A 72,089-nucleotide genomic window follows, 5' to 3' on the forward strand; every position below is an offset into this window, starting at 1 on the left:
ATATATATATACATATATATATAAAATATGTTATACTGTTATATATAATTATTGATATGAAGGAATTTTAATGTTTAGGCAAAAAATGTATGAGGAATGAAATAGAGTCATGAGTCCAGGATAAGGGTGAAATGCCATATGTCTCCAGTTAGTAAAAAGGCCAAGTAAAGTCTCGGTATTCAGCGTATAGGACAGATGTCCTACATCAACCCACCAGAAACTGAAGAGGTGATATTTGAAACTTAGACAAAGGTTTTCACAGTGGCAGAATTACAGCAAATGTAAGTCAGAGAGGTTTGGACTGTGGGCGTTTTCATCCTTTTAACTAGTCCAAGAATTTCAAATGGGAAAGAGGACCAATGACAAGGAGGGTAAGAATCCAGAAATATTCATTTTGTAAAAAGTTACATGGTCTATCTCCAAGAGGAAAATGTGACAGCTACAAAATCAGGGTATGAAATGATCTTCTTAGTTTAAGTTTTTGAGATACTGCATTCCTCTTCCCTGGAGGTTTCTGCCACTAAAGTCAAAAGTCTTATGTTTTGTAGTAAAAGGAAATTTTAAGGCAGAATACATGAATAAATTTTGGAGAAGACAAATGCAGATAAGGAAGGAAAATATGTGGATATCTTAAAGTCTACAATTACTGCCTTAATTTCTTATGATTGGCTCCTTCAGACGACACAATTAATATGATAATTTTTCTTGATGGAACTATTGTAATTTTGAATAGTTAGACATGAGCTAAAGGTGAGTTTCTCAAATCATCTATTTTGTCAAGTATTCATAGACCTATAGCTTTGAATACACAGATAACTCAAAAGGTTTAAATTCTCACTATGGATGAATGGTTGAAATCTGTAATTCTCAATTTCCCTTTAAACACTCCAGTGTAGCTCTCTTTAAAGAAAAGATCCCTCAAAGAATGCAGCATTCCTTTATATTATCATGTGTAAATACGTCTATAGTTAAAATATAACTCATAGTTAAAATATGGGTAAAGAAGCACACATTTGTAGAGCTGAAAAAAGATCAGAGAGCATTTTCATCGACTCCTATGATTTGTAGATGAGAAAATTGAAGCCGTGGTCAGTACAAAACTACTTGGTGCCACATCTAGAATATTTGTTTAATTATCCAAGTGTAATACATTTAAATATGTTTTTACAATTATAGATAGAAGCATACTTACTTAAGAAAACAGTGTGGGGACGCCTGGGTGGCTCAGTCGGGTGAGAGTCCCACCCTTGGTTTCGGCTCAGGTCATGTTCTCACAGTTTCATGAATTTGAAATCTGTGTCGGACTCTTTTCTGGCTGCTTGAGATTCTCTCTCTTTCTGTCTCTGCCGCTCATCCGCTTGTGCTGTCTCCGCCTCTCTCAAAATAAATAAACTTTAAAAAACTGTAATTATAAGGCAATTTTGGAGACAATGTATTGACTAGGACTTAATGATTTTTTTTCGTTTTTTTTTTTTGTAATTGAAAAAATACAATAAAAGCTTTATATATAAAACAAAATCCTGGGCTCTGGGTTTATATCACAAAACTCTGATGGGAACATGATATTGCCAAATAGATATACTTTTTTGGCTCTTTTATTTGGGTTCTATGTAGAATCCAATTAAGTTTGTTTAAAATTTTTTTTTTCAACATTTTTTATTTATTTTTGGGACAGAGAGAGACACAGCATGAACGGGGGAGGGGCAGAGAGAGAGGGAGACACAGAATCGGAAACAGGCTCCAGGCTCTGAGCCATCAGCCCAGAGCCTGATGCGGGGCTCGAACTCCCGGACCGCGAGATCGTGACCTGGCTGAAGTCGGACGCTTAACCGACTGCGCCACCCAGGCGCCCCCAATTAAGTTTGTTTAAATATGTAATCTGTGTCCTCATCTCTATGTCAGCCTTTGTTAGCACAGAGATAAACCAGAGATAGTCCCTTTAAAGTCTATTGAGAAAGGCTGAAGTATCTTCTTTCTGGCATAAAACTTGCGTACTACTAAAAGAAGTTTTTCTCTTTTTCAAGCATTTCAAGATTCTTCTCACCTTCTTTTGACAATGATTACTCCCTGAATCTGGAGGAGTCTCTGTTCAGTCCTTGTGTTGGCTCTTTAAAATCATTCTGGTCTCAACTTCAAAGACATATCCTCAGAGAAGACTATCCTTTTTAATCAGACCACCTGATTGATTATCACTGTCTAAAATTATAATATTTATTTATTTGGTAACTTGATCTACTCAATAGAAACTTACTAGAATTCCAATCGGGGCCAAAAAAAAAAAAAAAAAAAAGTGTTTGTGCAGTTAGTTCTTAAGCTTCCTCTCTTGAACATAGTCCTGCAATGAGTACTCAATAAAGATTAGTGGGGGCGCCTGGGTGGCGCAGTCGGTTAAGCGTCCAACTTCAGCCAGGTCACGATCTCGCGGTCCGTGAGTTCGAGCCCCGCGTCGGGCTCTGGGCTGATGGCTCGGAGCCTGGAGCCTGTTTCCGATTCTGTGTCTCCCTCTCTCTCTGCCCCTCCCCCGTTCATGCTCTGTCTCTCTCTGTCCCAAAAATAAACGTTGAAAAAAAAATAAAAAAATAAATAAAAAAATAAAGATTAGTGAATGAAATAGAAGCAGACATCTAGAAAATATGAAAGAAAAGGAGGGATTGAATGGATAAATATAAGAACTCATTTCAATTCAACCCTTTATATACAGTAAAACCTTGGTTTGCAAGCATAATTCATTCTGGAAACATGCTTGTAATCCAAAGCCGCTTGTATATGAAAGCAAATTTCAAATGCCATTGGCTCACTTGTGATCATGTGATGTTCAGCATCATGTACTACTCGTATTGCAAGACAGTGCTCATTTATCAAGTTAAAATTTATTAGAAATGTTTGCTTATCTTGTGGAACACTCAAAGAATGAGTTATTCATAATCCAAGGTTTTACTATATATGCAAAGTCTATAATGTACCAGACATCATACTAGTTACCATAGGTGACAGATATACGAAATAAATGTGATACAGAACTATCTCTAATGTCAGAATTAAGTGAGAAATACAAGTATGAATATACTGGTTATGCAAATATACAGGACTGGTAGGTAATGTAGGAACAATAATTCATCAGAATGGAAAACATCAAACATATGACAGTTAAACTAGACCTTAAAAATGTATAGTATTTTGTTAGACACATTTAGTGCTAGAGAACAATGCAGGGAATGAGAGAACATGTTGTATTAGTTTTCTATTGCTGCTTGACCAGTTACCGCAAGTATTAAAAAAAGAGTTCAGACTAGATATTCCTTACAGCTTTAAAAGGGATATTAATGTAATAGTTAAGATGATGTAATTTTGCTAGATTTTAAATTAATTATAAGATCTCTAGTGGTAAACTATGAAAATCTTATTTTTATTTTTCCTTTATATCAATAGGATTATGACCCAACGGAGTTATTTGGATTCTAAAGATATTTACTGTAAAAAAAAGTGAACCAACTGGAAAAGAAATGTAAACTATACAGGTAAAACAAAACAAAACAGAAGATCCCTTCTGAGTATATGCTGAGTAGTTATAGTGGGTGTAATTGTTTAAATTTTGAGGAGAAAAGATAAGAATGTATTTTTTTGTCAGAGGAATAAAAATGGAAATTGCATTTGGGAGGAAGCCACAGGGAGAAATTGATTTCTCAAAGGATTTTATATTTTAAAAAATGGAATAGATTTCCCACCAGAAGTTGCCTTAATATTTAAAGCCAAATGGAAATTAGGATTACTTTTATTTTACTTCTAATTGCCCATCCAGGAGAGTGAAGTTAATTCAGGCCTGACTTTTAACAGCACAGTATTAAATTAAGGTCTCCAGAATTGAGAAAGAAAATGTGAGAAAAACCCACATTTGTTCATAATGGAAGAGGCAGCTTTAAAAAAGTGGTAGGTTGACAAATCATGAATCAATAGTAATTGAGCAAAATTTTAATTACAAAATATAGAGTCTACTTTGAGCAACATCACCATACTTTTTCCAAGGATTAATGAATGCTAACATGGGGTAGAGTCAATTGGTACATCTTTCAAAAGAGTGATCCATGAACCTTAAAATTTTTTTTTTCTTTTGAAATCTGCAGTAACTAAGTAAGCTATGTTTGCCTGAGGAAGTTAAGAGAATGTTACAGGAAAATTATAGGGGCAACTGTGATCCCTTCTATCCAACAATACTTCTCTTTAAAAAAATGCTCTCAGGGAATGTCAGGGTTATCATTTACCGTATTCAAAGACCAAGTCAGTAAATTATTAAATTACTTGAACAGAGTTTGGTTTCCAAGGCATTATTAGAACAAACTATCTAGTTTTCTAGATAGTCTAATAGTCATCATGATAAAAATATATTCCACTACTTGGCAGAATTTTACAGATAGTTGTTATTTACTGGTGCATTTTCACTTTTGGCAAGATGGGGAATGATTAATCACAAAAAATGAGAATAAATTTTCAGAGTGTTGAGTATATTATATCAAAACAATGTAGTCTCTATTTCGGTAATAATTATTAGTTTAATTTTGCATGTTAACTTCTGCTGTTTCATCCTGCCTGAAAGTGAAATCAAGTATCTTTCCATTATATAAGAATTGGGCCATGTGGCAAGCATATACCAAATTATTTTTAGACTTTTTTTGACAAAAAACCTAAGAGAAGCTGGATTGTTCTTTGGGCAGACCCAATTGATTTAAACATTTGAGACAGACTTTGGTATTGTTTAGGATCCATTACTCCAATTTTAGAAAATGTTCTGATATCAAACTATAGTAGAACCATATTGTTGATACATACAGGCAAATTCATTAGGTATATATCAGGTTTCCCTAGAAGGCATGGATGGATGATCACACTGTCAGCTGTGTGGAACATGGTCAGTCCTGGGGAACTTGGCAAACAAGGGTGACAGAAAATCTGTCTCTTTTTCTAAGACTGGCAGCATTTCAGTCCAGTGTCCATGGCACATATCTGTTCTCACCACAAAACAAAGGTGTGCTTATGTGCGGCGATGGATGTATTTACTAACCTTATTGTGGTAAGCACTTTGCAATATATACATGTATCAAATCAACAAATTGCATACTTTAAACTTACACAGTGTTATATATAAACAATATCTCAAAAAAACTGGGGTAAAATCACACGTTTACTCAGATTACTTCTAATTTTGATGTTGGGTCAGAAAAAACTCCCTTTTCCCCTTCTAGGTTCTTTGGCTGGGTTAATAATTAAAGCAACATAAGACAGATTGGTAGGGGGAAAGCACACTTAACTTTGCACATATGGGAGCTCAGAAAAATATGAAATACAAAGAAGTGACCAAAGCAGGAGGCTTTTTGTATCTTTTACACAAAGAAACAAATTTGTGAAAAGTTGACAGAACAAAGAATTTTGGGCTTGGGGTTGGAAATTAGTGAAGTAGAAAGGTTTGTTTATACAGCCTTCTTGGCCCTAAATACCTGATTTCTGGTGGTAAGGGTGGTTTTACCCTCCTGGTATAGGGAATGTATGTTTCACATAGGAGATTTATTTTCTGCTTTCAAGGGTACAAAGGAGGGTCAGAGTGTCCTTCCTGCACCATCTCCTGCTAAAGAACTTTTATTTCAAAATCATCAATATACCAAAATGGAATATTTTGGGGTGGCATATTCTGCGCCCCTTCACTGGTAACAGAGGTGGGTGCCAAGCTGCCTTTGTTCTTCTAAATGCAGTGTGAGATTTGCAAATGAGGTCTCTTAAAAGGGAAACTAGAATTTTGTAAGCTTTGTGGTAATTTAAAATTATTTTTTGTATTGTACTTCATTCTGCATTATAATTGAGTCTTTACTATAAGTCCAAGCATAGTATTTATTATGTTGTATAGGAAAGTCACATCTCACAACGTTTTGGTTCTGCACTCAATTCCATATGTGGGGGAAGGATGTTTCCTCCACACCACTAAGCAAGAAATGCTCCAGAATGACCTAGGTCCTACAGTTCAGCTCGATTGTGACACTGTCTACCAAGTGAAAGCATCACATTCCAGAGATTGAGAGCTCCGACTCATAACTCTGCTCCCAACCTCCTCAGATGCCAGTCATAAGCCCAGGTTGTTACCTGTACTTCTGACTGACCATCTGTAAATCAGAAGTTTGCATGACCCCCTCCTAGAGTTTGATTAATTTGCTAGAGTGGCTCACGGGATTCAGGCAGCCAATTTACTCATGAAATCACCTGTTAATTATAAATGGATATAACTCAGGACAAGATGAATGAGATGCATAGGGCAGTGTGTGGGGAAAGGGCATAGAGCTCCTAAGCTCTGTCCAGGCACCCCCCTCTCCCCAAGTCTCCATCCACATGTCCACCAACCTGGAAGTTCTCCAAACCCAGTGCTCTTGAGTTTTTATGAAGGCCTCATTACATAGGCCTGATCAAATCATTGGCCATTGGTGATCAATTCAGTTTCCATCCCCTCCCCCATCCCCAGAAATCGGGGAGATGGGACTGGAAGTTCCAACCCTCCCATCATGCGGTGGATTCTACAGATGGCAGCCTCCACCCTTGGGTGTGTTCCAAAGGTTACCTCACTAACATAACAAGAGACACTTTATAGCTCTCATCACAGGACATTCCAAGAGTTGTAGGAAATCTGTGCCAGTATAAACCACAATATCACAGCACATTTTGTAACACACTGGCGAGAAAGGTCAGTGTCTCCTTTCTCACAGCCAATTTCTGAGGCCCATAAATGTGTTATTTTAATGATGTAAGAGGCCGCAGGATGGTGGCATGAATAAAAGTCTCTGGTATACTGGAGTCAACATAGAATATATGTTCCCTTTCATATCAGAGAAACACATGATTATGTGTGGGTCTAAATTTGTAACAATGAAGCAATCAAGCTTCATTCTTTTAAAGCCTGTTAGGATGACACAGTGGTCTGTTTATATATTATTTATTATTATTATACAAAAATATTTGAATGATAATGAGTTTTACTCTGCTTTTTAGATCTGGGGCGCCTGGGTGGCTCAGTGGGTTAAACGTCCGACTTCGGCTCAGGTTATAATCTTGCGGTCTGTGAGTTCGAGCCCCGCGTCGGGCTGTGCTGACAGCTCAGAGCTTGGAGCTTGTTTCAGATTCTGTGTCTCCCTCTCTCTCTGACCCTCCCTGTTCATGCTCTGTCTCAAAAATAATACACATTAAACAAAAAAAATTTAGATTTAACATAATCTCTATTAGGAACACAATTGCAGGCTGACAGAGACATTGTAAATTATTTTTCTAGATTTTCACGGTTTTCATTAGCATTTTAATGAAATTATATAACTCGTGAGCTTCTTAAATGAATATTCTTTGTGTAAGTTTTTCTTCTATAATTTTTATCTACAAATTTACTAATTTTTAAAATGTTATTTACAAATTCATCCTTTCGATCATAAAGAGACGTGTTTACTTTCAACAAACGGAAAGTCATGTGTTGTAAACTTAAAATATTTAGATTCCATCTGCTGTCCCTTTTTTCGGGGGGTGGCAACTTGGCTAAATATTAAATGACACACATAGCTTATCTGAAGGGTCCCCTTCTTTTAAAACACAAGCTCCCTTTACAATGTGGAAATAAACCATATTAGTCATCAAGACAAATAGAAAGTTTGCTCAATTACCTGGTAAGTCAGAATGTTGACAGCTATAAGAAGGGGTACAAAATGGTTAAGGAACAATTTATTTCTGTTTGGGGAGGAGTCCTGGCTGTACCATAAGAGATCCATTTTCAGATCTAACCTCAATAAGGAAGTGAATCTCTCTGTCAGAGATAATGTGATTTAGTCCTTCTCTTGGCCACAATGTGACAGAGAAATATCACTGCATAACACATAGACACACAAAGAACACTCAAGTTGGAGAGATAAGGTTTTTAAGGTTAAATGGAAAAACATACAGTCAGCATTTCACAAAGCATACAGAAGAAAAGCCAGCTCACCATAAAAACGCATTTATACAGTGAGACCTAAAGCAAACATTGAACAATTTCATTATCAAAGGCAGAGTACAGGCTGGAGGTATGACTTTCACAAATTTCAAATTCAGATGGCAAATATGTAACATTGTTTTCATATAACTGGACTTAAATTTGTATCACAAGCCCTCATTTCTACATGATAATAGAAATTTTAATCAATTCCGTGTAGACTCTGTCAAATTCAATTATTTTAAAGTATTAAACACAGTGAATTTGAGGATTTTGTACTTTATCTCTTTTTCTCAAATTGATCCGTATTCTAAGACATTTAATTAACTTGGTTTGAACTCCTGTTGTGCCAATGAGAATGGGTGCTTGGTTGGGAGGCACATTTGGTCATATGTTCCTTTCTTTCTTTTTTTTTTAATTTTTTTTTCAATATATGAAATTTATTGTCAAATTGGTTTCCATACAACACCCAGTGCTCATCCCAAAAGGTGCCCTCTTCAATACCCATCACCCACCCTCCCCACCCTCTCACCCCCCATCAACCCTCAGTTTGTTCTCAGTTTTTAACAGTCTCCTATGCTTTGGCTCTCTCCCACTCTAACCTCTTTTTTTTGTTTGTTTTCCTTCCCCTCCCCCATGGGTTCCTGTTAAGTTTCTCAGGATCCACATAAGAGTGAACACATATGGTATCTGCCTTTCTTTGTATGGCTTATTTCACTTAGCATCACACTCTCCAGTTCCATCCACGTTGCTACAAAAGGCCATATTTCATTTTTTCTCATTGCCACGTAGTATTCCATTGTGTATATAAACCACAATTTCTTTATCCATTCATCCGTTGATGGACATTTAGGCTCTTTCCATAATTTGGCTATTGTTGAGAGTGCTGCTATAAACATTGGGGTACAGGTGCCCCTATGCATCAGTACTCCTGTATCCCTTGGGTAAATTCCTAGCAGTGCTATTGCTGGGTCATAGGGTAGGTCTATTTTTAATTTTCTGAGGAACCTCCACACTGCTTTCCAGAGCGGCTGCACCAATTTGCATTCCCACCAACAGTGCAAGAGGGTTCCTGTTTATCCACATCCTCTCCAGCATCTATGGTCTCCTGATTTGTTCATTTTGGCCACTCTGACTGGCGTGAGGTGATACCTGAGTGTGGTTTTGATTTGTATTTCCCTGATAAGGAGCGACGTTGAACACCTTTTCATGTACCTGTTGGCCATCCGGATGTCTTCTTTAGAGAAGTGTCTATTCATGTTTTCTGCCCATTTCTTCACTGGGTTATTTGTTTTTCGGGTGTGGAGTTTGGGGAGTTCTTTATAGATTTTGGATACTAGCCCTTTGTCCGATATGTCATTTGCAAATATCTTTTCCCATTCCATTGGTTGCCTTTTAGTTTTGTTGGTTGTTTCCTTTGCTGTGCAGAAGCTTTTGATCTTCATAAGGTCCCAGTAATTCACTTTTGCTTTTAATTCCCTTGCCTTTGGGGATGTGTCGGGTAAGAGATTGCTATGGCTGAGGTCAGAGAGGTCTTTTCCTGCTTTCTCCTCTAAGGTTTTGATGGTTTCCTGTCTCACATTCAGGTCCTTTATCCATTTTGAGTTTATTTTTGTGAATGGTGTGAGAAAGTGGTCTAGTTTCTGTCGTATGTTCCTTTCACTGAAGTATACAATTCTGTGTATTCTCACCCATGGGCTTGCCTCCATACTGCCATCCACTGAGTTTTTGTTGCTGTGGGTTCAGCCTTTTATGTCCTGCCCTTCTCGGTTATATATTCCACTCTGTGGTTTTGGCCACATTTATGTCTGGGCCTAGTAACCTGTGAAGTTACTATTGCACAAACCTGGTGAGTGAACTAATATATCTTAGATAGAACCACATCTTATTCCAACTCAGCCATTACTATTGTCCCCTGTTCTCTAGGGGCCAGAGATCTCTGTAGGGTTCACTGGTTCACAAGGTAATTGGACACAAAGCACTCTTGACTCCAGAATCCAGATTTTTTTTTTCTATTTCCTTGTCCTTCCCCTTTGAAGATGCTTTGTGGTACATATGGGATTCGGGGTACATGTTGGCATTTTCTGAAGGACACTCTCATCAAAAAATCATGCTTTCTCTTCACATTATCTCCTCTTTCATTATTGTGTTTGTTTTGTTTTGTTTTGTTTTGACAACCTGTAGGACTTTCTCTAACATGAAATGAGGTAGCACACCAAAACAAAACAATTTGACAAACAGTAAACTTTCACTAAATTATTCTCTATTCTTCTAAAATGAGTCTTTTGTTGGGGGGGCACCTGGGTGGCTCAGTCGGTTAAGCGTCTGACTCTCAATTTTGGCTCAGGTCATGTCATGATCACAGTTTGTGGGTTTGAGTCCCTACTGGGCTCTGAGCTGATAGTACAGAGCCTTCTTGGATTTCTCTCTATCCCTCTCCTCCAGCCCTCTCTCAAAATAAATGAATAAACATTTAAAAAATAGTAATAATAAAATGAGTCTTTTTTCTTGCCCAAAAGATCAGAATGTGATATCTTTTTCTTTTCCTTTTATGTCTGTCTCCTTCTTTTTCTGTAACAGTATTTTGTTCTGAAAGAATGAGGAAGGTGAGTCTAATGGTAATAAAGAAATTGTTGAGAATAATAACAGAAGGACCCAAATATTTACTGTGTGACTTTCATAACAATTAACAATACCACTAACTCAATAAACTGACAAACTGTTAGCATAGAAACTAGAAAAGTAGCATTACAACAAAAAAGACAGAGAGGGATAGAAGGAAAAAGGAAGAAAGGAAGGGAGAGAGAGAGAGAAAGAAAGAATGAAGGAGAGAAAGAGAAAGATATAGGAAGGCACTGTATGTGTGTTAAAATGAACAGAACCTTAAAGCACAAAGAGTGAACCTTCATATATACAAATTTTTAAAAGATCATTTAGGCAGCTGGGTAAACTATGAAATGGAGGATGTGATAAAACAATTGACCTGTACCACAATGTGTGAAACAACCACACAAAAGTGTATTTGGTGGGGGGAGAGAGGAGATACAGATTTAAATAACTTTAGGAAAGAATGGATTCTGGAAGACTAAAAATAAAACTGTGCCAAGCACTATATTCGTTAATAGTTCCCCTTGGGGTATAGGTGAACAATTCTAATAGTGCTCTACATGCAGAGTGGGACAGAACAACAGTGGGATCCCGCGTCCTCACCAGTGAGAGCAAACAAAGGGAGGAAGCTAGACTGATCCTGGTGATAACAGATCAGAGTTGGAGACATTGGTATGAAATCATATTGAATTTAATACAGATGCAGATAATTGCATATAGAAATATTTATGCATATGTGGATATACATGGCATAGTATACATACTGTTAAATTCATTAAACAGGGTCATTAGACTGAGCTTGCTTTAATGTCATGACGGCTTACAAAGCAAGTTAAAACCAAAGCCTACAAATGCCTCAGGTTAAGAAGTTGAAACCTAAGGACAACCAATCACAAACAGCCAACTAGGCTTTAAGCTACAACCAATCAATAGTTTCCTTACTGTGCCTTGGCATGTTTCTATAAAAGTCTGTCTCTCCTGCGTTCCCGCTGGTGGAGTGCTCTTAACCACTCTGGTTTGGTGCTGCCTGATTGGAATGGGCTTTTGCTCAAATAAACTCTCAAAAATTTTAATATGCTACAGTTTATTTTTGAGCAACACGTGTTTCCTTGCTCTGAGGACTGAGAGAGCCTAGAAACAATGACATCTGTGTAGCAATAACATAACCAGCACCCACAGCTTGATTTCTGATACCATTCTCCACTAAAATGAACCAGGGTTTTTGGAGAAATGGCTACTTCTACAACTCGGCAGGAAATATCCAAGATGAGACTGGAACATGTTGTAGGGCCAGGCATGAAAGAAATCCATCCTCTCCCCCCACAAAAAAGAAAAGAAGACTGTTTTTGTCACATGGACATGGGAACTACCAGTGGAAAGAGCTTCCAAAGGCAAAAGGGGGAGAAGCTTGAGAAACAAAATAGATAAACTAGTGTTGAGATATGACTTAAAGTTTAAGTAAATATTCGTGAGTCCAAACTGATCTAAATAAATTCTTGAATAAAACATTAAACAGAGATGCACAGAGAAATCACTAAACTGTGTCAATACCCTGCCCGCAACAAGGCGGAGCATAATTCTGCCCTCCTTAGACCCCGTTTCCTCACTCTTTCAGAAAATTCCTGCTGCAGAAAAGAAAGAAGACAACAGACATAGAAGAAAAAAAAGATGTTAGATGGTGGGTTTTCTAGGTAAAAATGAGTCCTTTTAGAAGAAATAGAGAAAGATTTGATGAGTTTACTATGAGGTATTTTTTTTTTAAGTTTTTAATTTATTTAGTTTGAAAGAGAAAGAGTGAGGGGAAGAGGTAGAGAGAGAAAGAAAGAGAGAGAGAACCTCAAGTAGGCTCCGCCCTGTCAGCACGGTGCCTGACGTGGGGCTCCAACCCATGAACTGTGAGATCAAAATCTGAGCTGATATCAAGAGTCAGACGCTCAACAGACTGAGCCACCCAGGCACCCCACAAGTTGTTTTGTTTTTGATGAGAATTATGTCAAGTAATTAATGGCCCCAATTTTACCATAACGTATGATGTCAGTGGGAGAAAGCACAAGTGTGGGGTGTATGTTAACTCTCAGTGTGATCGTCACAGTTTTTCTGTAAATTGAAAATTGTTTTAAAATAAAAAATTTATTTAAAAAAATAGAGGAAGTTAAAAAAAATCCTGATTGATTTTTAAGCCAAATTTATTATTTTGCAAAGACAGGAAATTTTCTGGTACAGACATGTTATAGTTGCTGGTGATTTGTCACAACCTGGTGACATTATGGGTCTTACGGGATTTCTTGTCACCTAGCTTTGTTGATCACATTATCCATGGGGGGCTTGTTTGCATTTGTGTGAAGGTCTACACTGCTGCCTTCACTCTTTCCAGAATTACTAGTACTCTTAATTATATCTTCAAACACACTTACGTGTTTTAATTAATTAATGTTTTTTATTGTTTTCATGTTTATTTACTTTTGAGAGCAAGAGAGAGACAGAGCACGAGTTGGGGAGGGGCAGAGAGAGAGGGAGACACAGAATCTGAAGCAGGCTCCAGGTTCTGAGTTGTCAGCACAGAGCCCGATGCGGGACTTGAACCCACAAACTGTGAGATCAGGACCTGAGCTGAAGTCGGATGCTTAAGTGACTGAGCTACCCAGGTACTTCTATGTGTTTTAAATAAACATTGGCTAAATTTTATTAAAATACTTTCTAAAGCTACTATAGGATAGGATTTTGCTGTGCAAGTGGTTTTTGTGAAAGCTAATGGACAGTTATTCTCAAGATGTTAAAGATCAGATTGCTTTATATTTTCATACACTGCCTCACCTCTTTGCTCACCACTGATTTTTTTTTTTTTTTTGCAGTGGGATGAAATAATATATTATAGTTTTATTAATGTTATTATAAGATATTCCAGTTGTTCACATTATATTTTCAAAAGTAAACATATTTTTGTATTAAACATGAAACATCATCATGTTATTCACAATTGTATACTCTTCTGTAAACCTTATGTTTTTAATTGGATCAAGTCATAGTGTTAATACAAGCGATAATTCCTTGGTAGGAGGAGGATCTAATTAGATTTCATATAACTCAGTAAAATTAAAAATTTAATTCAAATGTAAATCATAGCAGGATGGAAACATGAGACTTGAAAGAACATCTGCCGAGGTTTTGGACTTTGGGTTTTACGTTACTTTTGTTTTGTCGTCTATTTGGGTTGGTTTGAAGTAGAGCCCTGCTTTATTATTTTCTATAGGCTAGCATGGCACTTGATGGCAAAAGGTTGTTGCTAGAGAAGAATTCCATTGTGCTTTATAGTTTACTTCCCCCAAGTAAACGCATCACACACATTGGAACACATGCTTCCGAAAAACCAAAACACCAAAAAAACCTAAACGAAACCAAAACAAAAAAAACTTCACATTACAAATATTTCCGCGTTTATGCAAAATAAAATGTATGTTTGACATCTATGTTCAGTGAACCGTAGGTTCCTGTTTTCATGACTGCTGAAATGTATTAAAAGCATATGCTGCATACGATCTAGAACATCTTAAACATATACTGGAATTTTATACTGTGTGTTCAAATTGATTGGGGGATTTCAGAGCACACACTGCTTCCATCTGCTATAAACAATAGAGACAGATTCCTGACAAATAATTTAGCTCTACTTGTCCCCTCATCTCGCTGGGTACCGCGTGAACTATTGTCCACCTGCTTCAGTTGTGATGTGAACGGCATCACCTCAATCCACACAAGATGACTCTCCCATCGCAGAGGAAAGTCTGTCTCACAAATCTAGGTCATAGTGCCTAATGACAGCCTGTGAAATGGAAATACTAGAACACACACAGATGAAAAGTGCATGAAAGTGAGGGGACTTTTATCACTTTGAATCTAATTTAGAAGACAGTGATAAGAAATAAAAATGTTCATAAGAAATGCAATGTGATTATAGATCTCAGTATTAGCCAATATCAATGAATTATATAAAATAGGAAAATGAAATTATCATGTTTCTTTTTTTTATTTCATTTATTTTGAGTGGGGGAGAGCGGTAGAGAGAGAGGGAGATAGAGAAGAATCCCAAGCAAGCTTCAAACTGTCAGCATGGATCCTGATGTGGGACTCGAACTCACCCGTTGTGAGATCATGACTTGAGCAGAAATCAAGATTTGGTTGCTTAACCGACTGAACCACCCAGATGCCCCCAAATCATCACTTTTCTTCAATGTAATTCTCCAAACAATTTCTGCAAGTGAAGTAAGTCTGTGCTCTAGATAAATAAAGCTTCTGCTCTGGAATTAATAGGTTTCAAACTATTTTCCTTATTTTTATTTGAAGATGGTTTCAGAATTGAAATAGATCACTTTTTTTCCCCTCAAACACTTCAGGATAACAATCACGGATAAATAGATATTTATAGTTTCTCTCATATAAACAGAACATGTATCAAATGATTCATGGAATTTGTATTTGTTTGTCTTCCCTAGACATACAGCTATAATGAAACCCAGACAATCAGAATTAAATTTCTTCCAGCACAATGTATTTTTCTACCAGTCTTCTGTATTATTTTTGAGAAATCTCTGTATTTATTTCCCCCAGACTGTGTGCCTGAAAACCTAGACATGACTGGGTGTTGTTGGACAGGTGGTCACAACCAAGTTCCCTTGCTGGCTGATCTCACGTCCAAGCTCAAAATATAAGCCACGTGCACAGAGAGCATTACTAGAAGACAAGTAAGCAGCTCCATCGAGACTGAAGGTCTCTGAGGAATACTTTAAAATACTCTGTGTAGCTTCACCTACCACTGACCATTGATGGCCTCATTACACGGATGTCATGTGTATACTAAAACAACGACGTGGTACAACATACAAATTTGGGGGCCACAACAACAACACCACCTTTCAAAACGCTTTCAGAAAAAAAAAAAATCCTTTGAGGCTTTTCCATTTTCCAACTAAATTAGATTCTCCTTTTTTTTTTTTTTTTCCCAACGTTTATTTATTTTTGGGACAGAGAGAGACAGAGCATGAACGGGGGAGGGGCAGAGAGAGAGGGAGACACAGAATGGGAAACAGGCTCCAGGCTCTGAGCCATCAGCCCAGAGCCTGACGCGGGGCTCGAACTCACGGACAGCGAGATCATGACCTGGCTGAAGTCAGACGCTTAACCGAATGCGCCACCCAGGCGCCCCTTAGATTCTCCTTTGATGTGAGGACACAGCAATGCTTTTGACAGTGTTCATAGTTTTCTTATCAAAATCATTTAACTGAGAGCCTTTGTCAAAAGGATTTTTAGTAAATCTGAACAGCATTTAAACCTAGAGCACTGACAGATGGCACATAACTTCTCTACTCACAGCCACTTAAAAGCAAAACTGGTTTCAGTGCACTGTTATTATTTACACGCTATTATCTGAATAGCACATGTACAAATGTCAGAATAGCTCAAGAGGTCGAAGACAGGTTCCAGTGAGCAGAGGGGCACATACGTGGGCACCAGAAGAGTAGCTGAGCTTTTAGTTAAACCCTACTTAAAAGGGAAATGAGGTTCTTTCCCACGGCGTGGAGGAAACAAAAACCTCAAAGGACAATAGATACCACAATATAACGAGTGGATGAATTCTCTCTTGCTACAAAGAATAATTGCTACGTGTACACCAATGTTTTTTACTAAATCGCATTTTGTTTTTTAAAATTTTTTTTTTCAATGTTTATTTATTTTTGGGACAGAGAGAGACAGAGCATGAACGGGGGAGGGGCAGAGAGAGAGGGAGACACAGAATCGGAAACAGGCTCCAGGCTCTGAGCCATCAGCCCAGAGCCTGACGCGGGGCTCGAACTCACGGACCGCGAGATCGTGACCTGGCTGAAGTCGGACGCCTAACCGACTGCGCCACCCAGGCGCCCCTAAATCGCATTTTGAACACATATGAATAGTGATGATTCATGTCGTGTGTATCAGCAAGAAAATCATTTGAGGATTTCTTATCCACATGACTGTGCCATCTAGAGATCATTGACTCCTTTTATCAACAATGTTACTACTCAAATATGCCAAAAACCTTAGGTGGATTAAAAAGATAAAATTTATCCTATATTCTAATAATGGCTCAAGTGTGAATAAATGGATACATTTTATTGTCCTTACATTGCTTACTTGACCAACAAGCTTTTTCTCTCTTTTAAAAATCGTTAGCATAGCTTGCACTAGTGACACAAATAAAATCACACTCGTGGATTTCTATAACTCTGACTACTCTGATCTCCCAGGAGACTTTTCCCTCACATTTTATGTCAAATTGGTGATTTCCAGGGTTGATTAGAATCTAAGAAAACAGACATTCCCCTAGTATTGGAAAAGGGATAATGGTACAGTCTTGTGGGGGCTTTGTTTTGTTTCTTGAGGGTGATTTGGCATATATTTAAAAATGTTTAATTGAACAAATATTTGAATTCCACTTCTAGTAATGTCTCAAATATACACATTTGCAAATGAATACCAAGAAGGATAAGTCTCTCCAGTGCAATATCATTGGTAATAGCAGATAACTGAGAAACCACTGTCCCAGGATTTGTGGTAAAATAATCGTGGAACCTTTATCCTATTCAATACCTGTTAAAATAGGTGAGGTCAAGATCGATCTGTGATTACTGGCCAGGAAAATTCATATAATTAGTATAATATAAAATGATATCAAACATCAGACATATAATTAATAGAAAATAAAATATCAAATACTTAAATTTTATACCATCTTCCTTCAAATAGTACATAGATTAATTTATGAAATTCTATTACATAAAATGGTTTTTACATGGAAAATCATTTATTTATAGTGATTAACCTAAGGATATGAGTAATTTTTTAATTAGATGGGTAAAGAGAGTTTTCTAGTTTAACTGCATGTTTTCCACAAAATTTTTTCAAAAAAATTTTTAAAAATCATAATTCATGTGTTATTATTTCTTACATCATCACCAATAATGATGTTAAATACATTTAAACTTTTCTTCACCACATTGTCATTGATGATATTTAGAAAACAGTATCTAATTAAATAAAAGAAATATCTCTGTGCACACATTTTTTCTGACTCATTTCCGGTGGCAACTATCCAAAGAGGACATCATTATTAGCAATTTATGTTTCTTATTTTGACCTGCAATATGACCTAGCTGTGTGAATGCCCATGCACACTTGAAGAGTATGATGTTGGGGACAATATTCTATAATATCTTTAAAGTAAAGTGGTGGCTAGTGTCATCCAGGTTTTCTACATCCTACTTGTTTTCTTTCCATCTGATCTATTACTTACTGAAAAACAAAGTGAATATTGGTTATAGTCTATAATTACAGATCTATTTATCAAATTTTACTTCAAGCATTTTCACAGTCTTTAAATAGGGGCACACACACTTAGAATTTTATATTCTTTTGAAAAATTCACTCTTGACTCTAGAAATATACCTTTTGGAAGTGTATTTTGTTTGATACTAATGTAGCTACTCCAGCTTTCTTTTGATCAGGGTTTGTAATGTGTATCTTTGACATCCTTTACTTTAAAAACAATTTTTTTAGTGCTTCTATTTATTTTTTTAAATTTTTTTTAACGTTTATTTATTTTTGAGACAGAGAGAGACAGAGCATGAACCAGGGAGGGGCAGAGAGAGAGGGAGACACAGAATCTGAAACAGGCTCCAGGCTCTGAGCTGTCAGCACAGAGCCCGACGCGGGGCTTAAACTCATGAACCGTGAGATCATGACCTGAGCTGAAGTTGGACGCTTAACTGACTGAGCCACCCAGGCACCCCTACATCATTTACTTTTATTAGATCTGTATTTATGTAAATTTTTAAAGTTTTTTTTGTTTTTTATTTTGAGAGAGGAAGAGAGAGAGCACATGGGATGGGCAGAAAGAGAGGGGGAGAGAATCCAAAGCAGGCACTGTCAGCACAGAGACTGATGTGGGGCTTGAACTCATGAACCATGAGATCATGAACTGAGTTGATATCAAGATTTGGTTGCTTAACCCACTGAGCCACCCAGGTGCCCCAATCTGTATTTATGTTTGAAATGATTTTGTAAACAACATATTATTAGATTTTACTTTGTAGCCAATTAGACAGTATCATATCTGTCTTTTGAGTGTTTAGACCATCTACATTTAATGTGATTATTTGTACGGTAAGATTAAATTCTAAACCTCACTACCTGTTTTGTACTGTTTCATTTTTTTATTTTTTCTGCCTTCTTTTAAGTTAAATAAGCACTTTCTATTATTCCATTTTATCCCTACTACTAATTTATTGTTTGTACTATTTAAATGTTTTAACTGTTGCCCTTGCATTTGCATTTTACATTTTTTTCTAACTTTATTGAGATATTATTGACATATAACATATGTAAATTTAAGGGGTACGTGATGATTTGATATATGTATATATTACAAAATGATGACCACAATAAGGTTAGTTACCACTCCCATCCCTACACACAATTACCATTTTTTGTACATTTGGTGATAACATTTGAAATGTTACTCTATTCCAGTGACACCTTTCAAGTTATAATACAGTATTGTTAATTATAGTCACATGCCATATATTAGATCCCCAGAACTTATTCATCTTACAGCTGGAAATTCATAACCTGTAGGTCAGCACATCTCTCCACTCTCCCCACCATTCTTTTTTCTATCTCTATGACTTTAGTTTTCTTAGATTATACATGTAAATGAAATCATATGGTGTTTGTCTTTCTTAGCCTGACTTATTTCACTTAGCATGATGCCCTCAGGATCCATCTATGTTGTACCAAATGGCAGGATTTCTTTTTTTAAATAAAAAAAAAATGTTTATTTATTTTTGACAGAGGGAGAGACAGAGCATGCATGGGGGAGGGGCAGAGAGAGAGGGAGACACAGAATTGGAAGCAGGCTCCAGGTTCTGAGCTGTCAGCACAGAGCCCAACGCGGAGCTCGAACTCACAGACCAGGAGATCATGACCTGAGCCGAAGTCGGATGCTCAACCGACTGAACCACCCAGGCACCCCAGGATTTCTTTATTATTTTATGGTTGAATAATATCTCATTGTATATATACCACACTTTCTTTATCCATTCATCTGTCAGTGGACAGTTGTTTCCACTGGTTGACTATTGTGAATAATGTGGCAATGAACATGAAGGAACAGATCTGTCTCTCTTTAAGATACCAATTTCATTTCATTCATATATGAAGGATTTCATATACTCAGAAGTGAAATTACTAGGTCATGCAATATGCATTTTTACTTAATCAGATTGTATCTTCAAATAATATTATCCTGTTTCATGTATCAAATAAAGGCTTTGCAACACTATATTCCCTTTCATCCTTCATACTGTTGCTGTGCTATTGTGCTATTTATGCTCACATACGCTGAAAAGCACAGAATGCATGTCTACAATATTTTTGTTTACACAGTTGGTAATCCTTTAGAGTAATTAAGGACAAATTAACTTTGTTTTTATTTTCATTTATTCCATTTCCATCGCCCTTCATTTTTATGTGTATGTACACAATTTTTGTCTAGTTGTATTCCTTCTATTTGTAAAAGAAACCATTTTAACATTTATGTATTGGGGATCTGCTCAGAATGTATTCTTTTGGTTTTTATTTTCTGAGAAAGTATTTCCTCACTTTCGAAAGATATTTTTACTAGGTACATATTTCTGCATTAACAAAAATTTTTTCTTATATACTTTCAGCAGGTTAAAGATATAATTTTATTGTCTGATAGGTCACATCATGATCTAGCTTGCATGATTTCTGGTGAAAATCTTGTATAATTTTATTTTTGATTCTGCAGTGTATCTGTATGTTATGACTCTTTGTCATTCTAGCTGCCTTCAAACGTTTTTTTTTTAATTTCTTTGGTTTTCAGCATTTTCTTTATAAATTTTTTTCAACGTTTATTTATTTTTGAGAGATGGAGAGAGAGAGAGAGAGAGAGGGAGAGAGAGAGCGCAAGCGGTGGAGGGGCAGAGAGAGAGGGAACGTAGGTTTTAAGCTCTCAACTGTCAGCACAGAGCCTGACATAGGGCTCAAACCCACAAGCCATGAGATCATATCCTGAGCCAAAGCCTGATGCCCAACCTATTGAGCCACCCCGTTGCCCCTGGTTTTCAGCATTTTCAATATAATATATACTTATATGTGTGTGCATGTACATACATCTGTATATTTATTTCATTTGGTATTCTCTGAGCTTTGTGAATGGTGTCGGTTATTAATTTTGGAAGATCCTTATTTATTCAAGTACTGATTTCTTTAAGTATTTCTCTCTTTTTTTTTTCTAGGATTTTAATTCTGATTACACGTCTGTTACATCATTTGGTATCCATGCTGTAACCCCCAACCCACAGCCAAGTTTATGGATGCACTGTTCTGTTTTTATCACTTTTTTAAAAATTTGTGCTTCAGATGGAATACTTTTTAGTTTTATGTTTACTAATTCTTTCCTTCCCTACTCGATTAGGAGCATTTTTCAAAAAAAAATTTTTTTTAACGTTTATTTATTTTTGAGACAGAGAGAGACAGAGCATGAATGGGGGAGGGTCAGAGAGAGGGAGACACAGAATCCGAAACAGACTCCAGGCTCTGAGCTGTCAGCACAGAGCCTGACGCGGGGCTTGAACTCACGGACCTCGAGATCGTGACCTGAGCCAAAGTCGGACGCTTAACTGACTGAGCCACCCAGGCGCCCCAGAAGCATTTTTCATTTCTGCCCTTCTATTTTCCATTTCTAGGATTTTGGGGGGATTTTCCTTATAATTTTTATTTTCTCCCACCATTGCCCATTTTATTTTATGTGGTGTCCACCTTTTCTAATAGAGCTTTTAACACAACATTCACAGTTATTTTAATTTCTATACTATTTGTATCCTTCCTTGTTCCTGTTCTGTTAATTGCTTTGTCTCTTAGCAATATGTTTTTGTTGTACTCTTTGCTTTTTCATATGCCTTGCAATTTGATGTCTTTTTTTAAGACAGTAGATACTGGAGTAAGTAGATTTTATGTGTGACATTTTGCACATCTTTCCTCCTGCTAGGTTTGAGTGTGGAGTTTAAAGTCAATTTATTCAGTAGTTGAATTTATTTGCGGTCTGTTGTTGCTATGCTTATCCTCAGTGTACTACAGGTTTCGAATTTCCAGCCTTGTGTTTAGGGTGGAAATTGGCTTGCCAGAGGGGATTTATAAATGTCTTCCCCACCTTCAGTTTTGGATCTTGTCTATGTATCATACCTAAGAATGCTTTTCTCCATGGTGCTTTAATTCTCTCAGCAGCATTCCACTAGTCCTTACACTTGAAATTTGTTAGCCTGGTGATGAGGGAGCGATGCTCGGTCCTTATCTTTTTATGCCAAGTGGAAACCAATAGTGTCAGCAGTTTATTTTAGATTGGTGCCATCATATCAGACTTGTTCTACGATATATCAGACCCGACTTTTTTTCCCTCTTTTAGAAAATGCTGCCAGTCTCTAAATATGGATTGAGTTTGAGGCAGTTTTGCAAAAGAGCTGGACAACAGGAAAGTCTAGAGCAAATGTTCCTAAATTTTCTCAGTTCTCCTGGACCTGCTCAAGCTCATCCTGATGTAATGCTTCTGTTATAAAGTGGTTTGCATTTACATCAACCACACCATTTGACTCAGGCAGCTCATGTTACACAGTCACAGGAGGACTCCTCACAGACATTCTGTCTCTATCAAGGCTCAATAACAAACCATCAATTTGTTTTCCTTTCCCTGTACAGAGTGAATTTCTCTGATCTCAGTGGCATGGTCTTACAGTGTGACCTCAGGCAGGTCTTGGCTTAAACTCCAGTTAGGCTTCCTAGAAACGCCACACACATTTCTGTCCACCACTGTTATGTCCAGTCCCATCTTTTCCAGTGGTCTTATGGACCTAGTGGCAGAACAGGTTTCTCTTCAGGGTTCCCCTAGTGCACAAGACTCATGCTCTGGGATGCATAAAAAACTCAGCCTTACAACATACCTGATATTGGGTAAGGAAGCCATTTTCTTTTTTTTTTTTTTTTTTAATTTTTTTTTCAACGTTTATTTATTTTTTTGGGGACAGAGAGAGACAGAGCATGAACGGGGGAAGGGCAGAGAGAGAGGGAGACACAGAATGGGAAACAGGCTCCAGGCTCTGAGCCATCAGCCCAGAGCCCGACGCGGGGCTCGAACTCACGGACCGCGAGATCGTGACCTGGCCAAAGTCGGACGCTTAACCGACTGCGCCACCCAGGCGCCCCAGGAAGCCATTTTCTAAATGCTCTACAATCTGCCCCTAAATTTCCTGCAGATCTCTTGAAAGTATTAATTTTATTAGAGGAAGTCTTAGATGAAATAATTTTATTAGAGGAAGTCTTAGATGAAATAATATGCCCTTTTCCTAACAGTGGGATGCTCAGAATGCTGCAAATCATTGGTCCCTTAATACCTTCACTAACATTAAAGTACTCTGAGTGTTCATGGGGTTTATCTTCCATCCTCCTGTATGCATTTACCTCATAAGACATTTATATCACTTGCCAAACACTGATTATCAGATCTGATCTACATGTATCAATGTGCTGTCCTGTCCCGTGGACTCTCTTAGGGCAGAGCCCAGGAGCATTTACAGAGTAATCAGACAAAAGAGAAAATGTATATAACTGTAACTGTCTTTCCCACGCAAAGAAGATACACTTTTGATTTTACCTATTGATGCAGACTGAGAGGCAGATATTCATATTATCATGGACACATACCAAATACCAGGGGCTAGGTTAATGTAATCCTCTAAAGACACTATATTTAGAACAGTGGCTGCAGTTGGGGCAACGATAAGTTTTAAACATATTATCAATGTGCTGCTTTAAGTCATGTCCCTACTGGTTTCTGCCAAGGACTGACAAGGTGAATTGAAAACAGATGCTATAATGAGACCACCCCATTTTGTTCTTCGAATGTGTGATACTGGTGATTATCTGTGAAGTTCCTCATGGAACTTTGATTCTGATTTGCTTTCTTGACTAGAGTTGGGGAGGCAGTTTCAGGGACTCCCACCTAACTCTTTGTGTCGTAACAATCATGGTCCAGGTTTTAGGGAACCGTGGTGAGGCTTCTCTCAGATGCTAAGTACATGTGATCCATCCAAAGTTGCCATTGAGACATGATTTTGCTTGGAAACACCCAAGGACCTCTGTTCATGGCTTTCTGTGACTTTATTTAATGTTAAATTTGCTACAGACACTCTAAAAATCATTGGAACCACTCACACATGATGACCAAGCTATTGCACTAAAGCCTGGATGAGTTGGAAGAAACTCCTTTGCTTTGAGGTTTACTCAAAACATAGAGCCTGATAAAGGGGTCAGAGCAGTGCAGCCACATTTGTTATTCATTTCCCCAATATCTATGAAGCTCATGAAGTATTTCACATTTTTCTTAGAAGTAGTGACTGCAGAGTGTAACAAAGTGGTCTTTGTTTTACAGAGGATATATTAATAGACTTCCAAATATACCACCTGCCCTAACGATGGAGTCTTAGTATTTCTGTAGACTTCACCTCTCATCCCATTGTACAAATACCTCTCGCCGGCTTACGGGGTGCCTGCTACCTCCTGATCCCCAGTATTCATCAACGTATTGCTGCGTCATGTCCTTACAGGATGTGGGAGAGTCAGCCTCCTTGCAGACGGGTTTGCATAGAGCTGGACAAGGCAGTCAGCCTTCCACATGACTCCTTTTCCTTTGTGGTAGACCGTTTTCATGCAGACAGAAAAAAGAAATATTTGACAAATCAACATCAACACAAGAAAGTGGAGGCTTTAGGTTTATTCCAAGGAAAAGACCATATGTGAGACAAAGGCATCAATTGAAGTTCCTAACTAAATGTAATTCTCTAAGATCACTCTATCTTTATAAGCAGGTGAGTTGAATGTAAATATTAAAGGATTCACCATAATGTATTTTCAAATCTTTGAGGATGACATTGATCTCTGTGATTCTCCACAAAGATGTAATTTCCTTTTTATTAAATGTTTTATTTATTTATTTATTATTTTTAATGTTTATTTATTTTTGAGACAGAAAGAGAGAGAGTGCAAGTGGGGAAGGGGCAGAGAGAGAGGGAGACAGAATCTGAAACAAGTTCCAGACTCTGAGCTGTCAGCACAGAGCCCAATGCAGGCAGGAACTCACAAACCACAGGATTATGACCTGAGCAGAAGTCAGACTCAACCGACTGAGCCACCCAGGTGCCGCCCCCCCCTTTTTTTCCTTTTTATTTATATTTTTAGAATGCTGTGCAGCTCCAGAGTCTTTACCTTACCTTCTTACCATAATCGTTTCTTTTTAAAAAACATATTTTTCAGGATCTAGTGCTAGGATTTCTTTTGTGCTGTAAATGTATGCCCAAACTATACATTGAGCCTAAATTAAGTAGACTCAAAGCAGCAATCACATTGATTGTCCAAAAGCCATAAAGATTCCTCTTTAACCAGACAGCCATGGTGATACTCCTCTTCAGGAATTAACTTTCGTTCAGGGTTAGTGTCCACTAATCCTTCAATGCGTAGGATATTTGTACTTACTATTGTTTAGGTTCCATACTAAATACCAGGATATTGGGGCATGTGGGTAGCTGGGTCAGTTAAGCGTCCAACTTTGGCTCAGGTCATGATCTCGCGGTCTGTGAGTTCGAGCCCATCAGGCTCTGTGCTGATAGCTGAGAGCCTGGAGCCTGCTTCGGATTCTGTGTCTCCCTCAAAAATTAACATAAAAAAAAAAAAGAAAGAAAGAAAGAAAAGAAAAGAAACCACCAGGAAATTAGCACTCTGGTAACTCAAAGTGCTCTGTATCTTCTAGATTTACTGAAGTCATAGAGTGTTAGGAATGGAACTATTACTTCCCAATATCCACTTCAATCTAGTCTCCACTTAATTTTTGCTTTCGATATTGCTGTTAGACATAGGGAGTAGAACTTTAGTGGGTTGTCTGTATATTTGAATTATAGAGACAATGTGTGACTAAGCCCAGCCAACCTGTAATTCACACTCTGAGGATTCTACCGGCTATACTGCCTATGCGAAAAGCACACCCATAGAGCCACAGAGAGCTTATGCTGCTTCTTGACCTGTAGTAGTTCCCAAGTAGTCTGGCAGATCCATCCTAAATAAAAACAGACTTCCCCTTGGGCTGGAGACTTAGAATGGGGTGGCAATCCAACAGGAATTGAGTTCAACTTTTTTCAGGTAGAATGCATCAATATTTTTGCTATTTAAAAAATTAGTAAATAAATAATAATGTGGTACGAGCACTAGGTTTTATACGTGAAATTGAAGAGTTGATACAAATTTGGGCCGTGTTTGTGGAGTCTTCATCATGATTATTTTTTAAAATTTATTTTAATGTTTCTTTATTTTTGAGAGAGAGAGAAACAGAGCGTGAGTGGGAAGGAGCAGAGAGAGAGGGAGACGCAGAATGTGAAGCAGGCTCCAGGCCCTGAGCTGTCAGCACAGAGCCTCACACAGGGCTCAAATCCGTGAACTGCGAGCTCCTGACCTGAGCCGAAGTCCAACACAACCGACCTGGCCACCCAGGCACCTCATAATTATTCTTGAGTGCAGTTAAATTATGATGTATTGTTTAGGAATGTGTGGTAATGATTTCCAGTTCTCAGATTTACCTGGTGCCCCTTTCGTTTCATGTACTTGAGAGTCCATATTCAGCCCCTTGAGGAAAGGGTCACTAGTTCTGACCAGTAGGCTCTGAGTGACACATAACATTTTCTGAAGCACTTTATTGTAGGAGGCTTCTTGTCCTGCCGGGGCATCCCTTGGAGCCTCATGTCGAAATGGTGACATTTTAATAAAGTAGAGTTTCCATCAGCCTGGGCTCTTCTGTCATGAGCAGAAGCTCTGCACTGTCTTGGACGTGTAATATGAGCCAAAAATAAAAGTTTTTTGACCCTTTGTAGTACATTTCATCACAGCACAGCCTAACCTACCCTAGTTAGTTGAGGTTAACTGGTAGCCATCTATGGAAAAATCATACTGGCTAAATTAAGTACAATTAAATTTACCAGAAGGATATTAGGGGTTAAATGGATTAACAAGAAGCTGGGAAACAGGTCTGTGAATGGGGTTGAGGAAATTCCAAGGTATCAGGAATATAGAAGCAAAAATCCTCTGATAACAGTAACAATAGGATGTGTATTATATTTTAAGTAATAGATAACTGGTTCTTCTCACCTAATATCTTCAAAAATCCTTTTCCCGGATCTGGGGATGAAATCTTATGACACTTTGACTTCTTTGGCTTATTGAAAGTGTGGAGTTTTACTCTTCCAACAAAATACAAAAATTAGAAGGAGGCAGGTGATTCTCCAAAAGGAAATAGAATGTTATAAGGAAGAAAGAGCTGGCAGATGTTTGGTGGTGAAATCTCACAAAAGTCCACAATATACAATTTGTATTTGGAAACTGGGCATGGACGACTCCAATGTCATCAGGACAGGATGGTTCACGTACAGCAGTAGACATGAACTCACTAAATGTGGTGTAAAGAGACTTTTATAATACAGCTGAATGTGTTTTTTTCTTCAGTAGAAAATGTTAAAACATTTATGTGAGGTAAATGTTATTAGATTAGCAGCACAATCAATAATTTGAGATGATATTTTTTAGAAAATGTGATTTTGTATGTTTATTTTCTATCTAAGATTTCTTATAATTTCAAGCGGTTATATTATTTATTGATGAATTAAATACAATGTAAATATTTCTTTCAGAAGGCATTGGCACAAGAATATCGCAGCAGTATATTTGGGTACAGCACAAATACTGAATGCCAAAATTAATGAAATATTTTCATAGTTGTCTTCTTCGTATTGTGTTTCTGTATGGCTACGGCTTTTTTGTAATCATTAACTAATGAGGTTGTAGGACATTTTTTTGGTGTGTTTTTTTGTTACGTTTATATGCCTGATTTCATCAAAGATTTATAACAGAAAAGCTGACCCATTGAAAATGAATATAATACCTTTATTTTAAAATAGTATTTACATTCCATTGGCTATGTTTAATGTTAAAAATACAATACAAGCTACTTCATAAAGCTTTGAGTATATTGCATGACAAATAAACGACCTACTTGGGTGGATTAAAAGTAAGTTAAAAATTATTTTTAAATGAACAAGTAACTCTTTCACATGAATGCAGAATTTTATTTTGTACCATGGAATAAATGAATCTATCATTACCCTCATACTCATGTAATTTCTAAAATTATTTAGTCCTTACCAAAATTTTGCCTAAATGGAATAATTTATAGATGAGTTATATTTCCTAGTTTCTTTTTATGGCTTAGTATAAAAAGTATTATTCATTTCTAGTGGGGAATGATTAATTTATAAATCATTGTACAAATAATATGGCAAATGATTTGAAAAATTGTATTATAGATCAAGTTCATGGAGATAGTCAATAAACAAAAAGAAAGCAATTGAGACTGTAGTAATGAATGCATGGAGGAATTCATGGAGAAAAAAGTATTGAACACATAAATTATTAAAATTATTATTATTAATTTTTATTAAAATTGCCTTGCTACATATTCTGGCATTTAGAACCCCACACACAAAGTTCACATTACTAATAAGAATCTAGTGACAACTAGTGATATTGAAGGAAAATTAAAATATGAGTTCCTTAGGAATCTATGAGGCTTCAGTGAAATATATCTAGTCGTATACTTACAATATTCATTAGGTAAATTGTGTACCATAACTCTCTTATTTAGACACTTAGTATCACCTTCCTTTGATTATGGTAGGCTGATATGCACATGATGATTTTTATAGTGGTATATTTACTTTTAAAACTATAACTTAGCTTTATTTTGTATCTTGTTAAATATATTTCTTGAAAGCATTAGAATATTGGGCTATTGTTATTTTCTAGTTATTATTTTGGTCCATGAAGTCTTTGTCTTATCTTTAATATTTCATTGGGGTTATAATTTGTAACTCATATTTTATTGCTCATACACAAAGTTATGAAGCCCAAAGTGTTGTTTTCACATTCATTTTTCACCATTACCTTCAAATTTCACTTTTACCTGTTTTTGATCAGGTCAAAATTACATCTCCAAGATATTTTTGCATGTTTTCTATAAATTCAATCTCTTGTTATTTGCCCATTAAATTTTTTTAATGTTTACTTATTTTTGAGACAGAATGAGAGACAGAGTGTGAGTGGGGGAGGGAAAGAGAGAGAGGGAGACACAGAATCCAAAGCAAGCTCCAAGTTCTAAGCCTGATGCGGGGCTAGAACTCACAAACTTGGAGATGATGACCTGAGCTGAAGTTGGATGCTTAACCAACCAACTTGAGCCACCCAGACACCCTGTTATTTTACCATTAATTTTTTTTTCCTAATCTATCATTTGCCATCTTTTTAAAAATTATTTTTAAGTAATTTCTACACCCAATATGGGGCTCAAACTTACAACCCCAGAGACCAAAAGTTACATGCTCTACTGACTGAGCTAGTTGGGGACCCCTCATTTACCATATTTTGTGTAATCGCTTTATTTGTGTATTATACTTAGACATAGATAGGCATATGCATGTATAAATACACACTCACTAAATACATATATATACAAACATGATATAAACCCTGGTATTTCCTACGTAAATATTCATTCTCTAAAATTAAACACTTCATTCCTTCTAACTGTATTTTTTTCCCAATATAATATGCAACACTAGGCAATAGCCAGTGATTGACATAAATAGCTAAGTTAGTCCAAGTACATTTGTATCTATCTATCTATCTATATATAATATATATGTATATATGTAATGTATATATGTATATAAGTAATATATATATATATATATATATATATAAAGAGAGAGAGATACAGATATAGATATATATGCTTATATGTATCATCTCCCAAGCAGAAATGTTCAAGTTATATCACTTTTTATATTCTGTGAAAGATTGTCACTAACAATCTTCAATGTGGTAATTTTGTTGGATGTATTAATAAGGTAACATTATTTTTTTAGACTTCTGTTGTATCTTTACTATTCTTCCACTGAATGAAGTGTTCCTTATTCCTCTGATAAATCTGTATGTATTCTCACCACTATGACCACTTAGCTTTGCATTCTTTCGGTGGAGACAATTCAATTTAACAAATATTGATTGAGTGAATACTCTGAGAAAGGTGCCCTTTTAGATGCTTTAGATGGACAATGATAGTACATATAAGCATATGTTGAAAGGAGATATGTGCTGTGGAAATAAATAGAGTACACTAAGGGGTATTTTAAAGGCAGCATTCGTGGGATGTAATTTTAATTGAGATGGTCAGAATTGAATTCATCAAGAGGGTACAATTTGAGCAAGGCCTGGAAGTAAGGGATAAGTCCTGAAGAGCCTTTTAGGCAGAAGAAAGAGAAAATGTAAATGTCCCACAACAGACAGTGCTGAGTGCATTTGAGGAAGATCAACCAAACCAGTGTGGCTGAAAAAGGATAAGTGATGAGTAGTTGACAATGAGATCAGATATGTCATTAAAGGTAATGCTTTTGGCTTTTATTATAAGTGAAGGTGGGAGTGCATTGAAAGGTTTTGAATAGTTGAGTGTCTTGATCTGATTCACATTTTAAAAGCATACACCTTGCTTCCCTGTGAAAAGCAAATTATAGAGAGCAATACTCTAATGTAATCTCTTGATATTCTCCCCTTCTCTCTGTTCTCATTAACATTGTTTTTGTTGAGTCTTGTGTACTATATTTCTCCATTCACCTTTCCTTCAATGTCTTGTCTTTGCTATATGACAAAATTTTCACTACAGCCTTTCCAGAAATCTTTTATTTTTTCCAGGCCTGCTTGAAGGATTTTATTCTCCATAAAAAAAGCTAAAGGGAAAAACAGATATATTTCAAGCAATTTCATCTTCTCCTTTTATAGTGATTTTATATTGCATTTTCAGGATACAAAACAATTTGCTTATATCACTAAATAGGTCACTTGGTGTATAAACTTCCAGAGTTACTTCAACTACAATCCTATGTAGTCCTCCTAGTAATTTCAGTTATAAGCACAGTTCATACCTTTGTTTCAAGGCTCCTAGAAATTATTGCATTATTAAGTATTTATATTTGAGTTTAACTACCATTCTACTCTGTCTTCCTACCCTAGTGCCCTAGTGCATTTAACCTGACATTATACTTAGGATAATCATTATCTCTCATTAGCAGTCAAACTTCCTAAAACTAAACTAGTACTTTGATTCTCTTCCTGTCTGCCTACTTCTTTCCTGTGAAAATATCAGTTTCTACTTTTGTTATGCTATAGTCAAAATTTACCTGACCTATAACCCAGATGACCCTTGACCATGTGAAATTGGACTAATTATTACTTTCGTAATTTATATAGCTATATGAGGCTGGGTTTCTTTTTCATTCTTTTGTAAAAGCCTATTGAGGAGAGATGTATAGTTTCACACTGGAAGTGAATTTATTTGTACAGATGCGAGAACTCTGCTGCTGCTTTTGACAGTAAATATAGATGACTCTCATCCAACTTACTAACCAAATGCAAGCTTGCTTATATGTCATAAATGGCATTACTGTTCAAGGATGAAAGCAGAATTGATGGTTGTGTACTAAGGGATGAGGTGTGTAATCCACTTACCAAGAAAGATATTTACATTCGAAACACTTTAAATGGATTTTACTTCAAAAGCCATCAATTGGGTATAGATTAATTCAATTTTTGGAGAATTACTTCTGCAACAAACAGTTATTTTTTCAAAACAATAAGCTTCAACACTGTGTTATTATTTAAATAGCAAAAAAAAGTGGCTATTCACGAAGGATTCTTGAAAATTTTTGTAAAAACAGATACACTATGGGGCTCCTGGGTGACTCAGTGGGTTGAGTGACCGACTTCGGCTCAGGTCACGATCTCACGGTCCGTGAGTTCGAGCCCTGCATCGGGCTCTGGGCTGATGGCTCAGAGCCTGGAGCCTGCTTCCGATTCTGTGTCTCCCTCTCTCTCTGCCCCTCCCCCGTTCATGTTCTGTCTCTCTCTGTCTCAAAAATAAATAAACGTTAAAAAAAATTAAAAAAAAAAACAGATACATTGTGTATAATTTCACACCAAGGTGCTATAAATAACCTTAGTTTTAAAATATCCAAAATGTATAATCAGTGTAATAATAAATTATTCTGTACTGTAATAAAACACTAACTTAAGGTAAACATTTGTAGAATAACTCTGCTCACATTAAATTATCTTACATCACTATGGAAAAACAAAACAAAAAAACCCACAATATATCATGGGAAAAAAACCAATAAACTCTCCCCTGCAGGCCTATGGATTATCCAGGATGTTCTTATTAACTGGTGCAGGTTCACTGATCTCAGCTGGATTTGTGTGGTTGGTTGATAGCCGGGCTTGTCTAGGGTGATCTTGCCATGGCTAGGTCTTGGCTATGCTACAAGTGGACTCTGAAACTCTGGGAAGGTTCCAGACTTGTCCTTATGGTGAAAAACATAAACAGAAAATAAAAGATCTCATTATCAAAGCATAAAGATATGGATGTGTCTATGACAGAACACAATTGGTCAAATATTTTATTTATTTTAATTTAAAGCAGATAGGATTTTTTCATGATATGAAGTGAGATGTGTGGTAAAAATAAATCAAAGTTGAATCCCATGTTTGGCTTAAACAAGTGTGTGAATAATGTTGCCTTTTATGAACTTGTAGAAGAGTGGGAGAAGAGCAGGTTCAGTGATGAAGGGGGGAACAGTTTGCCACCCTAAAATATGTCTAGAAACTCTGATCAGTGGAGAAGACAATGACCTAAATCTGCATAATAGCCTCACCCTTTTTGCTGTGCTGTTCTGGTAACCTTGCAAACCAGCCTGATGACCAACATCTTTTATCTTTATATGGAGATGGTATTTAAGGTATCAATTTTGTCCATTTTGGGGAGTTACTCAGTTTTCCTCATTATCTCCCATGTATATAGGAGCTATGCATGTTATTAAACTTCTGTCTTTTATTATGGGGGTGAGGGTCTTGGTCAAGAACCTAGAAGGGTAGAGGAAAAATTATTTTTTCCCCTAGAGTGATGAAGTGGTGTTGGCAAAAAGAGGATTTCTATTTTATGCATGTTGAGTTGAAAATACATTGTCAATACATGGGTGGTGATATCACAAAGTCAGTTCACTATATGAGTCTGGAAATCAGAAAAGGCCAAACTTGGAGGAATTTATATGGGAATCATTTTTGCATATTCAAATTAAATAGAGAGTAAAAGTAGGAATAGTTGGCCAATAGTTTAGACTTGTAATATGAGAAATTTGTAAAAATCTAGTAGGTAAAAATCAAGTGTCACTAAATCATCAGATTTTTAGAGAACAAAAGTTAGAGTACCCTACAAATTAGAAAATAAATAGCAAAAAATTGTAAGACTTTGTGTCAAATTAACACATTAATTATTTTCCATTTGAAATAAATTGGATTGGATCTATATAAAGTTCGTATACAAAGTTTATTGAAATTTTGAAACATACATGGAATATTGTAAAAAAAAAAAAAAAGGTTAGTTTTAAAGATAGTCTAAGTGCAGGTCTAGCCTAGAACTAATAGAGTCATCCCATCCATAGCATTAAACGACATCCCAAGCCTACTAAATATAAGATTCTGGATCAAATTAACCTGTCAGCAAAGACTCTTGCCTTTCTTAGAGACATTGTGGTATACCAAGAAAAGGAATCACCAGGTAGAGATAGGGATGTATATTTTTTAACTCTGACACAGCAACTTTGGGCATGTTACTGAGCCTTTCTGAACACCTATTTATGTGTGCACATCTAACATTTAGTAAAACAACAACTGTTAAACCTGTTACTTATTTTTATTATAAGCAGCTTACATTTCAGTCCCCTAAATGTTAACACAAAACACCCCGGAAAAAAAAAACAGACAAAAAACTGAAATATCTAAAATACATGAGTTTGTATCCATTTGGAATGCAGCAACATCTTGGAGATAATGAGATAGACAATTTGTTCAGGTCCTGGAGTAACTCAGTGGCTCAAGCACATGCATATATGCCACTGCTTAAAGTTAGACTCCATGGCTGGGTCTTCCCTTTTGTAAGAATGAAGGAGAACATTAATTAAACCGTAAAGAAAAAATATGTTATACATTTGAAACTAATGTAACATTATATGTTAACTATCCTTCAATACAAAAACACAACACAACAAAACAAAACAAAACAAGAAGAAAAATCTGCAACTTTGTATTCAAAAGGATACAGAGACACTGGGCTCCCTAGATATTTGAAGGTGGGTCTAAACCAATGCAAGCTATGACTGAGGCACAATTCCTAGGTAACTGTAGCTGGAAAGACACAATGATCTTTTTTTAAACCATATTTATGTAAGTAAATATAATCACCATCAGTGGGAAATGAAAAACAGTTTGGGGGAGGAGGTAGAATTGAAGAAACACATGGGCATATTTTTTTTACTGATTTATTGTCAGCATGCAGATGGTCTAGGATGACTCATGACCAAACATTAGTAGGGTATGCCTGAAGTCTTAGAGCTCCCCCCCCACCCCATTTTGATAATTAATTGTTCAACTCCTTCATGGAAAAGAAATGAATATGAACTTTCAAATAATATTTTTGTTACCAGCATAATACATCCTTGTAACAATATACTTATTTGAATTGCCCTTGTCCAAAAGTCTACGTCAACAAAAATATTCTTAATAAATGAAATTGATGGGGCGCCTGGGTGGCGCAGTCGGTTAAGCGTCCGACTTCAGCCAGGTCACGATCTCTCGGTCCGTGAGTTCGAGCCCCACGTCGGGCTCTGGGCTGATGGCTCAGAGCCTGGAGCCTGTTTCCGATTCTGTGTCTCCCTCTCTCTCTGCACCTCCCCCATTCATGCTCTGTCTCTCTGTGTCCCCAAAATAAATAAACGTTGAAAAAAAAATTAAAAAAAAAATAAATGAAATTGGAATTTTAAGTATTGTAGAAAGAGTATTTTCAAAGGAAATAATACACATGCACATAATATTAAACATGTGATTGAAAATATATATGTGAGATACAGATATATATTTTTCCATCTAACTTATATAAACTGAGAGAAATGCATTAGGTTTTTTGATAATAATGTAGATACTATTATTGACACTCCTTTTCAGGAAAACAAAGAATAATGTGAACTCCATAGACAAGAGAGATGTTTCACTGTATTTTACTAAAAGTTTTCTTGTAAAATCACTTAAAGAAAATGTTATTGTGTTAGTTTCACCAAAAACAAGGAGCATAGTAAATTGAAGGCAGTAGACTGCTTGTATAAATCAATTAGCATTTGTGTGTAAGGAGATATTCTTTTAAAATAGTATAGCGTTAGCGCACAGATTTGCATTGCTGTGATTCCCCTACGAACTGGGGGGTCATAAAATCCTGATGACTCTCTTATATTTATAGGAAAAAAAATCACTGGACATGATTTCTCTTAAGAGATTTTTCTGAAATCTTCCTATTTAATAATGTTTTCTATGATTCTGTCATAGATTGGGGTCTCAAATATTTTGGAGTCATTTTTTTTTTTTTTGAAATCTTACTGTCTCATATAAGCACGCATTTATAACACTAAATCATATTGGAAAGCTGTTTGTAATACATGGTCTTGTATGTTCTAATTGAATGAAATAACTAATTCTTACTAAAACACAGAAAGGGAAGATTAATTACAAAAAACAAAAAGGTAGAAACTTTGCAGAAATGTATCAAATAGCTAAGACATCAGTTTCTCAAAAGATAATCAAGACAATGGAGATTGTGCTAGTTCAGAAATACCTAACCAACCACTCTATTTTTCATCCAGCTACACATAAGGAACAGCTCAAAGCAGAGAATCAGAAAGGCTAAGTAAACTAAGCTTAAACTAATGAAGCAAGCAATGAAGCTTTGCTCACTAAGGCGAGCGGGGTTTAAAGTTGTTGGTTGTACAACTAATATGGATGGAAGGGGAAAAAAGAATTAGTTTCAAATTAACCCATTATAATAATTTTTGGATATTCTGAAGTAAAACTATAAGAACTATATGCTATCCAATGTTCCCACAATTTATAATACATTTTCAAATTTAGTAACATTGTTATATGTAGCCAATCTATATGAACACACATACACACACACACACACACACACACAAACTTTCCTACACATATACATACAATATGTTGTCTATCTGCTTCTTGGCTTTAATTTACCACAGGCATTTCATTTGTTTTTAAATATGAAAGTTATTGTCAAATTGGTTTCCATACAACACCCAGTGCTCCTCCCAACAAGTGCCCTCCTCAATGCCCATCACCCACCCCCCATCAACCCTCAGTTTGTTCTCAGTTTTTTCTCTTATGGTTTGGCTCCCTCCCTCTCTAACCTTTTTTTTTCCCCTTCCCCTCCCCTCTGATCTTCTGTTAAGTTTCTCAGGATCCACATAAGAGTGAAAACATATGGTATCTGTCTTTCTCTGTAGGACTTATTTCACTTAGCATAACACTCTAGTTTCATCCACGTTGCTACAAAAGGCCATATTTCATTCTTTCTCATTGCCACGTAGTATTCCACAATTTCTTTATCCATTCATCAATTGATGCCATTTAGGCTCTTTCCATAAGGTAAGGAATACATATCAAAGACAAGCAATATGGATAGTACGGTCTGTTGAACATTTTCAAACAGACCGTACTATCCATATTGCTTGTCTTTGATATGTATTCCTTACCTTAAAGAAGGGCATCGACACCTACTCAATTGTCATAACATCATACTTGGAGTCTTCTGAGCTTTACACATGCTGTGGTATGAATTATATCCCCGCAAATTCATATGCTGAAGTTCTAACTTCCGGTACTCCAGAATGTGGTAAACCTTTTTGTGTGTGATTACATTAAAACGACGCCCTTGGGATGGGCCTTTGTCCAATCTGAGGGATGTCCTTCTAAGAAGAACTTTGGACGCACAAAGAGACACCAGGGTTATGTGACGGCACAGAGGAAATATGTGAGGAGGCTGCAACAAGATGGTGATCTGCAAACCAAGGAGGGAAGCCTCAAGAGAAACCAAATGTGTCGACATCTTGACCTTGGACTTCTAACCTCCAAAATCATGAGAAAATAAATTTCTGTTGTTTAAGTCATCCAGTGTGTGGCATTTTGTTATTGCAGCCTGAGCAAAATACTACAATAGATTATTCTTAACCCTAATATTTAATCAGCAATTTGGGTTAAGACAACTTCGTCATATCTTTTAAAGCCTTTTTTGTAAGTGCCTCAAGTCACTGTCCTATTATCTGTCCTTCTCACTGGACACCTGAATCACAAATATCATGTATTGGCTTTCTTGCCTCGACTGCCATTTATCTCATTGCTGTTAGACTTATCTTTCAGATACATGTTTGCTCATTTGTTCATAATTAAGATATATCGATGACTGTTCATCTACTGTGAAAACTAAATGTCTTAGCACAACTGGAGGACTCCCATTTATTATTGCCAGTCATGCCACACATCTGGCCTTGCACTTAAGTTTCAAACATAATCATCAAATAATACAACTCATTTGAGACACTTATTAAAAAACAGAAAACCCATGCCCCCTTTCTGGAGATTCTGCTTCATTATGTCTGGGTTGTGTTTTGGGAATCTGTATTATTAACAAACTTCCCAGGTGATTCTTATTAGCAGCCAAGTTTATAAGCCATAAAGTATCATATATTCTTGTGGTCCTTTCCCAAGACATGTACTTCACTGAGACTTTATGTACTTTACATTTGCTAACTTTAATTGGCCTTTATTGAGAAGTAAAATACTTATTTCAAGCTAAAGAGAGCTTAATAAAGTTACTTAGATATTACATGAATATTCTTGTTAGGGAGGTAGCAAAACTGTATTAAAATTGCTAAAATTATAGTTGTGCACAATGTCCTTTTAAAATATGATTTGAAAGGATGTGGTCAGTTAACCTAGAGGTAAGAAAAGGAAGAAGTGATTGGGCATTATCTGGTAAGAATTTACCACAATAGCAAAATATTTCTCAAAGACTCAAGGGTTAAAAACCATCAAGTGTGAGTAATGCTTTTTCCAGATAAATCTTAAAAATGACTAGAGGGAAACTATATGCATGTGTATGTGTGTGCACCTTGCATAAACTTGGATCTGAGATGTTTCTCTTAATTCTGTAAAATCAAATTAATTACATTCTTTTTTAAAGTTTATTTTTAATTTATTTTGAGACAGAGAGAGAGAGAGAAAGAGAGAGAGAGAGGAAGTGGGGTAAGAGTAGAAAGAGAGAGGGAGAGAGAGAATCCCAAGCAGGCTCTGTGCTGCCAGTGCAGAGCTTGATATGGGTCTCTATCTCATGAACAATGAGATCACGAGCTGAGATCGAGAGTTGGGTGCTTAACTGACTGAGCCACCCAGACGCCCCAACAAATTAATTACATTCTGAGTAGACACCTTTCATGCTTATTTTTTTGCAAAACTTGTTTTCAATCTATTGGTGGATAATAAACTCTCACGACAGTGTTATTTTAGCTTAGCTAAAAATAATTCAATAAAAAAATCATAGTTTAGACAAGGTTAGTCTCTTAAACATTCTCTTCCTTTCACAGGAAAAAAAAGGGTTGCATCTTGCTTTCTCATATTAAATTTTGAAAAGTCATTCTCACAGCTAAATTGTTAGAAAAGCATAAGAAGAAACAAATATTATATTATTTGCTAACAAATGTCCCAGGAATCCAAATGTGTTACTCAGAAAAGTTAAACTGGAATATATATGCTTGCAGCTACAGTAAATTGTAAGAGAAATGCATTTGCAGTGTTGCATTGGCTGTATTATATGCCATTGACCTGCCATGAGGACATGTCTGAGCCTGGGCCTCAGAACATGATATGGAGATGAGGGTATAGCCCTGCTACCTGCTACCTGCTGGTCCCAGAAGTAAACTGGAACCCAGTGTGCAGCCTGAAACCTAGAGACTGAGGCTGGAGGCTGGAAGCTGGGGGCTGGAGACTGGGGACTGGAGGCTGAGGGTGGGGGCTGGGGGCTGGAATCTGGAGACTAGGGACTGAAGGCTGGGGCCTGGGGTTGGAGGCTGGGGGTTGAGAGCTGGAGGCTGGGGCTGGAGGCAGAGGGCTGGGGGCTGGGGGCTGGGGCTGGAGGCTGGAGGCTGGAGGCAGAGGGCTGGGGGGCTGGGGGCTGGGGGCTGGGGGCTGAAGGCAAGGGGCTGGGTGCTGGACACTGAGGGCTAGTCTAACACCATCATTGGAAGCCAATCTGTAGGCCATAGAGTGATTAATATCACTGTACTTGATTTAAGCCACTGAATTTAGGGCTCTAAATTTTGCCAAGTTCTTATTGTGAAAATAACTCATTAATGTGCTGTCTCTCTCTCTCTCTCTCTCTCTCTCTCTCTCTCTCTCTCCCTCTATAGTTGTTTCTATCAAATGCTTTAGTTACTTTCCTTGGTGTCGTTTTTACCAATAAGGATGCAAGTAAGTGTATTGCCTGGGAAGATTACTTATAAACCGTGCTCAGGTGAATTTTAGGAAATCTTTTGGAAAAGAAATAATGTGAATAAATGTTGGGAAAACGTAACTTACAAACACACCTGTATGTGTTTGTGTTCAAAGGTGTGGGACTCTATATAATACATATAGCTGTATTTCAAATACACATATAAAAAATTTATTGGAGTACATTTTTGCATATTTCATTTCAGCAAGAAAGAAGTTAATTCCATTTCAAAATTGGTTTAATTTAGAATGGTTAAAAAGTTAGAGGTTTTGTGTTTGTTTGCTGTGGTTTGATTTTGGTTTGGCAGGTATCAACATGTGGCTAAAAACAATGCTATGATGTGTAGCCTAACCATTTTCTTTTTAATTGAAAAAGTCAGTCATGCCAATAATAACTATATTCACAAATTTTAAGAAAGTCCTATAAAATGCAGTGATTCCTTTTTACAGTTTCAGCCAGTGAGAAGCATATTTCCCTTTCAGAAGGCCTGGCCGCTAGAGGAGAACAAAACTCAGCTTCCCACTTGCATTGTTTTTTTTTGTTTTGTTTTGTTTTTTATTTTTAACGTTTATTTATTTTTGAGACAGAGAGAGACAGAGCATGAACGGGGGAGGGTCAGAGAGAGGGAGACACAGAATCCGAAACAGGCTCCATGCTCTGAGCTGTCAGCACAGAGCCCGACGCAGGGCTCGAACTCACTGACAGCGAGATCATAACCTGAGCCGAAGTGGGTCGCTCAACCGACTGAGCCACCCAGGCGCCCCCGCACTTGGATTGTTCTGGTGCGCATCATGCTCGGTGCAATGCTCCTTCCTATGACTTTCTCAAACAACCATGGTCCCCCCTGCGGCCAAGTGGGATCATTTATCACCTCTTTGTGGGCCACAGGCCATCAGTGTTTCCCAAGAAAAAACTCACACACCTTTAAAATGTTCTTCCTTGATTCCAGGGTTCAGAGATTAGAGAAAATTGGGGCGGTCACTACTGTCATCCTTTCCTTCTTCGTTAATTATACACAATAAATAGGGCAAGTATTAAGGAGACCTGAGGGAAATAGGACTATCTGTGAGCTTTGCTAAGGATTTGGTGAAATTGTACTGATTTTCCTATCTAACATAGCAGATGTATACACGCTAAAGCAACTCTTTATATATGTTTATATATATATATATATATATATATATATATATATATATATATGTATATGTTATTATTCCTGACTTTCTCAGAAAAATTGTTTGTGTTTTCCTTCTTTCCTACTTTACTTAAGTATAATTAACAAATAAAAATTACATATATATATAACATACATATATGTTACATATATATACACGTATATGGTATATGTTATTATATAACATGATGTTTTACTTTAAGGTGTACAAAGTGATCATTTAATAGAAGTATACATTGTGAAATGATCAATGTTTGTTGATGGATGTATGTAAGAGTAAAAGATATGGGTTTAAGTTTCCATTTGCAAATAAAATTTTCCATTATGTTTTTTAAATATTTTATGGGCACGCCTTATGCATTAAGAAATACACAATTAGTTTAAAATTTCACATATACAGGTACATAATGGATATTCCTCAATGAAAACTGGAAAAATTAAAGGTAATTAATATAACATCTATAAACAAAGACAGACATTTATTTGCATGCTTGGATCTCTCCAAATAACACGCCCTGACTGACACTCTTCAATGTAAGAAAGCCAAATTATTTCAAACCATACTAAAGGTTTTTTAACAAATTAATGTTATTCCTTTTATCATTAATTTAATAAATTTTGGCCAATAAATTACAAGTTAATATAAATCCCATTTTATCTGAGGATGATACAAGGGCAGTGCATTTTTCAATTTGCAAAATCTCAACACTTGGGGGCCTACAAAGAGAATAATTTGTTTGTTTGTGCAAACAAACTTTTTAAGAGAAAAGAATTTTCTTTTCATTTTGTCTTGTTAGATTTTTCCCCTTATTTTGAACACTTATACTATAAACTATGAGACAGTAGATGAGTCACCTAATGTTCTGCTACTCACTTATTTCATCATTTAGAAAATAATGCTACCACATGACCTTAAGATCTTTTCCAATCTTAAAGTTACAGTAAGAATTTGACAATCAGAAATTTTCATATGTCTTCATCAAAATTACAAATTTGGAAGAGTAAGTCTAAGAGGCTATTTCAAGACAGCAACATTAAAATAACAGTGTTATTCATTTGATTTATCCTAAAACCCAGAATATGTAACTCAGTTCAAACCCTAAGCATTATTAAACATGTGGACCCAATTATAACAAATGACTATTTCAAAAATTATTCCAAGCCTGATAATATTTAGCATTATTTGTTTGCCAAAGATTCTGCCACGTGTGTACAGCATGGAGAGAAAATATTAATATTATTTTATGTCCCTAAATATCACTTTGATTTGAGGAATTATTTCTTTTTTATTAGCTGACTATATATTAGCTAGCATAATTTTGTGTTTTGCAAGTTTGCCTTCATCATTCAAAATACTACGCATAAAGTTCCTGAATTCATTTTCTCTTGCACCATTTGATATATTATTTTGTTTCTTAGACTGTTTCAAACATCTAAAAAATGAAAGTAACCAATCACATAAAGACAACCTTCATCAAAATGCCACATTTACAGACTCTGGTGAGTGATGATACTGGGAAAGCAAACCAGGATTGCTCATGAATGCAAAACTGTCAGTGTGTTCAGTCCTAAAACCTTCTACTCTTAATTTATTTCCTTATTTAATGCTAACATTGGTATTTGTGTAATTCTTTTCATCATGTACACCAATACATAACCCTGCCATGGTCGTGTGATTATATTCATAACTTCTGTGTAACGCCATTAAATGTATCATGAACTCAGTGGTCTAATGGTACAACATGGTTGCATTTTTTCTTGCTTAGAGGCGATTAACATCGGCATTGTTTGCAGACATATTGGAATGAATGAGCAAGCTGGAAAAAAGAATGATTAAGAGACAATATCCTGGTGACAATCAATACAGGGTTCAAACCTAGGAAAAGAATTCGAAGATTAAAATATGAAAGAACAAAGAGGCTGTATGTTTTGGTGACTATAAATATAGCATTTGAAGAGAACTAAATGATTAAATAATGTAATGATTAGATAATGTTGAAACAATCTTCATCTTGACCCTTCTTCCTTTGCCTATTGTGGGTTTTTTCTGGGCTTTTAGCTTCTCACTATAATCAAAATTTAGTCACTTAAGATTTGAATGCTAAGTAAGGCAAACTTTTAAGATCTCTTTTTACAATTTTATAAACATACATACTATAATTAATGCACTTGTTGCTAAAAAACAAAATTCAACTGAGTAAATTTTAAGATGTCGGTGGCTTTATTCAAGGATTCCATCCTCCCAACAGACAAATAGAAGAATGCTTGGAGGAGCTGTACAAAATGCCAGGACAGGAAGTTATTAGCAAAAGAAAGGGAAGGATTGTTTCAGGCAAGGTCACCTTTTCTCTTAGAGGGAAGAGCCAGGGATCTCATCCTGTAGATTCCATCACTAATGCTTAACGAGAGAAAAACTCTCCACAGGACTGATATAGCAGGGAATCCATTTTAGATTTCTTTCTAACTCAACATGACCGTATATAACCTTGTTCAAACCGAAAGCCCAATTTATGGATTGCCACGCATGCGCTGTGAATGAGTAGCCTAAAGGAAAACCCTCTTGTCCTTGAGACAGCCATCAGGGCTCCCGCTCCCTGCCTTCCTTTACTATAAAACTCATGATTCCTACCTATATGCTAATCTATACTCTTTTGAGCTTTTACAGGATGTAAAAAAGTATATAACCCTGTAAAACTGTTCATTCGTTGAAACGCTTTTTCTTTCCCGTGAAGAGCATGTTTCCCAGGCAGCTGTCCTAACTTGGGCTTGAAAAAAAAAAACTCTTTCTTACTTTTAGAGAGTCTAAACCTTGGCTTAGTTTGCATGGATGTGCTGATCAGGAAATTCCATATGGTTGCTTTCAAATTCCACTCCTGGGAGAGGCTGAAACTCCAGTTAGGTTAGGTATTAAGTTTCAGTGGGAGTTAACTCCATTTTGGGCCTGTTTCTTTTTTAATACTATTAATAGCCACATTTAGGTAATATTACCTTCCCTTCAATACCTGATATTTTAAGTAAATTTTGAAAGAAGTTACTGTAAGCTGATATCTTAACAGATGTGAAATGGGAATATCTCCAAATTAATTTAAATTGGCTATTCAAACAGACATAAAATATGAATACATTCAGTCTGCCTTTCCCCTCCAAATTTTGTTTATCTACCAACTAGACTGTGGAAAGGTAACTTTATTTCAATTTTTATTTAAGTATTTTTTTTTTTAATTTTTTTTTTTTCCGTTTATTTATTTTTGGGACAGAGAGAGACAGAGCATGAACGGGGGAGGGGCAGAGAGAGAGGGAGACACAGAATCGGAAACAGGCTCCAGGCTCTGAGCCATCAGCCCAGAGCCCGACGCGGGGCTCGAACTCACGGAGCGCGATCGTGACCTGGCTGAAGTCGGACGCTTAACCGACTGCGCCACCCAGGCGCCCCTTAAGTATTTTTTTTTAATCAGGGATTTAGCTGTTGGCTTATTACTTTTGAAAGGAAGCAGAATTTGCCACGCCAAAATATGTCTTTTTTTGCATAAGGATTATCTAGAGCTGGTTATTTTAAAGAAATATCAGACAAGGAGAACCTTGAAAAACCAACTACAAGTTTTCCTTTAGTAGGAGACATTTACATTTCTATGAGAAAACTCCATTTGTATGAGTGTCTCTCTAACTAGAAGAGAAGGATGACTAAATCTCTAGAAACTCTCAACAGTGGAGAAGGCAACCATTTAAATCTGGATTTAAATCCGCATAGCAGCTTTACCCTTTTTTACTTCACTCTTGTGCTTTTTCTGGGTATCTCCCATAACTCACTCCCCTCCTTCCTTCCCATAACATCTTCTTTTGTCTTTAGCTAGAGACGGTTTTAAGATGGCGACTTGAGCCACTTCAGGGAGTTACTCAGTTTTCCTGTGTATCTTCCATGTTCACCAAAATTACACGTTATTAAAATTCTGTTGTTGTTGTTCTCCTATTAATCTGTCTTTTATTGCAAGGGGCAGTGGGTTTCAGCCAAAAGTCTAGAAGGGTAGATAAATGCTGTTATCAGAAACATCAGCACTTCATCTTATATTCTGAGGAGAACTAAAGTTGCATAATGGAAAAGAAATGTTGAAGAAAAATACCAGTAACAGGTGAACAAGATCTAAAGTGAGAAGACCTAGGTGAATTGGCAGAACAACCATTTGTTAATGTTACGATTTTGTGTCTTTGAACCTAAAGGTTTGTATCTGTGAATGGTTACGAGATCTTCTCTGATGGTACTTATATATATGAAATACATAATATGTAACGTCTACTCTATTGATTAAGCCTTTCAAAGGTAATATGTCTCAGAAGTAAATATTTCTGAAATGACTTTAAAATATGATTATCTTGCTGATTTTTATTCCATTTGTGTGTATTTCATTATAGAGTCTCCGAACACATTCATGTCTTATTAAATTTCAAAGAAGATCTTCATTTCTAATTCCATTTTACAAGAAAGGATGTAAAATTTCTATTTAATTAATTATGTCAACTTAATCTCAATAAGCCTTTATTCAGCACAAGGAGCCAAACTGTGCTGAAGTCTTTTTCTTACAAATGAGCACATTTACTGTTTCTTCCATTTTCCTCCTGCTGTTTCTTTTCAATAAAGTTAAATGTTCCCAGTCAATCACGGTTAAATAATTTCCTCCTAAAGTCTTCAGTATCAATCAATTATGATAAATTAAGACAGACAAGGGATAAACCTAGCACTGATGTATGGGTAAATTTGAAACAAAATAAGGTTTAAATGGAAGGAAGTTACAAGCAGCAGAAACCTTTTATTATTTTTTAAAAAATCCCACAATTCTTTATTATGAAAAGGAACTCATTTCGAATATACCTGCACATGCCCAAACATAAACATACACATGCAAAAACATAGTTATTTGTCATTCTTTAAAATATTTTCAGCTTGCTACTTTGTGTAACTTGAAAATAAATATAATGTAAGGGTTGCTCCTTTTTATCTCCTGTAAAATATATCCACTGACTGCACCGACTTTCATCTGTTCTTTTGCCATCTTCTTACATCTTTTACAAATAACCTTAGTACCTGGGATAATTTCTTGTCTTTTTCTTATGTTTCTTTTCAACAAGAAATCAATTATCTAAACAATGCACTTTATGCAAATAATCAAATAGTTCTTAATTCTACCATGAAATGTATGTTACAGTCAAATAAACACTATACCCTTTCTTCTTTCCCTTATGAGAAAAAAAAAAAAAATTACCAAGTGAGTAGGTCAAAATTATTTGCATATAATGTGTGTTCCTAAGTGTATTTTGTAAATTCTCTTAGTTCCTTGAGCAAATGATGAAGAAATTTAAATGGTGGAAAAGTCAAATATAATTATAGCTGATGGGATTTTACACTCCAAGCTTGACAGAGAAAGATAGGGTTAAATAGGTAGAGAAAGAAAGGCTAGGACTTGAGGTCCCTGAATGTAGAAAAAAAAAAAAAAAAAAAGCACATATTTTATTTATTTATTTATTTTTTTTTTTAAATTTTTTTTTCAACGTTTTTATTTATTTTTGGGACAGAGAGAGACAGAGCATGAACAGGGGAGGGGCAGAGAGAGAGGGAGACACAGAATCAGAAACAGGCTCCAGGCTCTGAGCCATCAGCCCAGAGCCCGACTGCGGGGCTCGAACTCACGGACCACGAGATCGTGACCTGGCTGAAGTCGGACGCTTAACCGACTGCGCCACCCAGGCGCCCCAAAAGCACATATTTTAAAACAATGCTGGGGACATCTGACCTTGACCATGAGAAAAGCTCCTTCAGATGTAAAGATTTTATTAAGAATATAACAAAAACTACCTATTCCCCCCATCGTATTTCCCACAGAAATGAGCAACTCAGCACCTACAGTTATCAGGCCAATAAAGGAAAAAAAAGTGGGGGGAAATGATGAAAATCCTATAAAATAATGTCCCTTGCCCATAGTTGGGGGTATCACTTTCAAATGCCTCCTGTCTGCAAAGAGAGTCATCATACTATTCTTTCTAATCGTATACTCTAAGAAATGTTTTCCTGCTGCTTATTTTATTTTGTGTCTACCTCTTCACTCTTTGAAACAGTGAGACAACGAACTCTGAGTATTGAAGTAACGAATCCTGCAACACAAGTAGTGAGGAGCTTGATGTTAATATGGGGGAATGGTTTCTAAATGTTTGTCATTGGTTTTTGTCTTAAATTTGATCCACCCATCTTATGAGTTCATTGGAAGTATTGAGTGAGTACTGATAACATGATGATATCTGCTCACAAGTAATCTGTATAACATGATCGCAGTGATACCAAGTCTTATTACCAGGTATGTAGAATCTATTTTAGGGTCTGAAATTCTTTAAAGAAACGATTTTGTAAGTACAGAAGACATTAAGCTGCGAGTTAGCAAAGGCTAAGAAAGCAGGAGTGGTTTTAGTAACCACTATGTTAAAGATGGGTAATCACTGTGCTGTAGTTACACAAATATAATTTCTATTCCTTTTAGCATAATAATGGCAATAGTTTATATTTTAATGTTCGTATTTGTAAAAGATAGAATTTTATGTATATTTTCTGAAGTAATCTTCAAAATACTGTTAGAAATTATTAACACCCTTTTAAAGATGAGTGAACTGTATCTCAGCAAGTTTGTGTCTTGCTCTTGATCTCACTGCTAATCATCTTTTTCTCCTTGTTTAATTTGTATCACATCCAGTGACATAAAGCTAAATTTCATTATGTACACCATGATTTAGGAAGGTCACAGAGAATTGGAAAGCAGAGGAGAATGACTGGGTTGATGAGGAAGGTGGGAGTACTGGTGAGCTTTAAAGTGGAGAACAGAGGACCCTGGGCAGGGAGTTCTTGACCTACTAGCCTTTATGAAGCTGTGCAACATTGTTACTCTCTCTTCCCTGAGTCTCTTCATTGTCAGTCTTACCATACTTTCCTAGCTATGTCAATGTGTTTCCCAACATTTCTTCTCTTTCCTCTGACGTCTTCCTGTTCTGCTATACATATATATGAGACTGAATGGGGAGATTCTAATGAACCCTAAACCTTGAACTCCTATAGTCCCCAAAGCTTTCTTTGTCAATAGAGCGGCCTTCCCTCTTTCTCACGACATTGATCTTCCCTTTCCTGAAGAATTTATAATAGTTGCTCCGAGATAGCTGCCTTGCAAAGAAATGCTGGTGCTTCTGAGGACCTACTCCTACCATCTCTCATTGTCTCTAGATCTATCATCAGATTCAAGTGTCAGCTGGACACATAAGATAAAGTATAAAGTGTAACTGGTGGAGTATTGTTACACACAGGAAAAGAAATTACAAGATTTTTGCCAATTTGCCTTGCCCCAAATCTGGAGAGCATATATGACAATGGAGTGTAAAGGTGTTGAATCATAATGAAAGGAATATGATATGATCTTAATCTGTTTGGGCTGCCTTAAGGGAATATCATAAACTGGGTGACTTATGAACAACATAAATTTATTTACCACAGTTCTGGATCTGGGAAGTCCAAAGTCAAGGTGCAGCTAGATTTGCTATATGAGGTCAAGCTCTCAGTGAGGGCTTGTGTCTTGGTTCATAGATGGCCAACTTTTCACTGTATCTTCACATGGTAGAAGGGGCAAGGAAGCTCTCTGGGGTCTCTTTTATGAGGGCACTGATCTCATTCATGAGGTCTCCATCTTCATGACCTAATCACAAAGACCAACCATCCAAATATCATCACATTTGGCAATAGGATCTAACATATAAATTTGAAGGGGGAGAGTAGTTGTGTGCACAGACATTCAGTCCATAGCTGAGATATCCTGGGTTTCCGGGATGATTCTGTCTGTAAAAGATGTTAGTTAGCAAGGCATCAATGGGAAGGGAATCTTGGCATCTTCTCCCATAATCATGACAAAGCCTGCCTAAGAGACACAACACAAATTATTTCTTAGAGTAGCCACAACTTCTCAAATAACTTCCAGCTTCATGTGAGAAATAAATCACTTTTACATTTATTTTTATGGGGTCCAGGTGTAATCTGAACCTGACATAAATATTGACAAAATTATCCATACTTTTCTAGACTTGTTAAAAAGTCAAAATAATGATCATTTGTAAAAATACATAAATGTAGTAAATAAACTTTTGTCAGACACAATCTGGAATTACCTTGGCATGATTTAGCTAACCTGATTAAGATAACATTGATTGTTGTCTAAGAAGATGAGATCAATAATTTACATATATACAAGATTTATTATCACATGACTTAACTACATAGTATGAGCAAGAAGACACATGATGGTTAGATGGAGATCATTCTAACTAAAAATATTTTAAGCTAATCTTTTTTTTTTTTTTCCTTAATGAACTAGTCTCAAAGGTTTTAGATATTTTAAATGTGGCTGTTTGTTCCAGTTGACCAAAAAGATTTGCTATTTCTTACGACCGTTTCTACACTTTCCAGGTGAAAGATTTAGAGGACATTAGACTTATTTCAGGCTCAGTGTCTTGTTTTAGAAGTGAGACAATTTAACAATCACTCCTGATTGGTTTCTCTGTGATAGAACTCAGAGTGAAATCAACGCTGAATGACCAGAGAACTTACACCAACCTGGCGGCTGAAATCTAGTGGGCGAGATGGGGACAGCGTGTGTCCTTTCAGACCTGTCCTACCAGCTGTGTGCAAGCATACTGCCTGTGGTTTGCTGTTATCCCTGCAGCCTTTTCAAAGTGTGAATAGGACTGCAATACGTTGAAGACTTCCTTTTGAACTGAGGTCTTGGAAACTTGTCTCTACTGAATTTGGGTCAGATTTCTTCCAGCTTTCAGAAAGGGCAAATTAACCAAAGATATTTGATTCTATTCATGCCGTTTTGTCTATGCTAAAGGTGGCTTCAATTCTCAATACTAGTCATATCTAAGCATCGCTCTCCATATAAGAAGAGAATTGCTTTTATCATGGAAGATAAAATACACTAGGACTATTGATAGAATCTCATTTCATGATCTACTTACTTGAAATTCCAAAATATCTTCCCCATGACACATGCCCAGAAGAGGATGTAAGAACAAAATGAAAAGTGGGAAGTAGAGCAGAGCTGCTATGCTGATAAATTGCTATGCTCTAAGCTTTATTTTCTAATAGTGTGTTGATAGATGTCCTAATGTGTGTATGATATTTCTGGATATACATATTATCAATTTATTTGACTCATTATAAAGAAAAGAATGATATTCGATTATAGAAAGCAGGTAATTCCAATAATACATATTTTGGGTGAACCATCCTTGTATGTACAGATAATTGTATGAAGCTATCATTAAAAATCCACACCTTTGTGCGTCCTTCAGTGGGAAAATAGGACACGTTAGGGAAAAAATGCTTTAAGAAAATGTGGCAAAAAAGGAAAAATCCCTTAGAATACACATATATCCTTATGAAAATTTTCATAATTAAGTGGATATTTCTCGTGTTTAACACTGAATCATGTAATTTATTTTTCTTTTAAATGTTTATTTCTTTTTGAGAGAGAGAGAGAGAGAGACAGAGCACAACCAGGGGAAGGGCAGAGAGAGAGGGAGACACAGAATAGGAAGCAGCATCCAGGATTCGAGCTGTCAGCACAAAGTCTGACGTGGGGCTTGAACTCACTAACTGTGAGATCATGACCTGAGCTGAAGTCGGACACCTAACTGACTGAGCCACCTAGGAGTTCCTGAATCATGTAATTTATTTTTAAGGGAAATGATACTGAGGGGAAGTTCTCAGATCTACATCCTCTGCCTACAACAACAACAACAACAACAACAACAACAAAAACAACACAAAAAGACCAACAACAACAAAAAAAACAGTATAATACTATAATTACCCAAAAGCTAATCCATTACGTTCTCCTTGGGGAAATCCATATTATATTCTTTATTCTAACAGGGTCGTAGTTAAAGATGAGAATGAAACAAAAGCCTTCTTAAAAATAGTTCATGGTTGAGTTTTCATTTTTAAAATAATTGTAATCACCAGTCTCTTAGAGCTTCACCTGAGGAATAACTTGAGGAAAATTAGCAGAATTTGAATTTCCTTTGTAATTTCTCTTGCCCCATGAAACCAAGTAAAGTGGCTAATTGTGTGTGTTTTCACCTAATTAGAGTCAAAGAGATAGACTGTAGGGAAATAAGAAGATGGCGTCAGCATCTCTCCTTGGAATATTCTGACACTGATTAAGAACAAATACCTATTTCTTTTATGCTTCCAACAAATACAGGTCCACAACAGCTAACTCATTCCATGAGAAGGTCGTGGTAGATTATATTATTTCTTGATAGGAATCATAACAGATGGTAATGTATTTTAAGAGACAATTCAGAAAAGAAGGTCATCATTTTGTATCATGAAGAGTTTTTAGCAATCTTGGTTACTATAATTTGATCAAAGCCACTGACTTCACTCTTAGAAATACAATTGTATAAAGAGTTATTTTAAAAAATCTTTTATATGTTTATTTTTGAAAGAGAGAGAAAGACAAAGTGTGAACAGGGGAGGTGCAGAGAGAGAGAGGGAGACACAGAATACAAAGCGGGCTCCAAGCTCCATGGGGCTCGAACTTGTGACCCGGGAGATCATGACCTGAGCTGACGTCGGATGCTTAACCGACTGAGCCACCCAGACACCCCAAGAGCCATTAATAAAGGTAAATAACTTACATTAATTATATATGCAGGATTGAAGATTTGAGTTTGAAAGAGACATAAAAATAGCAAATATAGAGGAGAGCTGTTTTAGTTTCTTAGGACTACCATAACAAATTATGACCAACTTGATGGCTTAAAAACAACAGAAATTTATTTTCTCACAGTTCTTGGGACCAAAATTCTGAAGTCAAGTTGGTTGTTTCCAGAGGTTTTGAGAGACAATCTGTTCTGTGCCTTGCTCCTAGGTTTCGGTGCTTGCCAAAATCTCACGGCTTATAATAGACACATCACTCCCATCTCTGGCTCTGTCTTAACATGACTTTCCTCTTGTGTGTCCTTGTGATTTTTCTGTCTTTTATAAAGAAACTATCATTACACTTAGGTCCCAGAAATCCTTAATTACATCTGCAAATGCCTTATTTCCAAATAAGGTCACATATACAGGTACAAGGGTTAAGACTTGGATATTTTTGGGGGAGCTGCTATTCAACTATGTGCTATGGCAGACATGGGGCAAAATCAGTGTTTATACCAAAACAGGACAATAAATTGTTGGGACAGACTCATGACACTAAATGTTCCCATCTAAATTGCCTATACTGGAGTAACGCCTGTGTAGTCTTAGAGCTATATCACAGCAGGGTTTTTTTGTTCTTTATGACCTTGAATTCACTTCCATATTTCATAAGGCTTAGTTTATTAATAGTTAATACTGTTGCTTTTATCATTGCTCACTACTGCCTTGTCATTAGACAATACTATAATATGAAATCATTCATGTAGTGCTTAATGCTTGCCTGGAACTAAACTAAGTAATATAACCGTGTAAAGTAGATATTATTTTAAATCCCTTTGTTACAGATTTTAGTGTCTAAGAATGGGGCAGCAACTTCTCCAACATTGGACAATTACTAACAGTGAACCAGGATTTAATTCAGGGTCTGTTCTGCATCTGAATATAATCCTTATTCTATATTAGGAGCACTTTGTGTTCACTATTTCGGCAGCATATCTATTATTGTTTCAACTGATTTTATAATAGTCCAGGAAAACAAAAAATGCATTAAATACATTTTTAAAATATTTCTTTCAGTCCTAATGGGGGAAAAACAAGTTTTTGGTATACTTAAGACCTTCAAATAATATTTATTTTCACATAACCAATCTTTCTGAAGAATCTTCTTTAGTTGGATTTAGTATGGATCCCAATAGCAAACAATGTCTAGAAATAAATTTATTATATATGCGTGGAGGAGCTGTTGTGTTTATGCCCTACATAAATGGTAAGGTTAGGGCAAAGCAGGAATATAAAAGATAGAATTCTGGGCCTGGATCTCATCTTCACTATCACAATTCCCCTGAGGCTTTGGGGTTCATTGAACTCTAGTAGAGTTCTACTGTTCTGAATTCAGCAACTGATGGCTATTTTGTAAGGGAGAATTAGAGAAAATAATGTAACTGGAAGTCTTTGAATCTGAAATTCATTATTCTGGTTTTTTACCATATATGAACAAATCTGAAAGGTATTAGAAAAATGTGAATATAATCATAGTATTCACTATAAGATTGTTGTTACAGACATTGTTCACCATATTTCATTGCATCTCATTTATGAGGAACCAAGAGAAAGAAAGCAGTCCCTTACTCCTATTATTCTGTTGCCCCATTATATAAAAAAAAATAGAACTATTGAACAATGGAAAAATGTATATCTTACATTTTCTTTCTTTCCTAGAACTTCAAGTTTCTGAGTTTTTTTACTAAAACTACCTCTGGCTTCATCATGCTTTCTACCCTTAATTTCTGTTTATGTTGTTTTTACTAATTCGTTCAGATACGTTTTTTCTTTGCCTTATGTTTGATATCAGCCTTAGACCAAAACAATAGAGCATGTATCCTGGGTCCTGCACTTTGAAATACCCCAATGAGGAGTGCCTGGGTGGCTCATTCGGTTGAGCCTGTGACTCTTAATTCAGCTCAGGTCATGATCCCAGGGTTGTGGGATTGAGCTCCACTTCGGGCTCCATGAGGAGCATAGAGTCTGCTTGGAAATCTTTCTCTCTGTCCCTCTGCCCCTCTCCTCTGCTCTTTCCAAAATAGATTAATTAATTAATTACTGAATTAAAGGGCTCCATTGGGATCATCATTCCTTCTTTTCAGAGGGAAGGAATCCATAGAGCAAAGGGGATGTGAACATCCATGGCTCACATACACCTTTTAATCCACTTTCCAAATACCCAGAACTCTGGGTTCCCAAATGATCTCTCATGTCCATTTTCAGGGTCTGTGCAGATTTTAGCCTGAGTCCATCTTACGGAACACATGTTCCAAATCAGAGTTTGCATCATTAGACCCAAAGCGCTGACAAGGAGCAGTTCCTTGCAGGGGGTTCAACAGAGACTGGACGCAGGTTTATGGTGTTCACCTGTGTATATGCGAAGCCCCTGTTGATGTGGAATAGAACCAGGAGTAGGAATAGATGTGTTGGCCGAGAGTCTGATGTCTGGCTCTCTTCATGCTGCTCTATTTAGAGACTGAACAGTATAATTCATAACTCTTAAATATTAACACATATGCACATAAGCTTCTGTTTATGCTGTTGTTCCAGTTTCCACAAAGTTAAGGAGAAGTGTCTTTACCATGGCTTACATATTTTTGTCAACTCTCTTACTACTGTATAGAGTGAGTAAATTTATAAGTAGCCAACATCACAAAGTTACTCTAAGAAATATTTAGGGATATTAGGAATAAAACCAATGGCTTGATTTCCATTGATATTCCATAAATCAGTTTTTCAGTCATTCATTTCTCAGGATTTATTCGGTTCTTCCTATCTAAGAAAAAGAATTGTTACAAATCTATTTATGCACATATCTTTGTCTCCATTTATGTAACTATGCACCATGTTTTATCATAAATTTATCAATAAATTAGTAAGTTAATAAATGACACCAAAATATCTTCCTTATCCTCTTGAGATTTTTGTGTCTAGAATATTGCTTTATTAATATTGCTCTTAATAAAAGTCTGAATTACACCTATGTATTTTTTAAATCAATAAGCTGAAGGGCCTATCACTTAGACCCAGTAGGAATTGATGAGCTGTGCACCACTGGCTCCTTTTCCGTAGGGCAGAGGCCTTGAATGCTGAGGCATCAGGGGCAAATTAGACTTCTCTCCCCGCTGCTTGAAAGTGATATTTTAGGATTTGTGTGCCTTCTCCTGAACACACAGAGCCATATCAGCTGTTGAGATCCACATTTTTTTCACAGAAAGAAATTGATAGTAAATTTTAAAACTCGCTCTCACTCAGTTGGAAATAAAGTGACCAAACAGAATTTAGTAGTTAAATGGCTTCTTGCCATCAGCAAAGGGCTGCACACGTTGACTCTGGGTTTCTCTGCAGTTTTAAAAAAGGCAACGATTCACAATGAATGCTGCTAGGGTCGCTGTTTTCTCTACTTCCAAGTAGGTTTTCCTACTTTGTAAAGAAGAGCCATTGTTTATCTTTAACCTGAAAATATGCTTTTTATCATAGAGGCATTTCTTATGTGTTGTCTCCTCATGTGTTACCACTGAATGATTATCCTGAATGAGAAGAGTCTCATAAAATACTCCTATAATATTTCCAAATTAGTATCTAAAATCTATTTTAAAGACCAGACACTTTGTTGAGTATTCTTGTTTTTGCTTGACATTTAATAATCTGTCTGAAACGAGGGGTTTCTAAAACCAGACATGCTTTAAAAAAAATAATCATAGATTAGTGAAAGACTGTTAAGCTTTTACTTGGAAAGGATACTGGTTTTAAAATGTTTTTTTTTTCCCTTCTATGAGTTCTTTGCAAAGAAAAAATGGAGAATAATTTATACAGACTAGGCCTTATTTTGTCATTAATTTTAAAATCATGTCAGCAAATACAGGGGCATAACCATATTGAAAATCATGCATAAAATGTATTGTAAGTATAATACATAGAAGAAAGCAAAAAAGTCACTAATGACTTTCTAAAATATTCAATGATTTAGTCTTTAATTTTCTGCTACTAAAAGATTACAATGCTCTGCTATGCCTCACTAGATAAATCTTATTGATTTGAATACTAATAAATTGAAGTCAAATTTCACCTAGTATAAGATTTTGTAATACTGATGAAGAGGGTGTATTAATAGTATTGACATACATTTAAAATACTTTATTTAGAAGTGTGTATGTGCATATGAAAATATATGTGCATATATATATATATACAGAAATGTACTATGTATAATACATATAGAAACATATAAGCATATATAAAGTTGTAGTAAAGTCATTAGATCTCACTATTGAAATGAATTATAAAGGTAAGGCAATGCTATTTGTTATTTAATATTTAAATGCTGCTCTGACTGTTCCTAGTCTTTTTTCACATATTTTATAACTCCATACTAGTTATATTTATATATTATCGGTTTATATATATGTATATGTATGTACAACATAAGTACATGTATATACATTCTTTATATATATATATATATATATATATATATATTTAAAGTGACATATAAATACAGCTATCAAGGATGTGGTTAACATTGGGAAGAGATTAGTAAGGAAATTTGGCAAAATTCTTAGATAATATTCTTAATTTTAGAGATGATTAAAAATTCCCTGCTGAATATCATTATCCATCTTTTATGAAGTTCAAATATCACATTCACTGAACTGACAAATTCAGGACACAATAGCTTATATAAAAATTATTATCTCTTAACTGAGATAAAAGGATATTCAAGGTCCATATATAATGAATTATGCTCCAGCAACTTCAAAATAGAATTAATATTAAACAGTGGTTACTATTCACGATATGTTTAGATACAAAAACAAATGTTGAATTTATGAAAGAAAGTTCTTCAGAGTAATGCTTACCTCTTAATGGAATCTGGCAAGAAAAAAATAATCTGGTTAAATTTCCTGTCTGTCTCAGATAATGTATCTCAAATTATTGGATCATGAGAGGAAAAACCAAATGTGTTTTGAAACAAGGGCTTTACAGTATTATGAATCATTTTCTTCTGTTATGATTTAGTCTTAATATAATAAAAGATTTTCAAGACTCAAATCTTGAACAACACTTTTTACAAATATTACTTGCACAACTGATTGCATTAAGAAAATAAACCTGTTGAGTCAAATTTCCTGCTAAAATGGAAACGTCATTTGTTACAATACTTTTTCTACTTATTTATTAATTTGTTTCTGCTATACTTTTCTTCCAGAAACAATTTAAGGTAACATTTGATGGTATATAATATATATTTGAATTCATTGAAAAAAGAAAGGGTAAAACAAAGAAGCATGGTTTGAAGAATAGGGTAACATAAAATATGTACGTAAAAGGATTACATACTTGTCAAGGCTAAGCTTCAATATAGTCCTTAGTTTTCTAACAGCAAGATAGAAATGAGATACCTGTTCTTTGTAACAATATACAGAGTCCCTAAGATCAAAACAAATCTACTTGTTCAGAAGAAATACAAGCAATCCTAAAGAAACACACACACACACACACACACACACACACACACACACAAAACCTAAAAGAAAAAAAATAAAACAAAAGAAAAAATTCTCTTCAAAGAAAATATCCCTTATTGGATCCTGCTTATAAATAATATGAATACTTGTTTCTTTTAATGGCAATGGATTTATACAAATGCATAATTAAATTGCTGTGATTATTTGGGGGAGGAATCAGAAAAATATGGCATGATGCAATTACTCACTTTTATGAAAGTCTGAACTATTAAACAGTAGGTTGCAGATTATGTGGAAAAACTGATAAACGGAACAGCCTTGAAGAAATGGTCCACAAATAGTCTTCCCTCAGAAGGGCCTTTGATAGATATCGGGCAGGAGGGAATTTGAGATTGTATTCCCTGGCAAGTAATTGGAATAAAGCAATTCTATGCTGCCAGATAAATATTGACCTATATGTGCTAACAGACAGTGAAGCTTGGAATAGAGTTGACCTTCTCTCGTGGAAATTGAATAGTCTAGCCAGGATGTGTGCCTGAATAAAAGGCTATCTGACATTGGTTCAGTGGCTACTTGAATGAATGCCTGTAGGCGGGGTAAAGATCTCTTGAGCATAGCTTCTAATCCAGCACGTTGTACATTTGGATGGGAGACTGAGTACTCAAAACCCTTTTACATAGAGCATACTTACAACTTTTTTTAACTATTAAGTTTTAAGTCAGGTGCAATTATGTAGCTACCTCATCCATTAATAATAAAATAAATAAAAATGTCCCCAGAGCATTTAGCATTGACAAATCTTTCTTCCTTTAATATACCTTTTTTTACCCAGCGTAAAAAATTACACATGCTACATCAAAGAATAGGTATAAATCTAACTGCCATATGGGACAATTATATGGAAATTGTTAAACATTGGTAGCAATCTAAAAAAAAAAAATCAGTAGAAACTTCAGATTTATAGCACTTTATTTGTTGTCCTACTGAATTGTAATGATAAAATGAGTATACTGGATGCCTCTTAAACCTATTTCTTTAGTCATTAAAGTATTTCATATGAATATCAGATATCTGTATGTTTTCTCTATAGCTTTACTACATGCAGACTATATGTATATAAGATAACAGTATCATAACACTTAGGAAATCTTTCTTTAAAACTGAGATTAGGGGCGCCTGGGTGGCGCAGTCGGTTAAGCGTCCGACTTCAGCCAGGTCACGATCTCGCGGTCCGTGAGTTCGAGCCCCGCGTCAGGCTCTGGGCTGATGGCTCGGAGCCTGGAGCCTGTTTCCCATTCTGTGTCTCCCTCTCTCTCTGCCCCTCCCCCGTTCATGCTCTGTCTCTCTCTGTCCCAAAAATAAATAAAAACGTTGAAAAAAAAAATAAAAAAAAAAAAAACTGAGATTAAAGGATATCCTTTTATCACACAGAATGTACCCATTACAGTGTCAACAGTAGATTCAATTGATCAAACTTCTCCTGTAGTAATAGGATGAAGAGTTTGAGTGAGAATCAACCAGTAATGATGAAATGGGGGCATGGAAGCAAATTATAGCCTGTACAACTTCAGTTTAATTCAAATTATTAATTTGTATACACTTGGAAATGTTGCTTCTAAATTCATACAGAGTAATGACAAGTACGCAGATCTCATTAACTGCAAAGAAGCATCAAGAAAGTCTTTAAGAATATAAAATATTTGTCTTAGTCTGGGATGTCTTAACAAAATGGTATAGTCTGAGTGGCTTATACAAAACAAAACAAAAAACACATTTATTTTTCATAGTTGTGCAGGCTGGGAAGCCCAAGATAAAAGTGCCTACTGATTTGGTTCATGCTAAAAACTTTCCTGCAAATGGCTGCTTTCTTGCCTTCTTCCTCACCTGCTGGAGAAAGGGAGATAGAGAGACAGAAAGACATAAAAAAGATGGAAGGAAGGAAGGAAGGAAGGAAGGGGGGGGAAGGAGGAAAAGAGGGAGGGAGGGATGGGAGCCCTGTGGTCTCTTCTTATAAGGTTGCTAATCCCATCATGAGAGCACCACCCTTAGAATTCATCTAAACCTAATTACCTTCCAAAGGTTTACCTCCTAATACAAACACTTTGGAAGTTAGAGTTTCAACACATGGATTTTGGGAAAATACAAACATTCAGCCCACAGCAACATAAAAATAGCATCTCTTAATTGACAGAATATTTTATAGCATACTCAGCAACTACATTTTATACACTATATTGAAGGACACATTGTCTATTCACTGAAAAAACTCAGGTTTCTCCTTCCCTATGTTGGAAAACAAAACCAAAAAAAAAAAAAAAAAAAAAACCAAACAAACAAGTAATAGTTCTCCTGTACTGTGTTTCCCCTTTACTTTTACACAGAACACTTCATTTCTGGTCACCAAATGCATTTTTTTTTTTTTTTTTTTTTTGCCATACCAAGCAATTCTCCATGATGCCAGCTGGGTGTCCTATAATGTAACTCATTTCTGACACTACCTACCTGGAGATAGAGTCAGATCCCACTGGGTCTCAGTCCCACAAGTCTGCCCCCCCCCCCACACACACTTCAGAGGCCAATCTCAAAAAGTAGGTCCTTAGGTTGCCCACAACATCTGTTCAATTTAGCTATAAATTGAGGTTCCCACGACACCCTTGTCAAGTTTTATTAATTTGCTAAAGCATCTCACACAACTCAGGGGAACATTTGTTTACATTTACCAGTTTATTAAAGGATATGATAAAGGATGCAGATATACAGGCAGATGAAGAGATACACAGGGCAAGATCTGGGAGAGTTGCTAACACAAAATCTGCCCAGTGGAGTTGGGATATGTGCCCCTCTTGGTAGAAACATGTTTCTCCACCTAGAAACTGTCTGAGCCCCTTACTTTTGGAATTTTCTGAGGGCCTCATTCTGTGAGAATGATGGATCATTAGCTCCAATTTTAGTCCTCTCTTCCCAAGAGAATGGAATGCACAGCTGAAAACTTTAAGCTTCTAATTATGACTGTCTTTCTGGTGTCCAGCCTTCTTCCCAGAGCCATCCAGGAGCCCACCCAGAGTCCCCTTGCTACAACTCCTGTTCCCCAGGAGATTATAAGGTTTTCAGAAACCCTATATCAGGAACCAGGTCAAAAACCTAATGACAGAACGAAAGATACTCCTTAAGCTCTTATCACCCAAGAAATTATGAGGGTTTTAAGAGTTCTGTATCAGGAACAGGGGAAGGGACCAATATATATTTTTCTATTATCTCACACTTATCAAAATTGAAACTACGCTTCACTGTAAACAAGACTAAAACACTGTTTAAGGATCAATCGCCTTATAAAATATCTTTTCTATTTGTAATAGAATAAATCTCCAAATCCAATGCTGGATAATTAAACACTACACCTCTAAACAATCACCAGGTCAAAGAAAAAATCTCAAGGATATTAATAAAACATATTAATGAAGTAATAGTAAAAATACAAGACATTAAAGCTTGTAGAACGCACAAAAATCTCAACAAAGCCAAAATTTAGGGAGTGCCTGGGTGGCTCAGTTGGTTGTGAGTCCAACTTCAGCTCAGGTCATGATCTCATGGTTCATGAGTTCGAGCCCCATGTTGGGCTCTGTACTGACAGCTCAGAGTGTGGAACCTGCTTCAGATTCTGTGTCTCCCTCTCTCTCTGCCCCTACCCTGCTCATATGCTGTCTCTCTGTCTCTCAAAAATGAATAAACATTAAAAAAAAGCAAAATTTATATCTTTGAAAATATTTATATGATGATAAATTTCCACAAGTTAGCAGGAGATAATGAAAACACACATAAATCTGATAAAAAATGTGAATCTAAACATCCAATAATCTAAACAAATTCTTATAACTCAAAAGCAAGAAGACAACCCACAATTTACAAAACATGGTAAAAGCTAGATAATTCTCCAAAAAGATACAGGAATGGTCAACATGCACATGGAAAGATCCTTAACGTCATTAGTTTTTAGGGCAATTTCAATCAAAACTACATTGACCTACCACTTCACACCTAAGTAGGATAACAGCAATAAAAAAATTGAAAAACAAAAGGGAAAGTAACAAGTGTTGGCAAAAGTAGGCAAACCAGAACCCTGTCACGTTGCTAGTGGGAATATAATAAAATGGTTCAGGTCGGCAAATCCCCAGTAAGATTAACATAGAATTGCCCTATGTCATAGCAAGTCCACTGGATGTATTCACCCAAAAGAACTGAAATCAGGCAGTCAAACACAAATGTGCACATTAGTATTTATAGCAGCACTGTTCACAATTGATAAGGGTACAAACAACTTAAATATCCATCAACTGATGAATAAATAAACCAAATGCCCTTTAGCTATATCATCCAATACCATTCAGCCCTGAAAAAAGAAATTAAGTTCTTATAGATACTACAACATAGATGATCTTTAAAAACATTATGTCAAGTTCTATATTGTATAATATTGTGACATATTGCCTAGTATAGTATTTATATTCGTAATAGGCAAATCCACAGAGACAAAAGCACAGTAGTGGCTGCCAGAGGATGGGGAGGAGTTGAATGGAGAATAATTGCTTAATGCATTGATTACAGGGTTTCCTTTTGGGGTGGTTAAATGAAATAAACAGTCACGACAGCTATAAAACATTGAAAATATACTTACTGCCACTGAGTTCTACTCTTTGAAATGGTTAAAATGGTAACTTTTACATTATGGGTATTATACTACAATAAAAACATATCTGCATATCCCTATATTTAGTTTGAAAATTTAAAAACCACAAAAAAATGGGGGTGAAGCAGCCTGCACACTCAGCATGAGTCCAGGGTGGAGCTCAATCCCACCGCTGGGGATCATGTCCTATGTGGAAGTCAACAGTTGGTTGTTTAACCGACTGAACCAGTGAGGTGCCCAGAGCATTCATGATTTAAAGAAGTAAAGAAAGGTAAAGAACTAAAGAAGGAATAAAGGAGTAGTGCCCTAATTAGATAAAGGGTTGTCTACCAAGCAGCCTATAGCAAACATCACAATTATCGTAAAATATGGAAGCCTTTCTTCCAAGAGGTCCTGAAGGAGGGGCAAGGAGAAGGCAAGCTAGGATGAGCTGAGCATCAGGGACCAGGGGTGGCTCAGAGGTGGTAGAATCAGGCCAAAATGCTGCAGCCAGACTGTCTCCCAGGATCTTGTGAATTCTACAGTGTTCAGGGAAGGCAAGAAAGTGCTGACATGAGAAATGCCTGGGTGCTCTGTGTGCCGAGGTCCCTCCTTCTCCCCAGACCCTTCTGTAAGGAATCTGGGTCTCACCACCCAGGTAAAATCCAATACTCGTGGAAGCCTTACTTCCCACCTACCCCCCTAAAACTCAATTTACATTTATTCCAGGAAATCAAGGTGGGTTTACAGTTTTAATATCAACATGTTAATGGGGCACTTGGGTGGCTCAGTTGATTAAGCATCTGACTTGATTTCAGCTCAGGTCATGATCTCACCATTTGTGGAATAAAGTCCAGTGTCAAGCTCTGTGCTGACAGTGCAGAGCCTGCTTGGGGTTCTCTCTCCCACTCTCTCTCTGTTCCTCTCCCTTCTCGTGCTCTCTCTCTCTCTCTCAAAATAAATAAACATTTAAAAAAATCAACACATTAACAACAATAAAAAAGACTGAGAAGACTGTGCAACTTGACTATCTGGAGGAAATATGTATTTGTGTGTGTGTGATACTTTTATTTAATCGTAGAAAACTCATTTGCATAAAAATGTTTGCACTTTGGGGAAACTGGAATATTAAATATTTGGGTAACAAAACAGTTAAAAGATACAAGTTTTAAGTTGTTACATTTTTTTTGTTTCTTTTTTTTAATGTTGAAATAATCAGTAACACACTAGCTTTTTTCATTTTTTGGCCAGAGCAATAATATCTCTTATAATCCCCAATTCTCTTTAAGGATGTTTTTCATTACTTAAATCAGCCATAAATTTAAAAGATAGCTAACTTGAAGTCTCAATACAAAATCAATTTCTTTGTACCTACCACAGGCTTTTAGAGTACTATAAATCTCAAATTTCAAGAGATAATCTCCTTCCACAGGATTGATCAAACTTTTTTTTCTACATCAACATACAGGTATAAAGGTGTGGAATATTTTTTTCAGAATAAGTTATATATTAAGACAATCAATATGGCAATAATTTCCTCCTTTTCTTTCTACCACGTAACTTCCCAAGCTCCTCCTAACCTTATTCGTTTTGAAAGTGTGGGAAAAAAGTGAAAGACTGAAGTATCCAGCGATACTGAAAATGCACAGCGAAAGTCAGAACCATATTCTCATTCCAGAAAGAGACCGGAATACTCTCTATCACCACATAGCCATGCCTCTTCACAATTATGCCAGAGGACTTAGCCAAGGTAATAAATAAATAGTAAGAAATGCAAATGATAGGAGAAGGAATAAGGAAATAAGATTGTCATTATTTGCAGGTAAGATGACCGTATGTAGAAGACCTAAGAATCTTCAGATAAATTCTTGCAATTGACGAGAGAACTCAGCCTGCTGCAAAGTTGATATACAAACACCAATTGTTTGTCCACATGACAGCAGGAAACAGAAAATAAAAACTTTAGAAATATTACCATTCACAATGTGATACGCAAAATTAAGTGAATGTAGCACTGTAAGACATCTACACACACACACACACAAAATTGTTGAAAGAAATATAAGATCTTTATAAATATAGGAATATATTGGAAGACTCAATTGGAAAACTCAATAATCCGAGTACATTAATTATTGCTATATTTATGCTAGACAGAAAGTAAATGCAATTACCATCTAGCAGATGTGTGTATATGTGTGGGTGTGCATGTGTGTTAATTAGTGGCCTGATTTTAAAATGTTATAGGTAAAAAAAAAAGCTGAAAATAGGAAAACCACTTGAAGAAGAATAACATGATCAGGTATCAAAATTGTTGTGAGGCTAATATAAATATGACAATACCACAGAGGGACAACAATAAAACCAATGAAACAGAGCAGACAGTTTAGAACGATCTCCTCATATATGTTCCCTTATTTTCTGACAGGTAACATTATCAAATTTTCTGGGAAACATAGAGGTTTTACTAAATGATATGGGATCAACTGAGTACATAAATAAAAAAAGTGAAACTTGACTTCTATCTTAGCGTACATATAAAAATGAATTCAATATATCCTGTATATCTAAATGTAAAAAGTGAAACATATAGATGTCAGATGTTAATATGGAAACATACTGTTATGACTTGGTATAAGTCAACGTTTTGTGAAACAGGGCACAAAATGTCTTGAATCATATAAAAGATTGACAGATTGGATTCCATTAAATTAAGAATATTTGTTAATCTAAAAGTATCACCAGTAGAGTGAAAATGTATTATGTTAGAGATAATATTTGATATGCATACAACCAACAAGGTTCTAATATTTTAAATATATGCAGGATCTCTTCAATCACATAAAAAGACGAGCCAATAGGAAAATGTGAGAAAAGACATGAACAATCACTTCACAGTGGTATTCACATAACCAATAAGGAAATGGCAAGTTGCACATCCTAGTTTATGTACCGGGTAAAGCAAATTAAAGCCAATGTGAAATGCTCCTACCAGAATGGTTAATATTTAAAAAGACAGAGACTCACAATCACTGTTGAAGTAGAGTAACAGGAAGTATTATATACAGGAGATGAGATTCTATATGGTAGAAACACTTCAGTAAACTCTTCAGCAACATATACAAAAGTTGAACACATGCATACTCTAAGTTCTAGCAATTTCACTTTTAGAAATATATGCAATGTGTGTGTGTGCGTATATAATATATATATGCGTGTACACACACATACACACACACATATCTTTAAAGGCATAAGTATTATGGTTCCAGCATCATTATTTTTAACAAACAAAAAAACACACACATACACACACATATCTTTAAAGGCATAAGTATTATGGTTCCAGCATCATTATTTTTAACAAACAAAAAAACCTAGAAGCAACTAACTGCCTATCATTAGGTTTATACGTAAGTTGTTTTGTGGCCAAACAATTGATATTCAGCAATAAAAAAAAATGAGCTAATGGAAAAGAATTTCATGTCATAGAATTGTATAAAAACATCTAACTATATAAAAGTATATACTGTATGACTCTATTTAGATGAAGTGAAAAGGGCAAAAGTAATGTGTGGTGATAGAAATCAGAAGAGTGCTTGTTACTGAGAGTTAGGGTTGCATTTAGAGAAAACTTCCAAAGTGTTATTTGTGGTTCTGGTAATATTCTATCTTTTTTTTTTTTTCAAATCTAGGTAATAGTAGCACATGTGTGTTTACTTTGTGACAGTTCATCTGTCTTTACATATAATATTTATTTACTGCTTTTTATTTTCAATGTTTATTTATTTTGAGAGACAGAGAGGGAGAGCATGAGCAGGAGAGGGGCAGAGAGAAAATCCCAAGCAGGCTCCGAGTCTGGGCACAGAGTCCAATGCAGGGCTCAAACCCACGAACTGTGAGATCATGACCTGAGCTGAAATCAAGAGTCAGATGCTTAACTGATTGAGCCACCAAGGCGTCCCAAGATTTATGTGCTTCTTAGTGCATATTTAAAAAAAAAAATTTTAAATATTTATTTATTTTTGAGACAGAAAGAGACAGAGCATGAACGGGGGAGGGGCAGAGAGAGAGGGAGACACAGAATCGGAAGCAGGCTCCAGGCTCTGAGGTGTCAGCACAGAGCCAGACGCTGGGCTGGAACTCATGGACCGTGAGATCATGACCTGAGCCGAAGTCAGAAGCTCAACTGACTGAGCCACCCAGGCGCCCCTACGTATTTTAATTCAACTAAAAATTTACCAAAAATAGGAAAATGAAGACACACATTATCAAATACAACATAATTCCCTGCAAGTCAAATTCTTGCTATATATCTCTGGAGTACTGTCTGTGTTTGCTGTCTAGTACCTAAAGTAGTGGGAAAATATCACAAAAATCATAATTCTATTATGCAATACTACAGTTTAAATCATTTCTATGATATGATCATTACCTGATAAATAAAATATTGGAATAAAAATTCAGTAAAATTAGGCATATATTTTGAATGTATGGTTAATCACATTATATGTGCACATGAAACGAAAGGCATCATGAATTCATTTACTCAATTTCAGCTTTAAATAAAAGAGCTAATGTTAATGAAGTGAAACAACTCTTATTAAAATGCCCTTAGAATTGTCAGAAATACATATTGCTTCATTCTCAATTTTAGGTGTGCTTGCATTCTCATAAATGGAATCATCCATCTTTAAGCAAACTAAAATTATCTTTGTTTTAATTATTGTATATGTGACCAGCCTTTGTGGATCTCTATTTGTGCATGTTAACAGAAGTGGACATTTTAAAGACAAGTAAATTTCTTAAAGAATTGAATATATTTTGAAATGAAAAATCTCAATCATCCATGAAATTAAACAATGCTTTAGGAAGAACAAAATTTTTCAGTTATGGATTCTGTCCTCCCATCTTAGATTCTTTGTTTAAATTTCCATGTCAAAGTAAATAGTGTCTTATTCCAAAGAAAGCTCCTAGGAAGTTCTGTTTCGTGCTGATTCTTTATTTAGTATAACAGTCTTTACACATATATTACCCATACCTGTGGTTTAACTCTTCTGATGGGGCTTCCTTGTTTCATAATTCTGCTTGCTTGCTTGATCCTGTAGGCCTCCTAACAGTCTGTTCCATTATATATTTCAAAGCATTTTTCTAATTCAGCAGGTGTTAAACTGTTTATAGTAGCAAGAAAGAGAGGGAGGAAAGGAGGGAGGAAAGAAGGAAAGAAAGAAGGGAGGGAGGGCAGGAGAGAGTGGGTGGAAGGAAGGAAGGAAGGAAGGAAGGAAGGAAGGGATTAGGAGGATCACTTTACATCTTTGTTTTTTTTTTTTAACGTTTATTTATTTTTGAGACAGAGAGAGAGACAAAGTATGAATGGGGGAGGGTCAGAGAGAGAGGGAGACACAGAATCTGAAACAGGCTCCAGGCTCTGAGCTGTCAGCACAGAGCCCGACGCAGGGCTCGAACTCACTGGCCACGAGATCATGACCTGAGCCGAAGTCCGCCGCTTAACCGACTGAGCCACCCAGGCGCCCCTCACTTTTCATCTTTGACAGGAGTGGTATAAAATTGTATTCACCTAATTTCTTGTCTTCTACCATTCATTTGGCATTTTCTGAGGTTAGATGTTTGTTGCTTTTGTTTTATTTAAGCATTTTCTTAATATTAATTATGAAGAAATCATGGAGGCTAAAATAACATAAGGTGGAAAACTTAGATAGAAAAAGAATCTGTAAGTTATAATATAAAAAAATTCTGAAACGTAACAGAATGAAAATGAAGCTAGGTCTGATCCTCCCTAGCCACTCATTAAATTCTCTTCAATCTTGTCTACTAAGGATAAATTCACCCAATTCTTTTATTCCTCTTTTAAGCACGTGTCTTGTGCTCCAAGATTCCACAAGAATTTTCTTGTATTGTAGAACATATTAGGAAGGTTGTAAGTACAAGTAATATTGCTTAAGTTAGATAAAGTAGTAAGATAAAATACATATTTTAGAAAATTTTACACGGTCTTATCTCAACGCTAATATATCTTTCTTTGCATGAGAAAACTTGTATGATGTATTTACTGACCAGATTAAGGCAGAAATTTCTGAAAATTTCTTTAAAGTAGAATTTCAAACATTTTTTTTTTTTAAATTTTTTTTTTTTCAACGTTTATTTATTTTTGGGACAGAGAGAGACAGAGCATGAACGGGGGAGGGGCAAAGAGAGAGGGAGACACAGAATCGGAAACAGGCTCCAGGCTCTGAGCCATCAGCCCAGAGCCCGACGCGGGGCTCGAACTCGCGGACCGCGAGATCGCGACCTGGCTGAAGTCGGACGCTTAACCGACTGCGCCACCTAGGCGCCCCAAGAATTTCAAACATTTAAAGCTTAATTGCATATCTGCCAACAGTCTTTCATAACTTTGTGAAAACAAATTTTCTTAAGAATATCAAATAAATAAAATGTACATGCTCTTTTTGATACAAAATAGTCATAAATTAAATAATGCCAATATTTTGGTTTAATTTTTCAGGAAGGCTACATTGAAATTAGGGATTGCATCCCTAGGACTAGGGGAAGGATTTCCTATCCGATATAAAACAGAATTAGAAGAATTGGTAGATTTTGTTGTAACTGAACGTAAAAACATAAGAGAAAAATAGAATCATGAATACAGTGCAAGGAGAAATTTGATCTAAGCAGGTTCAGATTAAGAATGCATGTAGGTGACGATAAGTCATTTAATAGGCAACAGCAAGAGCACGTGCATAAAAATAAGAGGTAAAAGATAACATACTTGGGGTTGCCATAATTTACTGGTTGAAGTGCAGAGTTTGAGAAGGGAGACTGGTGGGAAGGATGTAAATGGGTCTTAAACTAAGGAGTTTGCATGTTGTTAGCAGTAGTTTCCAGAGAAGTGAAATGAAATGTTTTCATGAAACTACTTGTCAAAGAAATATTGGAGAGGACAAAATTAAATGTAAGAAAGGTATGGTGTAAGATATCATTGAACTAGGAAATGTATTGTTTTGAAACTCTGAGGTTATGTCCAAATGAATTTTGTTTGGCTTGCTTTACAAAATCACATGCTACAAAGAAGCTATATTTTTCATTGATGTTATTTAATAACAATGGATACAATAGTTGTAAGCCCAGTAATAAAATAGAAGGTTAACATAGAGATTAGATTTTTTTTCTTTCTGTTAATTCATGGAGATATGTTTTTTTTAATCCTGTAACTTGGTTAAATTAGAAATTTATGAGATAAAATTTGTAGAGACATTGCTTTTTAAATTATAGAGCACTATTTCCATTTGTTTCTCTTGTTTAATTTTTATCATTATTTGCATGGTCTAATGAAATGCAAATATGGCTCTAATGTACTACTGTACTTATACTGCTATAGTGAAATAACCTGAACAGAGGGAAAAAAATCTCCATTATACTACAAATGTATGGTATTGTTTTCTACCACTTTATTTCCCAGGCTGAGTGCACCTATTATCATAAACTACTTCTTTCATTCATATACTTTTTTTCCATAATTATAAATTTGATTGTGTAACCAAATGTTTGGTAACATACATAGATTAGTTTCTACCATTATGTCTCAGTTTGGCCAAACACACACATATAACATGATGAAAATGAGAATTTAATGATAGTACCTCTATAATTTAGTGAAATACATATCAATTTAGTAATAAGATACGTTAATTTGGGGCACATAATAAAAAATAAATTAATCCATTTAAAATAGCTGTTTTTATTTAATTTTTTTAAAAATATGTGACTTTTAAAGAAGTGGATGCTAATTTATTTTTTCTGGAAATATGCTAAAGTGGAAATACACAATTTTAAAATCAAATGTCATTCCACTCAATCTAAACTCAATTTCATCCTGCAGAATTGACCAGTTATACATTATTTTAACAATCTATGCACATTAGGAGAAATATTTAATGAAAAGAGCTACACATCGCACTTTCATTCATGCCTTTCATTCATCTTCATTGATCAGTATCTTATGTGTCTTGAGTATTTAGTGGTTTCAAAAAGTACTTCAATGTTATTGGTGGCACTTGTATATGATTTTATGTACTCTGAATACATCCTATTTTATTAGTTTCCTATTTCTGTAATAACAAGTTGCAACAACCTTCAGTGCTTAAAACAACACAAATTGATTACTGAAAATTCTGGAAGCCAAAAGTGTCAAATAAGTCTAACTGGGTTAAATCCAAGATTTATAGAGGGCTATATTCCCTCTGGATGCTCTCAGGGAAAATCCTTTATGCTTATTTTCCAGATCTTAGGAGCCAATGACAGTTCATGGTGTGTGGTCCCATTCCTCCATACTCAAAGCCAACAAAGTCAGATCAAGTCCTTCTCAAGTTGCCATCTCTTTGACTCTCTCTCTCCTGCATCCCTTGTGCATTTATAAGGCTCCTTATGCTTACATTAAGACCACTTCGATGATCCAGGATAATACCACCATTTCCACATCAGCTGATTAACAACTTTAATTCCATCTGCAACCTTAATTCTTTTTGTCTTGTGACCTAATATATTCACTGGTTCCAGAGATTAAAAAAAAAAAGATATGGACATTATTGCAGAGGGAGGAGTATCATTATTCTGCCCAACATGCCTAGCTATGTCTGAAGATTTATTGGTGATAAAGTGTGAATACATAAGTGTCCGGCAAATAATCATAGTGATAGTAAAATTAAGGTGCTCACAATATAAAACTTCAGGAATTACCAGGTTGGTATGTTAAATGTTATTTTACTTTGTAATATACTACTTTCTAGAAGTTTATGCTTAATAAAAAAGCTGTATAGTGTTATATTCATTATAAATTATAGAGTTACAATGTCTAAGTACAAAATGTCAATGATTATTAAATGAAATGTTACGTGATTGTATCAGTGTTTCAATTTAGCTATAGACTAAAATAATTTAAGTTATTGTTTTTAGTGTCTAATCAGGAACTGAAATTTAAGAGTATCTATCTTTCTATCTCTATCATCTATCTATCTATCTATCTATCTATCTATCTATCTATCTAATCTAAATTCTATCTATCTACATACACATTCATACATACCTTAACATCTTTACTATCTCTGGATTAATCACCCACTAATACCAAGTATGATAATACCAAACTTTTGATAAGGACAGAATAGCTTAGTTCAATGTAAAATAATTTATTTGAGAAACTATTTGTATAATTTTAAGCTCAAAAAGGAAAACTAAATACTCCACTTGCTCTATAGTATAAGAGTCGTGGTTAATAAAACTTTGCAGGAATTGAAATACAGTTTAGAGAAGTCACATGTGAAGGAAATATACCAAGTCATGCATCAAGAAAAATCAAGGAAGTAGCAGCCTCCAGGTCATAGAACCAGACTGTGAAAACCTCAGCCTAACGCATTGTTTTTTTAGAAAAGGATGCAGTTCTTAAGAATTTTTGAGAAGGTTTTCGCCGAGTGTTTGTCTCCAGGAAGAAAATGGAAGTTGCTCTAATAGCACCCTGGAAGGTTCGTCGAACTTAAATATGTCCCTATGTCTGGCAACAATTACTTCATAGAATAATAGTTTTTCATTTTGTCTACCACTCCCCCATGAATTTCTCTTCTCTAACATGGCAACAAGGGAGAGAAATTCTGTAAAATGGAATTTCATATCCCTTTTGGGAATGCAGAAGTGACTTAAAAAGACAACGGTGAAGGTGCCAAGTAGACAACAGACAATCCAAAGCATGTTTCTACTTTAGGCCTTCTGTAAGCTGCTAAGCACATAAGAGTGGTTAGGACAAAACTTCTTCACTGGGCATTGTCTCTTTCCTTCTCTCCTCCCATCTCTCCCATCTCCTCTTCTTTTACTTCTCCTCTCCTTATCCTTGTCTTTCTCTTTCTTCTTCTCCTCCTCCTCCTCTTCCTCCTTTTCTGTCTCCCTGTCTTACCACTGCCTATTCTACACACAAAATTACTTACTTTCCAATGTGGTATAAGTGAGTAATTATGAATTAATGCAGATAGAGTTATTTTGTGGGTAATGTAAGTGCAAAGAGTGCCATCTAATCAAATCATTTGGGATCAGAATTATATACAGGTAGTGAGATAGGAAAGATGTTAAATGACTGCAGAGTCTAGATAATAGATTGCTTTACATTAATAGAGCTGAGACTTCAAAAATATGACAAAACTGGTGTCTTGGAAAGATCATGTGGGGATCAATTTGAAGAATGCATTAGAGATGGCAAATGGAATATAGCAGATTGGATGATAAGATCATTAATTGAACAAAGGGTTAACAGGAGAGAATGGGTACCTTTTATTAACTCTTGTCAATTAAATTGTTTTCAGCAATTCACTAGTTGAGGAGAAGAAAAATTTAATAATTAATTTATTAGAAAATTTGATGAGTAATGATGTCATTTAATAATATTCAAAAAATAGCAATAGTTGGGGGGTACCTGGTGGCTCAGTTAGTTAAGCATCTGACTCTTGATTTCTGCTCAGGTCATGACCATAGCATTGTGGAATGGAGCTCCATGTGGGGCTCCACACAAGGCATGGAGCCTACATGAGATTCTCTCTCTCTCTCTCTCTCTCTCTCTCCCTCCTTATGCCCCTCTCCTCTGGTCTTTCTGTCTTTCAAAGAAAAATAAACAGCAATAACAAGTATGTGGTAATAACTACTGAGTTGAGTTTTGTACAAATAGTTCCTTAGGAGC

The sequence above is a fragment of the Puma concolor genome, chromosome A1 (genome assembly GCF_028749965.1).
Source record: "Puma concolor isolate L17-30 chromosome A1, mPumCon1.1.hap2, whole genome shotgun sequence".
In the NCBI taxonomy this organism is placed as follows: domain Eukaryota; kingdom Metazoa; phylum Chordata; class Mammalia; order Carnivora; family Felidae; genus Puma; species Puma concolor.